Raw genomic sequence first — 72,089 nt, forward strand, 5'->3', positions numbered from 1 at the left:
TTGCCGATTGTCATTATGGGTACACCACCTTTTAAAAAGGAATATTGTGATGTGACATTTTGCAATCTACCAGTCGAATCTGTCTTTTATGAGATAAATAACAGACGTTAATGTTCATTTGTTAACTTAAAGCAAACAGGAAGTTACTGGACTAAAGTACAAATCTTCATTTAGAAACATCACATGCATCACGGACTCAATTATTTGTGTATGTATAAATATGAAATAATTGCTTCGAAATACAATTACGTTAATGGAACTTTAACAGCTAGACATTTTTTTCTGCTACCATTAACCGATTTCATTAAACATATTGGCGGATTCACCATGCATGTAAAAGCATCACATTAACGAACTGCGTATAATTTGCTTAAGCCTGTCTTATTTATTCTTAATGGACATATAGTTGTTTAGGAAAGAGCGTCTGACATGGCTTTGAGAGCATTGACACATTAATGAATATTCATAATACGGTATTTTAAATCCAAATTTGATATCAGAGAGTTCTGTTATTCTGTTGTCAAATCTCAAGCCTGTTAAAATAAAATTATATCACTTTACTATGACATTGTCGAAACACAAACTGAAATATTTAAATACGTAAACAAATATCATCAACACAATTTATCTCACCATATTCTAGTTCATGCTACTGTAATATTGTTCATATCATGTTTAGTACTCGTATATTTTTCCTTCTTCCGCCGCATAAAGTATTTTCTAACAATAGTGACTGATAATGTTTCGCAGAAATTTTCTATTAAGTTTCAAGAATATATTTATTCATTCTGCGAGACACGACCTGCTATTGCTTTAATGATCAGATCTGGTTTTCCAATACTTACAAACAAAAAACGAAAAAAACAATTTACGGTGAGTTTTTTGGTCTTTATTGCACTGCTGTCTCTGTTCGGAACATTGCACAGTAACTAATTGTTGCAAAACCACTGCATTTAGCGAAGGTATTTCATCTAGCGAAATCGTGTTGGTGCATGTGTTTAGAATTACCGGTAAATGCAAAATCACAACATACTTGTTACCTTAATTACCTTCACCCAACAAAATGAAAATATTATACCGTTTATCTTTTTAAATTAAAAAAAATATTCTTGGGCCGTTCCTTGAGAAAACCTTTATTAATGATATGATTTAAATGTTGCATAAAAAGTAGTTTAAAATACTTGAAAATCATTGTTTTTCTTATGTTCATGCAGAAAGAAGAAACTAGAAAGTATATTGCAATACAGTTATCTAAGGGAAATCATATTTTACAAATGTTATTTTTGTTGTCATGTGAACGGAAATTCCAAGGCACCAATACACAATGAAAATACAGAAGTGTATAGATAAAAGGCACATGATGTTACCAAACATATACGTTTAAGTTATTTTTCAGTAAAAGAATTTTAAACCCTTCCTAAATATTCCAGTATATAATATTTAGCAAATGATACGCATAATTTGTTGCATTGCTAACTCGAATAATTCATGCCACGCACGATGACGACAAATTGTTGTCATGACGTTCTTAAAGTAATGTCTCCAAAATTCCTTCAGTACATTACTTAAAAGCATTGTAACTCTTAAAATAGTGAAGATAATTATTTTATATTTTCAAATTTGAAAGGTAAAAGACTGTTCTTGGTGAATATTTTGATTGTTTTGTCACTAATACAGGAACCCGCCCGTTTAGCTCAGTAGGTAGAGCGTCGGTCTACGGATCGCGGGGTCGCGAGTTCGATCCTCGGGCGGGGCGTATGTTCTCCGTGACTATTTGATAAACGACACGGGTTGTCTGAAATCATTAGTCCCCCCCCTCTGATTCATGTGGGGAAGTTGGCAGTTACTTGCGGAGAACAGGTTTGTATGGTACAGAATCCAGGAACACTGGTTAGGTTAACTGCCCGCCGTTACATGACTGAAATACTGTTGAAAAACGCGTTAAACCCCAAAAACAAACAAAAAAACAAACCTAATACAGGGTTTTCTGGAAGGGCCCCTTTTTTATTAACACTGGTAAAAATCCGTGTCTTAAGTGGCTAACAAACTCAAACTTTCTTGATTCTTGTGGGGTTTGTTGAAAGCGACCTACGGAATACACAACAAAACAAAAAGTAAAAGTGCTTTTTAAAAATTTATTTGTATAGCTTTAAAATTTATCAGTTCTTAACACGTGTTATAGCAATACTATGCATGGGATACAAAAAAATCTATAAGAAGATCGGGAAGCATAGATTGAACCCAAAGCAAATAACAACAGACCGGTTTAACTGAGTCTATACAAGAGAGGTGATGAAATATGCAATACCGCTCACGCCTCACCTGGAAATAGGCTTAGGAGGAATTTTTTTTAATTCTATTAAAAAAACAAATGCACTCCATAATCCTTAATGACCTGAAAATATAACAACACTGAGTCAAAGTATGGGGAGACATTTTACTTCGCAAATTGTAGCCGGCCATAATACATGTATGCGGGGCGTTTGACTTTGCAAAAGGGAAAAGAAATACTAAGTTTACAGTTGAAGGAGTCTGTCTTCTTTAAAATTATTTTCGTTTGCAATAATATAATAAACGCGTCTTTAATTTTTGAAAAAATTGTCCGCTTTGTTTTAATGTTAAAGTCGTTTACTTCGAGCTTTATTCATTGGTCCAAAAACCATACTGCGACAATCATATTTTACAGCACTAAAATTTGCAAATTCTATTATTCAAATGTTTTAAAGGGTTTTACAAAACTAAAGCTTGTTGCACTTAGCTACGAAGAACAGAAGGTTAAACGTGTCACAGTTTAGAAAATTAAGATAGCAGCACACATTGAAATGTCATGTAGTTTTTATTTCTCGCCAGAAGTGTCACTTAATGTGCAAATAACAGAAAAATATGAGATATTGTAACTGTTCAAAGCATACTACAGAATTGAGAGCTCGCTGCTGCAAAACCCAAAGGGGCTATGGATGTTACAGGAAATCTTAAAAAGTAATCAAACAATTGATCTTCACTCAGAACGTAGATGAAATCGGTCAGATGTGAGGGTCATGTAAAAACGAATGGCTGATCATCATCCACGTGAAAATTTTCTTGACATGGTAATAATTCCTTAAGGATAATGTAAAAAATGTTTATTGCCTACAGACTTTACAGCATTATCAGTAACTGTTTCGAATTTATAATTCCCAACAAGCGTGAATTACTGTCGCCCTGTTAAGTAGCGGGCATAGGAAGCTATAAGGAAACCCTTTTAACATACCCTACTTTTCCTGCTTGCATATTTTTATCTACCAATGCTGAAGCAATCTATACCTAACACGGGTTTTAAATAGTTTTTATCGGATACAAGATTGAATGAAAGAACGAGAAAGAGAAAATGGTTATTTATATCACATTATTTCAGCATGTTTCATGCATTATATTATAATCGCAGTATGTGCAAAGGTATGTACTACCAAGTGGACAATTAGGATTTTTTATACAGTTTATGTATCAAATTTTGGAAACACAAAACGAGTATACATTTTTTACTATTGGTGATTTGTCGCGAGTAGGATAAATAAAAATCGACGCCATAGTATATACCATTATAAACTGCCCTTAGTTTAGATTGATTGTCCTATTTTTTAAGCAGATACAAGGATATAAACATAAGACATAATGTATAAATGTGTCTTTTAGTTTGCACGCCTAAAAAATTGTAAAAGGATAATAACTTTCATGCCGCCGAAAAAAAGAAGAAAAAGAACAAACACAAAAAACAACAACAACAAAGAGAAACTCTGGCCTGTATTGGTATCAATACAATGACCATCACAATTAACACCATTACCATCACCACAAACCTAAACACATCATCGCCAACTTTTTCTGGAATTTATAACCGGCATGATGTGCGACGATTCACCATTACACTTCCACATTCAATCATCATCAACATCATTATCACAGAAAAAACTTTTTTTCCTTTCTAGCGGAATTATTAAGGTAGTAGATCCGAAATATCATCGGTAATTTCCGTGTGATTACGTATTCTCTTTATCCCATTTGGGCATCGTAGGGTTTCGTAACAATGGCTCATAGCTTACCGAAAAAATCCGGATAATTGGCCGATTTTCATTACGGGTGCAGCACCTTAAATGAATACTGTGATGTGACCATTTTGTAGTCTACCAGTCGAATCTGTCTTTTTTTAGATAAATAACAAGTTATGTCATTGTTATTCAAATAAAAAAGGAAATTGATTGGACAAAAGAAAAAATATTTACTTGGAAACATTATAGCATCACGGACTCAATATTTGTGTACGTATTAAATTTATGAAATAATTGCTTCGGAAAACAATTACCTTAATAGAATTTTAACAACTAGACGTTTTAGCAACCATTAACTGATTTCATTATGGATATTGGAGATTCACCATGCATGTAAAAGCATCACATTAACGAACTGCGTATAACTTGCTTAAGCCTGCCTTATTATTTTTAATGGACATATAGTTGTTTAGGAAATTCGTCGGACATGCCTTTCAGAGCATTGACACATTAATGACTATTCATAATACGGTATTTACATCTAAATTCAATAGAAGATGTTGTTTTTTTTGTTGTCAAATCTCAAGCCTGTTTAAAAAATCATATCACTAAACTATGACATTGTCGGAAACACAACTGAAATAGTTTTAAAACATAAACATACGTCATCAACACATTTTATTAAACGAAATTGTAATCAGGCTACCGTAACATTGTTTATATCATGTGTAGTACTCGTAATTTTTCCCTTCTTTCGCCGCATTAAATATTTTCTTACAATAGAGACTGATAAAGTCTGGCAGAGGTTTTTATTAAGTTTCAAATAAATTTTTTCATTCGTAAGACACGATCTGCTATTGCTTTAATGATCAGATCTGGTTTTCCAATACTTACAAACATAAAACGAAAGAACAATTTACGGTGAGTTTTTTTGGTCTTTTTGCACTGCTGTCTCTGTCCGGGAAAATTGCAGAGTAACTAATTGTTGCAACACCACTGCATTTAGCGAAGGTATTTCATCTAGCGGAAATCGTGTTGGTGCATATGTTTTGAATTACTGGTAAATGCAAAATCACAACATACTTTCTACCTTAATTAACATCACCCAACAAATGAAAACATTATACCCTTTTAAATTAAAAAGACATTCTTGGGCCGTCATTGAGAAAACCTTTATTAATGATATGATTTAAATGTTGCATAAAAAGTAGTTTAAAGTACTTGAAAATCATTGTTTTTCTTATGTTCATGCAGAAATAAGAAACTAGAAAGTATATTGTAATACAGTTATCTAAGGGAAATCTAATTCTATCATATTTTACAAAGAAATGTTATTTGTGTTGTCATGTGAACGGAAATTCCAAAGCACCAATACACAATGAAAATACAGAGGTGTATAAATAAAGGCACATGAGTAACGAAACATATACGCTTAAGTTATTTTTCAGTAAAAGAAATTTTTAAAACCCCTTTCCCAAATATTCCATATAAAAATTTTGCAATGATACGCATAATTTGTTTCATTGCTAACACAAATAATTCATCCATGCACGATGATGACAAATTGTTGTCATGACGTTCTTAAAGTAATTCTGCAAAATGCCTTCAGTACGTTACTTTAAAAACATTGTAACTCTTAAAATATGAAGATAATTTTTTTTACTTTTCAAATTTGAAAAGGTTAAAAGACTGTTCTTGGTGAATGTTTTGATTTGTTTTGTCACTATACAGGGTTTCTCATGGAACGGCCTTTTTTTAACACTGGTAAAAAAATTTTGTCTAAGATGGCTATCAACTCAAACTTTCTTTATTCTTGTGAGGTTGTTGAAAGCGACTACGGAATACATAAAAAAAAAAAAAAAGTAAAAGTGCTATTTAAAAAATTTGAATAGCAAATTAAAAATTTATCAGTTCATACACGTTTATAGCAATACTATGCATGGGATACAATAAAATCTATCAAAAGATCTGGAAGCATAGATTGCAACCCACCAAATAACAACAACCGGGTTTAACTGATCTATACAAGAGAGGTGATGAAATATGCAATACCGCTCACGCCTCACCCTGGCATAGGCTTAGGAGGAATTCTTTAATTCTATTATAAAACAAAAGCACTCCATAATCCTTAATTTACCTGAAAATATAACAACACTGAGTCAAAGTATGGGGAGACATTTTACTTCGCAAATATGTAGCAGGGCCCGTACATACATGTATGCGCGCGTTGGGCTTTGCAGAAGGAAAAGAAATACTAAGTTTACAGTTGAAGGAATCTGTCTTCTTAAAATTTTCTTTCGTTTGCAATAATATAAAAAACCGTCTTTAATTTTGAAAAAAAAATTTTCCGCTTTGGGTTTTTAAAGTTAAAAATCCCTTTACTTCGAGCTTTATTCATTTGGCCATAACCATACTGCGACAATCATATTTACAGCACTCAAATGCAATTCTATTATTCAAAGTATTAAGGTTTTACTAAAACTAAAGCTTGTTGCACTTTGCTATGAAGAACAGAAGGTTAAAACGTGTTACAGTTTAGAAAATTAAGAATAGCAAGCACACATTGAAATGTCAAAGTAGTGTTTTATTTCTCGCCAGAAGGTCACTTAATGTGCAAATAACAGAAAAATATGAGATATTGTAAACTGTTCAAAAAAATACTACAGAATTTGAGAGGCTCGCTGCTAACCAAGGCATATGGAGTTACAGGAAAACTTAAAAAGTAATCAAACAATTTATCTTCATCCCGAACGTAGATGAAATCGGTCAGATGTGATGGTACATGTAAAAACGAAATGGCTGATCATCATCCCCACGTGAAAATTGTTCTTGACATGGTAATAATTCCTTAAGGAAATATAATAAATGTTTATTGCCTACAGACTTACAGCATTATCAGTAACTGTTTTCGAATTTATAATTCTCCAACAAACGTGAATTTACTGTCGTCTATTAAGTAGCTTTGGGATAGGGAAACTATAAGGAAAGCCATTTTTACATAGCTACTTTTCCCGTCTTGCATATTTTATCTATCAATGCTGAAGCAATCTATACCTAACATTGGTTGAAAAGTCTTTTATCAGATTTCAAGATTGAATGAAATGAACGAGAAAAGAAAAATGGTTATTTATATCACATTTTTTCAGCATGTTTCAGGTATTATATTATAATCGCAGTATGTGCAAAGGTATGTACTACCAAATGGACATTAGGATTTTTATACAGTTTATGTATCAAATTTTGGAAACACAAACCGAGTATACATTTTTACTTTTTGGGGATTTGTTTGCAGAGTAGGATAAATAAAATCGTACGCCCAAGTTATACCATTATAAACTGTCTTGTTTAGATTGAGTTGTCCTATTTTTTAAGCAGATACAAGGTATATAAACATAAGACAATAATATATAAATGTGTCATTTAGTTGCATGCCTAAAAAATTGTCAAAGGATAATAACTTTCATGCCGCCAAAAAAAAAGAAGAAAAAGAACAAACACAAAAAACAACAACAACAAAGAATAACATCTGGCCTGTATTGTTATCAATACAATGACCATCACAATTAACACCATTACCATCACCATCAAACCTAAACACTATCATCGCCAACATTTCTGGAATTATAACCGGCATGATTGTGCGACGATTCACCATTACACTTCCACATTTCAATCATCATCAACATCATCATCACAGAAAACACTTCTATTTCCATTCTAGCGGAATATATTAAGGCAGTAGATCCGAAATATCACTCGGTAATTTCCGTGTGATTACGTATTCTCTTTATGCAATTTGGCATCGTTCGGTCGTAACAATTGCTCATAGCTTACCGTAAAATCCGGATAATCGGCCGATTTTCATTACGGATGCAGTACCTTAAATGAATACTGTGATGTGACATTTTGTAGTCTACCAGTCGAATCTGTCTTTTTTTAGATAAATAACAAGTTAATGTCATTTGTTATTCAAATGAAAACAGGAAATTGATGGACTAAAGTAAAAATATTTACTTAGGAACATTATATGCATCACGGACTCAATAATTTGTGTACGTATTAATATGAAATAATTGCTTCGGAAAACAATTACCTTAATATAATTTTAACAACTAGACGTTTTATGCAACCATTAACTGATTTCATTAATGATATTGGCAGATTCACCATGCATGTAAAAGCATCACATTAACGAACTGCGTATAACTTGCTTAAGCCTGCCTTATTTATTCTTAATGGACATATAGTTGTTTAGGAAAATTCGTCTGACATGCCTTTCAGAGCATTGACACATTAATGACTATTCATAATACGGTATTTACATCTAAATTCAATAGAAGATGTTGTTATTTTGTTGTCAAATCTCAAGCCTGTTAAAATAAGTCATATCACTAAACTATGACATTGTCGGAACACAAACTGAAATAGTTGAAAACATAAACATACGTCATCAACACATTTTATTAAACGAAATTGTAATCAGGCTACCGTAACATTGTTCATATCATGTGTAGTACTCGTATATTTTTCCTTCTTTCGCCGCATTAAATATTTTCTTACAATAGAGACTGATAATGTCTGGCAGAGGTTTCTATTAAGTTTCAAGAATATATTTATTCATTCTGTAAGACACGATCTGCTATTGCTTTAATGATCAGATCTGGTTTTCCAATACTTACAAACATAAAACGAAAAGAACAATTTACGGTGAGTTTTTTTGGTCTTTATTGCACTGCTGTCTCTGTCCGGAACATTGCAGAGTAACTAATTGTTGCAACACCACTGCATTTAGCGAAGGTATTTCATCTAGCGGAAATCGTGTTGGTGCATATGTTTTGAATTACTGGTAAGTGCAAAATCACAACATACTTGCTACCTTAATTAACATCACCCAACAAAATGAAAACATTATACCGTTTTAAATTAAAAAGACATTCTTGGGCCGTTCATTGAGAAAACCTTTATTAATGATATGATTTAAATGTTGCATAAAAAGTAGTTTAAAGTACTTGAAAATCATTGTTTTTCTTATGTTCATGCAGAAATAAGAAACTAGAAAGTATATTGTAATACAGTTATCTAAGGGAAATCTAATTCTATCATATTTTACAAAGAAATGTTATTTGTGTTGTCATGTGAACGGAAATTCCAAAGCACCAATACACAATGAAAATACAGAGGTGTATAAATAAAAGGCACATGATGTAACGAAACATATACGCTTAAGTTATTTTTCAGTAAAAGAATTTTAAACCCTTCCTAAATATTCCAGTATATAATATTTAGCAAATGATACGCATAATGTGTTGCATTGCTAACACAAATAATTCATGCCATGCACGATGATGACAAATTGTTGTCATGACGTTCTTAAAGTAATGTCTGCAAAATGCCTTCAGTACGTTACTTAAAAGCATTGTAACTCTTAAAATAGTGAAGATAATTATTTTACATTTTCAAATTTGAAAGGTAAAAGACTGTTCTTGGTGAATGTTTTGATTGTTTTGTCACTAATACAGGGTTTCTCATGGAACGGCCCTTTTATTAACACTGGTAAAAAAATCTTTGTCTTAAGATGGCTATCAACTCAAACTTTCTTTATTCTTGTGAGGTTGTTGAAAGCGACCTACGGAATACATAACAAAACAAAAAAGTAAAAGTGCTATTTAAAATATTTGAATAGCATTAAAAATTTATCAGTTCATAACACGTGTTATAGCAATACTATGCATGGGATACAATAAAATCTATCAAAAGATCTGGAAGCATAGATTGCAACCCAGCCAAATAACAACAGACTCGGTTTAACTGAGTCTATACAAGAGAGGTGATGAAATATGAAATACCGCTCACACCTCACCCTGCATAGGCTTAGGAGGAATTCTTTTAATTCTATATAAAACAATGCACTCCATAATCCTTAATGACCTGAAAATATAACAACACTGAGTCAAAGTATGGGGAGACATTTTACTTCGCAAATATGTAGCGGGCCAGTACATACATGTATGCGCGCGTTGACTTTGCAGAAGGAAAAGAAATACTAAGTTTACAGTTGAAGGAATCTGTCTTCTTTAAATTATCTTTTCGTTTGCAATAATATAATAAACGCGTCTTTAATTTTTGAAAAAATTGTCCGCTTTGTTTTAATGTTAAAGTCGTTTACTTCGAGCTTTATTCATTGGTCCATAACCATACTGCGACAATCATATTTTACAGCACTCAAATGCAATTCTATTATTCAAATGTATTAAGGTTTTACTAAACTAAAGCTTGTTGCACTTAGCTATGAAGAACAGAAGGTTAAAACGTGTTACAGTTTAGAAAATTAAGAATAGCAAGCACACATTGAAATGTCATGTAGTGTTTATTTCTCGCCAGAAGTGGCACTTATGTGCAAATAACAGAAAAATATGAGATATTGTAAACTGTTCAAAGCATACTACAGAATTTGAGAGGCTCGCTGCATAACCAAGGCATATGGAGTTACAGGAAATCTTAAAAAAGTAATCAAACAATTGATCTTCACTCAGAACGTAGATGAAATCGGTCAGATGTGATGGTACATGTAAAAACGAATGGCTGATCATCATCCCACGTGAAATTGTTCTTGACATGGTAATAATTCCTTACGGATAATGTAATAAATGTTTATTGCCTACAGACTTTACAGCATTATCAGTAACTGTTTTCGAATTTATAATTCTCCAACAAACGTGAATTTTACTGTCGTCTATTAAGTAGCTGCATAGGAAGCTATAAGGAAAGCCATTTTACATAGCTACTTTTCCTGTCTTGCATATTTTATCTATCAATGCTGAATCAATCTATACCTAACATTGGTTTGATGTCTTTTATCAGATAGAAGATTTGAATGAAATGAACGAGAAAGAGAAAATGGTTATTTATATCACATTATTTCAGCATGTTTCTAGGTATTATATTATAATCGCAGTATGTGCAAAGGTATGTACTACCAAGTGGACAATTAGGATTTTTATACAGTTTGTGTATCAAATTTTGGAAACACAAAACCGAGTATACATTTTTTACTTTTGGTGATTTGTCGCAGAGTAGGATAAATAAAATCGTACGCCATAGTATATACCATTATAAACTGTCTTAGTTTAGATTGAGTTGTCCTATTTTTTAAGCAGAAAACAAGGTATATAAAAAAGACAATAAGTATAAATTGTCATTTAGTTTGCATGCCTAAAAAAATTTTCAAAGGGTAATAACTTTCATGCCGCCGAAAAAAGAAGAAAAAGAACAAACACAAAAACAAAAACAACAAAGAATAACCATCTGGCCTGTATTGTTATCAATACAATGACCATCACAATTAACACCATTACCATCACCATCAAACCTAAACACTATCATCGCCAACATTTCTGGAATTATAACCGGCATGATTGTGCGCGATTCACCATTACACTTCCACATTTCAATCATCATCAACATCATCATCACAGAAAAATCTTTTATTTCCATTCTAGCGGAATATATTAAGGTAGTAGATCCCAAATATCACTCGGTAATTTTTCCCTGTGATTACGTATTCTCTTTATGCAATTTGGCATCGTTCGGTCGTAACAATTGCTCATAGCTTACCGTAAATCCGGATAATGGCCGATTTTCATTACGGGTGGGAGCGCCTTAAATGAATTTCTGTGATGTGACATTTTGTAGTCTACCAGTCGAATCTGTCTTTTTTTAGATAAATAACAAGTTAATGTCATTTGTTATTCAAATGAAAACAGGAAATTGATGGACTAAAGTAAAAAATTTTTCTTAGGAACATTATATGCATCACGGACTCAATAATTTGTGTACGTAAATTAAAATGAAATAATTGCTTCGGAAAACAAAATTACCTTAAATAATTTTAACAACTAGACGTTTTATGCAACCATTAACTGATTTCATTAATGATATTGGCCAGATTCACCATGCATGTAAAAGCATCACATTAACGAACTGCGTATAACTTGCTTAAGCCTGCCTTAATTATTCTTAATGGACTATAGTTGTTTAGGGAAAAATTTGTCTGACATGCCTTTCAGAGCATTGACACATTAATGACTATTCATAAAACGGTATTTACATCTAAATTTAATAGAAGATGTTGTTATTTTGTTGTCAAATCTCAAGCCTGTTAAAATAAGTCATATCACTAAACTATGACATTGTCGGAACACAAACTGAAATAGTTGAAAAAATAAACAACGTCATAAAAACATTTTATTAAACGAAATTGTAATCAGGCTACCGTAACATTGTTCATATCATGTGTAGTACTCGTATATTTTTCCTTCTTTCGCCGCAAATTAAATATTTTCTTACAATAGAGACTGATAATGTCTGGCAGAGGTTTCTATTAAGTTTCAAGAAATATTTATTCATTCTGTAAGACACGATCTGCTTTGCTTTAATGATCAGACTGGTTTTCCAATACTTACAAACATAAAACGAAAAGAACAATTTACGGTGAGTTTTTTTGGTCTTTATTGCACTGCTGTCTCTGTCCGGAACATTGCAGAGTAACTAATTGTTGCAACACCGCATGCATTTAGCGAAGGTTTTTTCATCTAGCGGAAATCGTGTTGGTGCATATGTTTTGAATTACTGGTAATGCCAAAAACACAACATACTTGCTACCTTAAAAAAACATCACCCAACAAAATGAAAACATTTTACCGTTTTAAATTTAAAAAGACATTCTTGGGCCGTTCATTGAGAAAACCTTTATAATGAAAATGATTTAAATGTTGCATAAAAAGTAGTTTAAAGTACTTTTAAAATCATTGTTTTTCTTATGTTCATGCAGAAAAAAGAAACTAGAAAGTATATTGTAATACAGTTATCTAAGGGAAATCTAATTCTATCATATTTACAAAAAAAATGTATTTTGTGTTGTCATGTGAACGGAAATTCCAAAGCACCAATACACAATGAAAATACAGAGGTGTATAAATAAAAGGCACATGATGTAACGAAACATATACGCTTAAGTTATTTTCATAAAAAGATTTTAAACCCTTCCTAAATATTCCAGTAATAATATTAGCAAATGATACGCATAATGTGTTGCATTGCTAACACCAATAATTCATGCCATGCACGATGATGACAAATTTTTGTCATGACGTTCTTAAAGTAATGTCGCAAAATGCCCCTTTAGTACGTACTTAAAAGCATTGTAACTCTTAAAATAGTGAAGATAATTATTTTACATTTTCAAATTTGAAAGGTAAAAGACTGTTCTTGGGAATGTTTTGATTGTTTTTTTCACTAATAAGGGTTTCTCATGGAACGGCCCTTTTATTAACACTGGTAAAAAAATCTTTTTCTTAAGATGGCTATCAACTCAAACTTTCTTTATTCTTGTGAGGTTGTTGAAAGCGACCTACGGAATACATAACAAAACAAAAAAGTAAAAGTGCTATTTAAAATATTTGAATAGCATTAAAAATTTATCAGTTCATAACACGTGTTATAGCAATACTATGCATGGGATACAATAAAATCTATCAAAAGATCTGGAAGCATAGATTGCAACCCAGCCAAATAACAACAGACTCGGTTTAACTGAGTCTATACAAGAGAGGTGATGAAATATGCAATACCGCTCACGCCTCACCCTGGCATAGGCTTAGGAGGAATTCTTTTAATTCTATTATAAAACAAATGCACTCCATAATCCTTAATGACCTGAAAATATAACAACACTGAGTCAAAGTATGGGGAGACATTTTACTTCGCAAATATGTAGCGGGCCAGTACATACATGTATGCGCGCGTTGACTTTGCAGAAGGAAAAGAAATACTAAGTTTACAGTTGAAGGAATCTGTCTTCTTTAAATTATCTTTTCGTTTGCAATAATATAATAAACGCGTCTTTAATTTTTGAAAAAATTGTCCGCTTTGTTTTAATGTTAAAGTCGTTTACTTCGAGCTTTATTCATTGGTCCATAACCATACTGCGACAATCATATTTTACAGCACTCAAATGCAATTCTATTATTCAAATGTATTAAGGTTTTACTAAACTAAAGCTTGTTGCACTTAGCTATGAAGAACAGAAGGTTAAAACGTGTTACAGTTTAGAAAATTAAGAATAGCAAGCACACATTGAAATGTCATGTAGTGTTTTATTTCTCGCCAGAAGTGTCACTTAATGTGCAAATAACAGAAAAATATGAGATATTGTAAACTGTTCAAAGCATACTACAGAATTTGAGAGGCTCGCTGCATAACCAAGGCATATGGAGTTACAGGAAATCTTAAAAAAGTAATCAAACAATTGATCTTCACTCAGAACGTAGATGAAATCGGTCAGATGTGATGGTACATGTAAAAACGAATGGCTGATCATCATCCCACGTGAAAATTGTTCTTGACATGGTAATAATTCCTTAAGGATAATGTAATAAATGTTTATTGCCTACAGACTTTACAGCATTATCAGTAACTGTTTTCGAATTTATAATTCTCCAACAAGCGTGAATTTACTGTCGTCTATTAAGTAGCTGGCATAGGAAGCTATAAGGAAAGCCATTTTTACATAGCTACTTTTCCTGTCTTGCATATTTTTATCTATCAATGCTGAAGCAATCTATACCTAACATTGGTTTGATAGTCTTTTATCAGATACAAGATTTGAATGAAATGAACGAGAAAGAGAAAATGGTTATTTATATCACATTATTTCAGCATGTTTCTAGGTATTATATTATAATCGCAGTATGTGCAAAGGTATGTACTACCAAGTGGACAATTAGGATTTTTATACAGTTTATGTATCAAATTTTGGAAACACAAAACCGAGTATACATTTTTTACTTTTGGTGATTTGTCGCAGAGTAGGATAAATAAAATCGTACGCCATAGTATATACCATTATAAACTGTCTTAGTTTAGATTGAGTTGTCCTATTTTTTAAGCAGATACAAGGTATATAAACATAAGACAATAATGTATAAATGTGTCATTTAGTTTGCATGCCTAAAAAATTGTCAAAGGATAATAACTTTCATGCCGCCGAAAAAAAGAAGAAAAAGAACAAACACAAAAAACAACAACAACAAAGAATAACATCTGGCCTGTATTGTTATCAATACAATGACCATCACAATTAACACCATTACCATCACCATCAAACCTAAACACTATCATCGCCAACATTTCTGGAATTATAACCGGCATGATTGTGCGACGATTCACCATTACACTTCCACATTTCAATCATCATCAACATCATCATCACAGAAAAATCTTTTATTTCCATTCTAGCGGAATATATTAAGGTAGTAGATCCGAAATATCACTCGGTAATTTCCGTGTGATTACGTATTCTCTTTATGCAATTTGGCATCGTTCGGTCGTAACAATTGCTCATAGCTTACCGTAAAATCCGGATAATTGGCCGATTTTCATTACGGGTGCAGCGCCTTAAATGAATACTGTGATGTGACATTTTGTAGTCTACCAGTCGAATCTGTCTTTTTTTAGATAAATAACAAGTTAATGTCATTTGTTATTCAAATGAAAACAGGAAATTGATGGACTGAAGTAAAAATATTTATTTAGGAACATCATATGCATCACGGACTCAATAATTTGTGTACGTATTAATATGAAATAATTGCTTCGGAAAACAATTACCTTAATATAATTTTAACAACTAGACGTTTTATGCAACCATTAACTGATTTCATTAATGATATTGGCAGATTCACCATGCATGTAAAAGCATCACATTAACGAACTGCGTATAACTTGCTTAAGCCTGCCTTATTTATTCTTAATGGACATATAGTTGTTTAGGAAAATTCGTCTGACATGCCTTTCAGAGCATTGACACATTAATGACTATTCATAATACGGTATTTACATCTAAATTCAATAGAAGATGTTGTTATTTTGTTGTCAAATCTCAAGCCTGTTAAAATAAGTCATATCACTAAACTATGACATTGTCGGAACACAAACTGAAATAGTTGAAAACATAAACATACGTCATCAACACATTTTATTAAACTAAATTGTAATCAGGCTACCGTAACATTGTTCATATCATGTGTAGTACTCGTATATTTTTCCTTCTTTCGCCGCATTAAATATTTTCTAACAATAGAGACTGATAATGTCTGGCAGAGGTTTCTATTAAGTTTCAAGAATATATTTATTCATTCTGTAAGACACGATCTGCTATTGCTTTAATGATCAGATCTGGTTTTCCAATACTTACAAACATAAAACGAAAAGAACAATTTACGGTGAGTTTTTTTGGTATTTATTGCACTGCTGTCTCTGTTCGGAACATTGCAGAGTAACTAATTGTTGCAACACAACTGCATTTAGCGAAGGTATTTCATCTAGCGGAAATCGTGTTGGTGCATATGTTTTGAATTACCGGTAAGTGCAAAATCACAACATACTTGCTACCTTAATTACCTTCACCCAACAAAATGAAAATATTATACCGTTTTTAAATTAAAAAGATATTCTTGGGCCGTTCATTGAGAAAACCTTTATTAATGATATGATTTAAATGTTGCATAAAAAGTAGTTGAAAGTACTTGAAAATCATTGTTTTTCTTATGTTCATGCAGAAAGAAGAAACTAGAAAGTATATTGTAATACAGTTATCTAAGGGAAATCAAATTCTATCATATTTTACAAAGAAATGTTATTTGTGTTGTTATGTGAACGGAAATTCCAAGGCACCAATACACAATGAAAATACAGAGGTGTATAAATAAAAGGCACATGATGTAACCAAACATATACGTTAAAGTTATTTTTCAGTAAAAGAATTTAAAACCCTTCCTAAATATTCCAGTATATAATATTTAGCAAATGATACGCATAATTTGTTGCATTGCTAACACAAATAATTCATGCCATGCACGATGACGACAAATTGTTGTCATGACGTTCTTAAAGTAATGTCTGCAAAATGCCTTCGGTGAATTACTTCAAAGCATTGTAACTCTTAAAATAGTGAAGATAATAATTTTACATTTTCAAATTTGAAAGGTAAAAGACTGTTCTTGGTTAATACTTTGATTGTTTTGTCACTAATACAGGGTTTCTCATGTAACGACCCTTTTATTAACACTGGTAAAACTTCCGTGTCTTAAGATGGCTAACAACTCAAACTTTCTTTATTCTTGTGAGGTTGTTGAAAGCAACCTACGGAATACACAACAAAACAAAAAAGTAAAAGTGCTATTTAAAATATTTGTATAGCATTAAAAATTTATCAGTTCTTAACACGTGTTATAACAATACTATGCATTGGATACAATAAAATCTATCAAAAGATCTGGAAGCATAGATTGCAACCCAGCCAAATAACAACAGACTCGGTTTAACTGAGTCTATACAAGAGAGGTGATGATATATGCAATACCGCTCAGGCCTCACCCTGGCATAGGCTTAGGAGGAATTCTATTAATTCTATTATAAAACAAATGCACTCCATAATCCTTAATGACCTGAAAATATAACAACACTGAGTCAAAGTATAGGGAGACATTTTACTTTGCAAATATGTAGCGGGCCAGTACATACATGTATACGCGCGTTGATTTTGCAGAAGGAAAAGAAATACTAAATTTACAGATTAAGGTTTTTGTCTACTTTAAATTATCTTTTTGTTTGCAATAATATAACAAACGCGACTTCAACCTTTGAAGAATTTGTCCGCTTTGTTTAAATATTAAAGTCGTTTACTTCGAGATTTATTCATTGTTTAAGTCCATTAGCATACTGCGATAATCATATTTTCCAGCACTTAAATGAAAATTCTATTTTTTGTATTCAAATGAATTCAAGTTTTTCTAAACCAAAGCTTATTGCACTTAGCTATGCCTAACAGAAGGTTAAAACGTGTCACAGTTTAGAAAATTATAAATAGCATACACACATTGAACTGACATGTCGTATATTATTTCACGTCAGAAGTGTCACTTAGTGTGCAAATAACTGAACAATAGGAGATATTGTAAACTGTTCAAAGCGTGCTACAAAATTTGATAGGCTCGCTGCATAATCAAGGCATAATTATGGAGTAACAAGAAATCTTAAAAAGTAATCAAACAACTGATCTTTACACGGAACTTGGATGAAATCAGTCAGATGTGATGGTATATGTTATAATAAAGGATCATCTTCACACTGGCAAATAGTTCTTGACTTGGTAATAATTCCTTAAGGATATTTTAATAAATGTTTATTGCCTAAAAACATTATAATATTACCACTTCCGAATTCTTTATTCTCCATCAAGCGGGAATTTACTGTCGTCTTTTAAGTAGTTGGCGTAGGAAGCTACAAGGAAAGCCATTTCCACATAGCTACTTTTCCTGTCTTGTAAATTTTTTGTCCAAAATTTCTGTAGCAATCTAAACTTAACATTTATTTGATAGTTTTTTTTTACCGGATACAGGATTTAAATGAAATAAACAAGAATAAGATAATGGTATTTTGTATAACATTTTTTTTCAGCATGTTTCTAGACATTATTTCTAATTACATTATGTGCAAAGGTATGCACTCACAAGTGGGCAATCATTTTTTCTAGTTGATGGAAACGAACAGAAATATGATACAAAGAAAGAAATATAGTAAACATTTCTGTTTGCCATTGTGGCTTGCTTTATCGATCTGATATAGAATCATATTTGTATCAGAGAAGAAAAAAGACAGAAATTGTTATGTATTAAATATCGGAAACACAAAATGCAGTATATTTTTTATTATAAGGTAATATTGTCGCGGAGTAGGATTAACCAATTTATATCTAATTATGGACTGTGTTAGTTTCAATTGCGGTGCAATATATTTTTAAATAAGTATACTAAATGGCCATAATGTATACATGTGACATTTACTTTTATATGACGAAGAAATTGTCAAAGGCTTATATATTTTATGCCGAAATTTTGAACAATTCTACCAAGAAAATAAACATTTCTACGAAAACCTCAAACTAAGAAATAGTCATGACTTACAGTACTGAGTTATCATTATATAAGTTATCATGTCTACAATGGTATTAGTTACTAGTAAGCCATTGTTTCTAATTATGGCAGAAGCTGTGTACTTCTATTACTTCACTTATAGTTTTACTTATCGGTAGGAATTTGATCAACTATATTTCAGTATGAAACCCAAGTTCATTCATATTTTGACTGCAACAGAAAAAAAGGTTAACTATTGCACCATGAAACAAAATCCATTCTTATTTTTACTGCAAATGATTGAAAATTGATTAACAATTACAACATGAAACCAGATTCATTCATCCTTTTTACTGCATTTGATAGAACATATTTTTACCTATAACATCATCATGATCATGAAATCAAGTTCATTCATATTTTTACTGCAGTCGAGAGAAAGTTGATTAGATATTACTATATCTATATCTATATAGATATTACTATATATTTTACATTAAATGTATCCCTAACATTTTTGAATTTAAGTCGTAACCAATGCATTATTGTTTTGTATATCTGATGAGTAATTGTTGTTTTTTTTTTGCAATATATTTATATTCGTGTCTTATAAATAGTATGACCTACTTTCCTATTTGAAATTGTCGTTATTCAATATAAGCGTCTTCGAAGGTGTAAGACTGACAGGAAAATACAAATTAATTCCCAAAAGCCTATCAAATCTACTCAATTGTACACATACCGATTAATTATATAGCAAACGTAGAGAAAAGATTGAGTAGAAGTTACCACTAAACACCTGAGCTCAGGCGCCCCTGTGTTGTTTCATTTTACTTTAAAAATAACTGAAAATAGGTTTTTAGAACCTATTTTCTTAAAGATAATTTCTCCCGTAAAAGCCAAAGGTTTTGCAACGTAAACTGTATCACTGAAATATAATATCTACTCTGTAACGGCACTAGCAACAAATGCTTCCATTATTATATAATCCAGTTATAAATATCCATTTATTGAATTTATTTCGGCGAAATGCTAGTTCTGGAATTTGAAATAGTATAACTGTCATTCGACAAAAACAGAGTATTCAGTGATTACAACTATATATTTTTATATACACTCGCAAACATTCATTGCATGTTATGAAATTCCCATTCATATTTCGGTTCACATATTTGTTCGTTGGTGTTAGAAATGTTCTAAATATTTATATATAAAAATATCATTAGTAAAAACATCGTTTCTTGTCATATCCTTTTACATGTAGTTCAAAGAAAAATACCACTTATATTTCCAATTCGAACATTTGTTTTTCGTAAATCAATGATTTGTTTTTGGATGCGTGATTTTTAATTAAGTTTTCTTAAGTGCAATAGGCGTTTGATGCTACATGTATAATAAATTTTTCGACCGCACATACGTAATAAAAAAGTTATATATATTATAATTTGTTTGAACTGTATACTTCAAGAAACGCGACTCCGCGATAAAACACATTTGTCCAGTTACCGAAAAAAATCGGTCATTATGCGTACAAATACGTTTGACCTCGTATCTCTTTGAAGGTCACCATTTCTGTTCTTTGATGAGATTAAATAAACGACATTTTGATACCGTATTCCTTGTGGTATTATAGTGACATAAAAAGGTTTTACTCGTATATAACAAAACAATATTGAAATGTCAAATGCTGCTACCGGATATGTATGTACCAGGGGCGTTCAATACGTAATGTTACTCCGTATGTAGTTCCGTAACCGCTTGTTATTTTTAGATGCAGTTTTCGGCACATTATAGAGCAATTTACTGGGAACACAGTGCTATATAAATTATAAACCAACGGCTACGGAACTACATACGGAGTAACATTACATATTGAACGCCCCTCTTATTAATAAAACGTAGAGAAAAACATTCTGGATAAAATGAATAAGAATGCTTTCGCTTATACCTTCAATTAAGATACCTCGTTTTAACAAAATTAGACCACAGGAAAAAGATTAAGGGAACTCATTATTGCGACAGGAATCAATTAGACTAATGACATTTTTTTTAACAATGCAAAACGGATTTTTCCCTTGCTTTATCTAAAATCTTTCTGGTTATACCCTCAATTTCCGTTTGTTATGCTCTGAAGATTCTACTGGTGTTCATACATTTAAAGACACACATTGATGACAAACTACTGCCTCGATATCATTGAAAAAGCTGAATATAGGCGCTATATGTTAATCTGTCGGTTTTGTTGAAGACAGTGTAAACAAAAGAAATGCAATTCATCTAAAAGTAAATTTTGTAATGTATCAAAAATGTATGTAACGGAAATTGTATTCCAAATGGAGTGAGGCTGCGTTCTTTGAATATTATCTCCTGGTGATGTCACGGCCCGGAAGTGATATACCCGTGGTTGTCTTATCTCGCCTGGGTGTGAATTCCCAGAGCGGAGGATCTGCCTCCCATGCTTATGCCTTAACCGCCGTGCTGTTGATCTTTGTAAACGACTGAGATAGCTCAGGGATACAATCACCGGATATAGGGAGACAGAATGGCGTCAACTTCTTCGCGATTTGATGGACCAGTATTTTAAATAGTGTTAATCTTTAACGTGCTACTTTAGTTATTAGGAACTGGAACATCTGTGAGATGTCACTATAAAACTGTATTAGAGATCTCAGACTCAAACATCTTTTTTCTACAAACAATTATAGACTTTGAGCTCAACATTTTCTTTCCTTCTATTTATTAATTACTTATTTTTTATTGTAAATATTCATTTCTGTAAATCAACCCGTAAATATTGTAATGAGTGTTAAATTTTTCGTATAAGTTCTGTTCCCGGTTCGATCATCCTGTCACATGATCATTATCCACCAACCAATAGATTCAACGGACAATCTACAAATTTAATGTAATAACAACAAAAGTGATTTCAACCTGCAAATAAAAGAATGCAATCGCAGTAAAAAGTTATGAACACCTCCTTACGTTCTATAGATTATTAATGTAGAAGTACATCATAATCACTTAGAAAGTCATTGTAGTAGTATAAAATAACATGAAATAAAATTTTCCATGTCATTATTTGAAAGAAGGTTATATAAACATCTAAATTGGTCTTAAGCTGAAAGTTACATATTTAGCTTAACTGAAAGTAGCATTTGTGAACGACATAACTCAGGTAAAAGAACAAATAAACGCACACAAACTATTGAACTCCCCCGCGTGAGGTACATTAGTACCTGTCGTACATACCTACTGCTTCACGAAGGTTGCGTGACAACATTGAAATAAGTTTACATCCTACTAAGCAAAATGTTACAAACATTGACACTATACGATGCTCAGGTCTTTAGATAATAAATATAAATGAAATGATAAGTGTTATGCTGAAGATGGAATATTCTCTGTATTGCTAAGTCATTGACATATTTGAACTATTTGTCGTCGCGAAATATGTTTACTACAGGCGTGGTATAAGGTTGTTTACATTAAGCGCTCTTAAGAAGTATAATATAAATATAAGGTTCATTCACATTATTGATTGATGTCTTTAAATTAAAAAAAGTAGGATTGCTCTTTCGACAAATTAATTACTGATATAGGTTATGATGAAATTGTAGTTGACGTTTCTTGTGTTGCTGATAAAACCGATATTGCAAACTTTTAGTCATATTAACAACAATTACATTATTTGAAAAATAAAAATAAAAACATTGAAACATATGGATATGATGCATTGAATTATCATTAATTTCACCGTAAGAATATCGAGCTGAAAAATACGATCCATTGAAATAAAGTTGAATTCAGTGTATGAATATCAATGCTGAAAAATTCGATATTGTCCATTGAAATAACATTCCTTACATCGTAAGAAAATCAAATTAAAAAAAATGATATGATCAGTTAAAAAGCATGAGTACCACTGTTATAATATCGATGCTGAAACAAATCGATATGATCCGCTGAAATTACATTTATTCCACTCTTAGAACATTGATGCTGAAACAAATCGATATGCTTAGCTGAAATTACATTTATTCCACTCTTAGAACATCGATGCTGAAAAATATCGATATGATTCGCTAAAATTACATTTATTCCACTCTTAGAAAATCGATGCTGAAAGAAATCGATATGATTCGCTGAAATTACATTTATTGCACTGTAACAAAAGCGATGGTTATTTCCTTGCAAATGATATCTTTTTGGTGGCGTTTTTAACTCTATTTCTCTGGAACAGACTAATTACAGGTGATCAAAATAAATTAACATATACTAATTACAAACATATTCCCAAATAACAAACTTTACACTAAATATAACAAACAAAATATTATAAAATAACAGAACAGAACTGAACAGATATTTATTTCCGACTTGTACATAGTACATTGTCATATTCATACAAAATGTAAATAACATTAACACAGTCACAATGATATATTACGGAGATGTCATTAATAATGGACATAAACATACAATATATATTATCAAAAGAACATAATTTTGAGGATGAACAAAACAAACATTTGTTTTTTTTATGCATTATGTATAGAATTTCTTACAATATGTGCTTCTTTTACGAACAATGAGACCTTACACAAATCTTGTTTAATAGTAGTATTCAGTAATTCTAAAAATTTATACATAGACGGCTTTTTATAATAATATCGTTTAACATATTTCTGTCTTAAGTTTTCGAAGGTAGGACATATACAGATAAACAGATAAAGTGGTACTCGTCTTCTATATCATTTAAGGAGCAATATAAGCATTTTCTTTGGTTTCTTCGAATATTGTTTCTAGCATAAACGTCCGGTTTGTATACGTAGCGGATGGGCTGAGAGTCTCAGTCTACTAAAATAATGCAAACATAAATTTGGTAGTATGTCTAAATATTTTTCATAACACAATTGCGATTTATATTGTCTATAATTTACAAGAACTGAATTTCTTTCTATCGATCCATGCCATTCTTGTATAAAATTGTCTATAACTCTATTCTTAAAAATATCTGTGAACATCATGACATCAAAATTATCACTGTCAAATATGTATCCAAATAGTTATTTACTTAATAAAGAATACGTACAGCCAAATGTATTAAGCCTCTGAAAGTGTCTATACATATTTATCGCCCATAAAATAATTTTAACTTATGACCAGCAAAGCCATTCAATAAGTTGTTTTTTACAGGAAATTATAAAACAACCCACATATTTCATGCTTTAAAGTTTTGACTATAGCCTTAAACTATGAATGATTTAAAAACATTTGGACTGGCAATTTATATTAGGAATTGATTTAATAATTCTAACGAATGCATTCATCCCTCATGCTTTACGAACTGTAAAATGCTTACTGCAACACTACGGGAAAATGTAATAATTAGATGGATAAATCAGATTACTGAAAGAATAAGAGATGCATTTATTTCCATAGAAGTAATTTTTCATTATAAACAGCAAAATTACATCCATATTTCTTCATGCATTGCTACTATTAGACTAAACAATGCATTTGTCCTGATCAAATAATAAGGAAGGTATCTTATCTCCATAAAATGTACAATAACAGTTGATTTAGATATCTCCGCGTAGAACTTTAATCCAATTTGCACACGTTATTACTCAGTTTAATAATATTTTCCTAGATACTCTTTTCACACCCTATAAACGACTGTATTTCCCCTCTTCCTCTTGCGAGTGATCAAAACAATAAACTGACAGCTAAACGTTGAAAAACAGCATTTTAAAGTGACTGATTAGCTTTAAAGGTATATATATTTTCATTTTATTAGAACCTGAACATGACTTGTTTCTGTATATAATGTGCTGGTCTGATGACAGGTAGAATTATAGCAAAAACTCGATTGATCACTGATTTTGTCCAGAAATTATACATTGTCGGCGTCACAAGTACTTATTTTCTTGCTGGAAGAATGACCTATATGTAAATTCCACTGTTTCATGGATAAAGAAACAATACTAGTTTGGTAAAATGAAATAAAATCATTGATAAATTCTCGAATTTGTTTATAACCGTAAAGGAAAAAAGATTCAGTGCTATTTCCTGACTGTATGCATGCTTGCTTAATTTCTGTACAAGTGCTTGCGAGTTCGGGAGATAAACTGTATGCCTGTTTGTGAGTGACTTCTTTACAAAATGTCGGCGTTTCCTATGCTCCTGTAGTATTTCTTCATATTTAGAACCCGCAAACAATGTTTGAAGGAGGGTGGTATAAAGCAGTCACCATGCGGTCTGTCTGTTCGATCTGTTTGTATATGTGTCCTCATATATTTGGTCGTGCAATTACTTCAATGCTATTGCACCTACCTCTCTCAAAGTTTTCATACAAACATCGGCCATATGTAGTTAATGCCCATCGTATTACTTTCCTTTTTCTTTTTAAAGTTACACTTGAAGGAGAAACATGGTCTGTGTTTCGTGTCAGTGCCATAACTTCTTTATACATTAAGGGATTTTGAAATAACTTGGCACAAATGTTCACCATCATGAGACCGTAATGCGACAATGTGTCTCATACAAGACTATATTTTCTAGAATTTCAAACCAACTAATATATAATAGCAACTGCAATTAATAACATGTGAGAATATGAACAGTAAATGGGGTGAAGCGGCGCCAGATTGAATTCACTAATCCTTTGTGGATCGCTATCTTGACAGCGTCGCACAGTAATCAGCTTTATTTTAGGTTTGTCTTTGTATTTGCCATAAACACATGCACTTTAACATGAACCTTGTCTTATTTTACTGAAAATACATTCTGAGAATGAAATAAGTCCCCATTTTACAAGCAGAAGTGCCATTAGAGGAAAAAATGAGGGTCTATTACCTCACCTGAGCAAGAAGTGCTCTAGAAGAGCTTTTGTGATTACCCTGTGTCCGTCGTCTGTCGTTGTCGGGTATTTTTCCCGATATCTGGAGTAATGATGTCATTTACCTTTGTACAAGAACAAGGGTAGCATTAATAACCCTGACAATTACAGGGGCATAACTATATTAAGCTGTTTTGGAAAGTTGTTCACATCTTTATAAAACACTAGGTTAAACACTTTGGAGGTCAATAACATATTGTGTGAAGAACAGGCTGGATTTAGAAAACATTATAGCCCTGTTGATCATATATTTTCTTTAAAATTGTTAATAGATATGTATTTTGTCAATAATAAAAAACTGTACTGTGCTTTTTTTGGATTAACCAAATTTCCCTCAACTCAGTCAATCGTATTGCTCTGCGGCGAAAGATTCTAAGTTACAATATTGATGGTGAATGTTTTAAAATTATTCTCAACATGTATGATAAAGCGAAATCTTGTGTAAATTCAAACAATACTCTATCTGAATTTTTTGTGATACAGGAGTTAGACAAGATGAAAATCTCTTTCCTATTCTATTTTTTTTTATTCTGGAATGATTAATAGCTTTTTGTCTAGTAAATTTCATGGTCTTCAGTTATTTTCTGATAATGCTAGTCATATGTTAGGTGATAACGATTTTGAAGTTTTCTTCTTCAAGTTATATTTGCTATTGTATGCTGATGACACAGTAACCTTAGCAGAGACCCCTAATGACCTCCAGTCAGCTCTTAATGCTATGTCAGAGTATTGCACCTCATAGGGGCTAAAGTTGTCATATTTTTTAAAAATAAGAGAGGTATACGTAATGCTTCAGTATTTCAGTTTGAGAGTGATAATATTTTAGAAATTGCTGGCTACTTCTCATACCTAGGTATTCAATTTTCATTCAATGGCAAGTTCGGTAGAACTGAGGCTCATTTAGTTGATCAAGTACGCAAAGCTATGTTTGCAGTTATTAGTAAATTCAGGAAGTTTTTGGAGTAAGTTAATAAGCTCCAAGGAAAATAAAATTTGTAATATTTTGTACAGAGCTTCTCTCACTGTCTCAGAGGCAAAACAAGAAATTTAACTGGTTATGTTATTTTAAAGAAAGTCTTGATTCTCTTGGTATATCTAATTAGTCGTTAGATCAGAGGATTCGCTCTTGTAACTCCTTCTAAAATGCTGTTAACACTTGAATTAAAGATCAGTTTATACAAAACTGGAACTATTCAGTTAATAACCCAAGCAAATGTTTAAATTATAGAATGTATAAACACGAACTTGTATTTGAAAAATATTTCAAGCTTTTACCTTTTGACCTTAGCATTTCACTTTGTAAATTCAGATGCATGAATCATGTTGCCAACAGAAAAAGGTAGATTTGAAAACAATGCAGGAGAACAAAGTACTTGTCATTTGTGTAATTGTAACATATTTAGGAGATGAATTTCCTTTTTATTACAAATATATATTTAAAAGTTGATAAAAAATGTAATATATTTTTTTTCTATCAACATAATATTCATCTATATATTTAATATATAGATGAATATTATTTTAAATATCCAGATACTCTCAAATTGTCTGACCTTATGAACAATTACAATAAGAATACTTTGTTAAAACTGACTGTTTTCTGTAAAAAAATTATGTCTACTTTTAGATAAATAGTTAGTTCTCATCCTTCACATCATCAGTTACTTCTGCAACGATTTGTCAGATTTTACATGCCAATCTGATTTTGTTACTATGACTTGTTATTGTTACAATTGTTGTCAGAGGCCCTTATGGGCCTTGACTTGATTAATAAACTGTAAACTGTAAAAAGCAATGAAAACGACCAAATCCGCAAGGACATATTCCTGGCATGTGTGCGTTATCACTATCAAATGCAAACTATTTCTAGCATCAGAAATAGCGGTAAATCTTGACAGTCAGTAAACATGACGGCTGTATTTGTAACGATAACATGTTTATCAAAGTTTATTATTGAGAAACGGGGTAAAACCATTAGGCCATTCGGCTATTTTGTGCTGCTTTTGAATCTTGTTGACTGATTCACCATGAAGTTAACTCTGAATTACTAATAAGGACTTAATCGACTTTTCCGATAATATATTCGTTATCCTTTTCTATTTATACGTTCATCCGCAGGATACTTTCGGGTGAAATAGTTTTGTTTGTTGTTTTTAAATCAGAGGATCATTTTCTTGCAGACGGACAGACAGACGGGGGTCAACCTATAGTCCTCTCCTGTCTCATCTCACTGATATTTTGAAATCGTAAGGTAACATTACTTCGTGCGATTTCCATAGGGAATCGACGATTAATTTCTTGCAAGACATGGTAGGGACCTTGTGTATACATTAAGTTTCTAATTCGTATTTAATGATAGTATATGTGTGTAAAGCCAACTCTGAACACTTGCATGTAAACGATGCTGAAGCATTCAATTAATTATTTAATTAAGTAGGATAGCGAGTCACAGACACTCGAATCCAACCACCCCAATGGATTAGTATAAGCATCGCATGGGGGTGGGTGGGGGTCGACATTTAATATCAGTATAAACATGACGACTGATTAAAAGAAACAATTTTATATGCATATTTTTTATTTCATTTACGCATTTCAAGGACATAAATCGCCTTTTGTAATCGCAAGATGGAATACAGTATCATTCGCAAATACGAATTCAGATCAAATATCAAAATTGGCAAGCCGGCATACAGTAAATGTTTTTTACCGACTAGAGAAAAATTAATTTCATTCAAAAACGCAACAGAAACAAAACATTTTATTTACATACATTTATGGAGTATGCGTACTTATTACAGAAAACAAAATGGATAATTGGATTACAAATCAATTTGGCGTGATATTCATCAATTTCGTGACATCGTCGAGAGAATTTTCATGCAATGAGTGTGATCAGTCAACATTTTTTAAACATTACCTGTCAGTTGCATCTATTATATCATCATATACACATATTTATGTTAGACTTATCGTTTAACTTAAATACACATAGAGTGTAAAGCCAAATAATGAACTTAATGACGATTCGTACCTTTTCCGTGTCATTTTATTGTTTTGATCACTCGCAAGAGGAAGCGGGGGATACAGTCGTTTATAGGGTGTGCTTTTACATACAACCAAAGATATAACTCTTTTTTCGGAAAAAAGCTAAAATGGTAATAAAATGCGACTTTAAAATTCTCAATTGCCAAAGTTTGCTTCTAAAGGTACATTCAAGATTTGAAGAGTTTTCACTGCTTAGGATTATTACAATCGGAGTGCTGTATCACTCATTTTCTCTTGACATTCTTAACAGTGCGTAGATCTTTAGGAGGGAGTGGCGTAGTGGCTAGCAGGTTGAACTACAACGCCAGCGGCCCGAGTTCAATTTCCGGTTGCGACTAATATCAGGACTAGTGTTCAGTGCTGGGTAATTAATTTAAATTGGTACTGTTTTCAGCAGTATCGATCTAGAATGGATGTTTGGGAGGTAATTATGACGCCTGCCGTGGGCTTGGCTGTAAATAAATTGTTCCATTCATTCCAGGTGTAGACCTCCGTCGACTACCCACGTTAAACATGTTTTTGTTGTTCTGTTAGCTTTGTTGTCTTTAAAGACAGAGATTAAGTTTATAGGCCAAATGTCCAAATTGTCTACAAATATTATCGTTGTTTTCTTATTTGGTAAAATGATCAACGTTATATCCTGCCAAAGAATCAGGTGGCTCAAAACGCCTAATTAGATCTATCACGCCTCTTTTGTTCTGATATTCCGGTGCGTTTAATTTGTCTGAGGACTTTCCTTTTTAGATACTGCTTTCAATTCTTTATTTCATTTGCAATAAAGATCGACAACGCCTGCAGTATATTTAGAAAGTGTATTGTTGTTTTCGTCTGTTGCATAATAGTTTAAAAGCGTCTGTGGAAGTCGAAATATGATATCGTTTTGTCTTTTGATTTATGTCCATAATATGTTTTATCAATGCAACAAAGAATTAATTGCAAATCTATAATAATATAGATTAGCCCTATGTTTTGGACAAGTCAGTTTTTAAAAAAGGCTATTATGCTGAGGCTAATACACATGTTACCTTTTTTTTAAATATCCAGCGCATTACAAATTGAACTTGGATATTTACTAAAATCTCATATTTGACATTCCCTTGGTTGTTTCGTTATAATGCTATTAAATTTAAATCATTTATCAAACAAGAATATAGTCAACATATTAAAAAGTCTTCTCTGAAGGTCCTTTTGAATATTCCTATAATGTTCCTATATTTCATTAGTAGATAATCTCTTTAATTACAGAAAATGTCAATATTACCATGTATTTCTATATATAGATAAAACATAGATTTTAGGCACGGCAATTTTGAAAATGTGGTGAATACACACTATAGTAGAAAAATACCACAGAACACGAAAAAAATAAAAAAAATGATATACCGACGTTTCGTCGAAAGGCTTTATCAGGGTAATACATAAATCATACTTTTTTGAATGCACATTGAAACATTTAAAAAGCGGTTACATGTTTGAAATATTCAAGACCCATAACACCCAAGAGACACATCATACCTAATATAAACTACCTTAAAATCATTCTGATAATACAGTTATAATTTAACCAAACTGCAGAATGACTAAATTAATGGATAATTTGAGACCATTCCTGAATTATTTTATTTTCACAGCTTTGTCAACAAACTGTTTATGTCTTTAATTTAGAGACCGCACCAAAGCTCTTAGCATTCATCGATTTTTCAAAATCAGTGGTTTTAACAAGAGCACCGGTTACGATTAAAAATGTAAACACGGACTCTATAGATTATTTGAAACAATGAATGAATGATCGTCGATCTTAGTAGTAATACTGATTGACAGTGAATGCTAATGACTCCGTGTATTGCAGAAAGGTATTTAGTTTGTAACTGTAATTTCCTATCAATTGATATACTCTCGAAACTGGTAAAGTAATTGCTTATATTTGGATAAAGCCCACTGTCTTTGCCATTCGCAAGCTGCTAAAAAGGCAAATATATAAGATTCAGTGTAAGTTATATTTCACTGGTACTACCAGTTTGTAAGTTCATACTCTAAAAAAAACACGTCAGAGAAATTTGGGCAGTTTTGACCGGTTAAAACGTTAGCAGCATTAGACTATATTTTTTCTTTACACGAAAATTGCCGTTAGGTAACAAAGCGAATACGCCGATAATCCGGAGTATGCCGATCATGCCGATTATGTGTTATTATCACAAAACTGTTCCAGTTCACGTAATGTCATCGGTGCACTTAAACTGCCTAGCTATAGCTACTGCTGTTACAGGGAAGTGGTAGAATGTCTGCCTTAGGTGTGAGAGGTCCTGGGTTCGAGTCCCAGTTAGAGCTTAACAATTTTCATTCTGCGACAGCATCTTTTTTCTGTTAATGGACTGTTCCAGTAGTTCTATATTTTTAGCACACAGTATCATGGATCATTATTTAGAAATCCAGATCACAGTTGAATGTTAAATCAAATGCACCCAAGTAGAAAATATTCGCTATATTTTATGTCCCTTTGATGTTTCTGCTCTGCAGGTTCAAGAGTTACGTTTCCTTGATCACAAAATTTCCTTTTACATGAAAATATTACATGCTCATAACTCTACCTTTCTGGTTAAAATAATTGTCAATATATCTATTTTTGAAAAAATATATAGACATTTGTCTACATTTCAAAGCTTTTTAACTTCATACCTATGATTTGAAAAACTTAGGTACTATCTTTATTTAATTCCATTTACTAGTATTTAGTATATTTAAAGGATTTGAAAATACAGTTAAATAAATATTTAATATTGTGGAAACAAACAAGTTGTGTCTCAAACACGAAATACTTCATTTGGGTCTAATACATGTATATCTTTAAACCTTCATATGGACTGATACTTAATATCTGTGTTCGTTGATATATTATGCTATTTATTTTTTTTAAAGTTACTTTTCTAGAACATAAATATGGCAGCTAAAATTATTTAAAAGCGAAAGAAAAGCTTTACCACAACTTGGGCTGAGCACAGTGATTAGAAGAAGGTAGTAGAAGGTTGTCGACTTTAGCCTGCCCTTTGAGCACGTAATTTATCCGGTGGTGACGTCAGTCATATAGGTATCAGACTGCAAATCACCATAGACGTAACAGCCTTGGAAATTAATTAGAAATTAAATGAGCCGTGCCATGGGAAAACCAACATAGTGGCTTTGCGACCAGCATGGATCCAGACCAGCCTGCGCTACCGCGCAGTCTGGTCAGGTCCATGCTGTTCGTTAACGGTTTCTCTAATTGTAGTAGGCTTTAAAAGCGAACAGCATGGATCCTGACCAGACTGCGCGGACGCGCAGGCTGGTCTGGATCCATGCTGGTCGCAAACCCACTATGTTGGTTTTCTCATGGCACGGCTCAAATATTAATAGGAAGTGAAATGTATCAGATTTATGTGTTTTGTCTGAGATTTCTAACCAACATCTGACATAAACAGTTTTTTTCCAATAGCTGTGCCATAAATAAAGTCCGACATTTTGACATTAGATACTTTAAGTATGCAGTTTTGAACACCATTATGTTTTGCAATAAATTTTCTACAATGATAAATGTTAATATCTTATATTTTTCTTGTAGCATTACCTAATAAGTATATCTTGTTTACGTATGATTACCTAATAAGAATATCTTGTTTATGTATGATTGAACATTGTTTTCGGTGAAATGATTTGAGCCGCGCCATGAGAAAACCAACATAGTGGGTTTGCGACCAGCATGGATCCATACCAGCCTGCGCATCCGCGCAGTCTGGTCAGGATCCATGCTGTTCGTTTTCAAAGCCTATGGCAATTAGAGAAACAGCTAGCGAACAGCATGGATCCTGACAAAACTGCGCGGATGCGCAGGCTGGTCTGGATCCATGCTGGTCGCAAACCCACTATGTTGGTTTTCTCATGGTACGGCTCATCTACTGATTTGCTTCTCTTTCTTCTCATCATTTTTAAAACAGTAATAAAAATATCTTCTGGTAAATTGACATTCTACGACTAGACGGTAGCGTGCATTTTAACTACCATCCATGAGCAGGCTAAATCAAACCGAAGATGCTACATTTCTTTTGTTTTTCATTTTTGTCTTGTTGAGAGATCTATGGTATTTCCACTTTTTGTTTGATTTGTTTGTTTGTTTTGGGTTTAACGCCGTTTTTCAACAGTATTCCAGTCATGTAACGGCGGGCAGTTAACCTAACCAGTGTTCCTGGATTCTGTACCAGTACAAACCTGTTCTCCGCAAGTAACCGCCAACTTCCCTACATGAATTAACAGAGATGAAGGACGAATGATTTTAGACACAATATATTTTATCAAATCGTCACTGCAGATGCGCAGCTGGTCGGGATCCATGCTGGTCGCAAATGCACTATTTTGGTTTTCTCATGGCGCGGCTCAATTAATTTTTATTTGTGTAAATATTGCAGCTGGTGTTCACTTGGTGACAGTCTGATAGATATTTCGATATTTGAAGGAAACAAATGAACAACTTCTCTTTTTCTTTTATATGCCAGGATACTATGACATTACGAAGGTTTTGTAATTTGCTATTTAAGTTTTCCCACAACAAATGTTAATTTACGGCATGTTTGTGCTTTAGCCGTATGCAACAAAATGTGCCATAACGACTAGTAGACACATACCAACCGTTTATTGGCCGTTTTCTTTTGTATCTTCTCTTCATCAGGGTGTTTCAAGTTTCCACACATTTGGTTTTTTGCACCGCATTTACCACCAAATAAGCCTGCATATAAATGTTATTTTTCGATTAGATCAAATTCCCGACAGATTAACACATCATTGGCAAAATTCCCGACTGATTAACATATCTGTGGCAACAAGCTTTGTGCAACAAACTCATTGCATTCACCTGCTAGTGTTTGCCATATAGAGAATACACTCTTTAATGTGTCAGAAATCAAGTTTCAGCGCGAACGCATTAAAAGTACAATGCAATCTGAGCAGCTTCCTAATTCATATATTTTATTGTATAAACAACTTTTGTTGTCTTTAATGCCGCTAAAGCTAAGTAGCAAGCACAATTATTGTTAAAAGCTTATTTACAAGTCGTGAGTAAGTTAAAAATGGACTTATTCAAAGAAAACATTAGTCCAATCAATACGACATTATAATGGCATTATCCAGGAAATGGCTTTGGTATTAATGGTGTTAAAAGGAAATAAGGTAAAGACGTGACTAATTTGAAATAAAAAAGGATTTTCAGGTTAAGTGGAGTGAAAAGTAGTTTGTATAATATATGTGAGAAATTACTACATCTATTTATTCTATTGTATGAATAATTTATCTTACTTGAGAACGTCAGAAAATGTTTTAAACACTTCCATGTCTGACTGGCCTTTACATGACAACAATTGCATTCACTTGAAATTTTAGTCAGATATCTAGGGTAATAATAATGTTCTTAACACACTAAGTTAAACCAAGCCTGCTTTGATTTTGCTTAAACGTGTTGTATGCATTGTTAAGGATCTTTTAAAAGATTTATCAGAAACAACTGTTATAGTTGAACGTTCCACGTGACATGCACTTTGAATTAGTATTGTTACTTTAAATGGCCATTTGCTACATAGAGTCCATACTAGCTTAAAAAAGAAAATGAATAACGCTTCAAGCAGTGCTTGTGGACGTGAGATATGCTGCATGTTTATTTAACTCCCATGAAAAATAATTATATCACGAGTCATCTTTTCTTTTCTTTGGATACGATGCATGTATCCAAGGCATCCTCCTACTCGTTTTTAGGTCTTCAAATCACTTTCATACATATGGGTTATTTTTAGATTTATTTCTGGTTGCTGTCACTTGACATCTACATATATTTTATCTGCAATCGTGTTTTGTTTCCCTTATACAGGATTAATGTTTTGTTGCTGTGTTTCCTTTCCTGTTACCTGTCTACGAAAAACCAGTATTGTGTAAAATGAATATCGTTCATTGATTAAGCAACGAAGGATCATTAATATGACGTGCAAAATGAAGCACGTGGTAGAGGCTTATAAAAATGTAAAGCATTCGATTTGTAATAATACATTAACCAACAACAGCATAAATAGTTAATAAAAAAGCAATTATTTAGTTAATGGCATTTCTATTGCTTTACAAAAGATTTGTTGTTTGTTTTGTTTTCTTTATTGCTTGATGTCATTGATCATGTGCATCCTCTAATTCATCAAAAAATCTGCTTTAATGACTTCTCGCGAGCTATGCATTACCTTTTCATGTAAAAGATACTATTTTTAGTATTACAGCTGTAGGCTGATATAATGACACAATATTACTGGTATTGTTATAATCGGATGACTGACTCTGTGCTACAGTAAGATTATATAATTTATCGGATCTACTTTACTTTAAGAATCTTAAGTATCGTCACAAAATTTCAGATCATATCATATGTTTGAAAATAATATTTTAACCTGTCGTTCATTTGCGTCATTAATCATAACCCTCTTATATTCAAGTATTTAAATGAGTGAATAGGTCGATTACCTATTTGCATATAATATCATTATGTCTCCTTTTAAAAACTGACAATTAAAAGTACATTTATCTGGACTGGAATTAATCAAGAACACTCTTCAAGGCTTGTTAACTCAAATGGTTATGGATAGAGGGGAATCGCGTGTGAGTTCGATATCGTCTGACTTTATTAATGTAGCACAATTTATTAGTAAGTTGTGGAAAACAGCTCTGTACCAGTTGTGTACCTTGTTAATGAAACAACAAGTCTAAAACTCAATACAGCGGAGAAGGAGACTATTATCAAAGGCGAAGTCAAATTTCAACAAAATTTTCATAATTATATATCATCACTTGTTTCGATTTGTATTATATTGTAAACAATCGAAACACGTTTGATTTGGCTTCTTAAGTTCAGTAAATTGTAGTCTTTGTAGAAGATTTCAATACGAGTGATTATTATATGTAATCTCTATTAACGAATAACATAAACCGTACAGAGAATAATATTTTAAGTAATTTTGACTTACCCTGGCTCACGGTACTTCTTTTGTAACATGTGAAGCACATACTTGGTATGCAGACAAGGTCTAAGATTGAAGTAGATATCTAATATCATAAATAATAGTTTCCTTCTCAAACCTTAATAGGAAATGATCGATGATGACATTCGAATTCAGTTATTCATGCAACAAGCTTATTGCATCCTCCTGCTAGTGTTCGCATTAGAGGATGTACTTAATAACATATCAGGAAAACAGATTTCAGTGCGACTACGATAAAAGTACAATGCCTTCTCAACAGTTTAATATTTTTTTGATTGTATAAACAAATAATATTTGTCTTTTATGCCTCCAAAGCTAAGAAGCAAGTACAATTACTGTTAAATGTTCCTTTTTGAGTCGAGATTTGTTAGAAATGAACTTATTCAGAGTCAAAGAACGATACTATATTATATTGGCATTGTTCAGGAAATGGGTCTGGTATAAATGGCAGAATTCACTAAAATAAAATGAAAGAAACGGGGCCCAGAAAAAAATACTAGTATGTGATAATCGCGTCAAAGACTAACAGAAGAAATAATATCGGCTTCTGTAACAGCCTACTTCATGAATAAATCGATACTTGAAAAAGCGAAGGTGAATAAACAGTAGGGAAAATAGGGTTCACAACACATTCCTACCCCGCAACACAAGTAAGTGAACGTTCACCCGCCTAGCACACGTACGCACGCACGCATGCTCACAAACCAACCCGCCCGTCCGCACGCACACACACACATTTACACATACACACACACACAAACATACAAATACAAACACACAGTCAAAACTATGTTTTATATAATTTCAAATTCTCACGGAATTCATATAAAACATGAAAACTTGTCGTATTCATCCTTACAAGAAATAAGTTTTCGAATGTAATACAAATCGTATGCAAAATTATTATTCCTTTTTGCCGAATTTTACATAATATGTAATATTTTTGGTAATGTCATCTTTGTAATAGCGAGATATGAGAAAGCCCGTTTGAAAACCCGCAATATATGCCTGATGTAGTGCTGTTGATTTGTTGGTCCCGGTTATTGATATCAAAAACAAGTGTACCATTTCCAAGAACAACAGAATCGGAATAAAAATTGTACCGGATTCGTAAAGTCATCACATAGCATTTTACCGGTTTTTTAAAAAATATTATTGAGTATATGCCTAAATATTTAGTAAGGATATTCTACATACATTTATCATAGCATTTTTCAACTATCACAACTGTTTTACAGCATTGTTTTTAGTGAAAAAATATCCATGGGATAATTTGTTCCTCCTTGTTTTTCATTGCTGCTTATAGGTTTAACATTACTCTATGTAGTATATTATACCGACTTCTGTGTATCAAATACAAATGTATAGATCCACATTTATACTGATGCAGGAGATTAGTTTGAGGGAACTGCGTTCATATAAAGTTGTATGTTCTGTTCGGGCTTTCTTTCTCACACTAAATGTTTTATTTTCACTGGCCTCTACAACGAACTGATATAACCCCTTAAGCCGGTGCACTGTGAGAGATACTTTTCAGAGTGTTCAGATGCCGCGGACAGATTTGTTTCTCGACTGCGTTCTTAGCTCTTAAGAAGCTTAAAAACTTAAATTAAACTCCTGAAGCGTGCCCTCTATGAGTTGTTCATTAAAGATTTAAATGCGTTGAGACATTTCCAAGTTAAACGTTAATATTACACAAACTGCTGTGTATAGACTTAATATCGAAAGATTTTAATATTACTAAGTACGATTGTGTACATTCTTTATTCGATTAAAAAACAACAACCACCTGATCATCTACTTAACGGTGGCAACAAAACATATACTAGTGTCAAAAACAAGGCGATTTGTGATAAATGTCAAGGACTTCTTTTCGATAAAATGTAAACATCAGTAGAGGTCTGAAATTAATGGCACAACAAGCTGGAAAATAAAAGTAATAGTAATGAACTGACTAGAACCTAAAACTCATAACAACACTTGCAACATTTATAAGCTCACATATGATTGTAATCAATATGTACGTATAATGCTACGCAAAAACTAATGAGCGTGTCAAGATATGGCTGGAGTGTTGAAGTATGTATAACAAATACGTTTCGGTTTTCCAACTTGTGTCCACCGATAAAGAGTATGACACAATAATTTTAATATTGGATGTATTAATCACATGATGTATACGAACAGCTAGTGCTTGATTCTCTTTTTAATTTAAACTTACCTAGAGTATAGTTGAAATACTGTAAATCACAAGACTTGAGTACTTCTGTCGATCCGAATTAATTATAGCCACAGCTTGATCCAAGTATGACTCTTAATACTAAATACAAAGGTTAAAGAGGAACAAACCATTTTATAGAAGTTCCGGTTGTAAAGTATTATATACAAATGAAGAACAATAAGAAACGGCTTCTAAAATTTTACAAAATACCTTCTATAAATAGCACAGGTCTGGAGTGTTTCGGTATTGTCAAGAGGCCAGCCAGCAGGTGAATTCAGAAGAGTGAACATAGTGGTTAAGAAGTAACACTGTCTGACTTCTGTCTGACTACGAAATCATGGGTCGTGAGTTCAAACAATCGCTCTTTCAAGTAAAATAACTAACTCGGAAAAGGGCCCTCCTCTGTTTATGGGTGTTTACTTTTAGCGCGTTTCAGAACCAGGGAACGGGATCGTTTTCTCTGCCCTGCAGTTTCATCAACTAAAATTAATAACAGTCTTCTGGAGGAGTCACCAAAAAGAATTTCTGATGGAGACTACAAACAAAATAACAATTGAATCATTTGTATCTGGAAAGTGAATCATCTGGTCATTAAAAGTAGTCATCTTTGTAAGAAGATAAGATAAAGTATTTTAATAGAATATTGTTCTGTTGGTATTGACCCTCTGTCAGTAAGCATTTATTTTATAGTCTTAAAGTTACATTTAAGCCTCAGAGAAAACACAATGACCGCTAAAAGCATATCTAATATTCTAGGATAAGTTCCAAAAGATACTTCCTCCGAATTAAAGAAGCTATTAATTCAATCAATAATATAGTAAAGGCCATTTATGGCCAAAATGCCAAATAAAGGAAAAAACTCGCAAAGAATTAATTTTTTGTATAAGTATTATACAAGGTGTATGCAACAACATATAAAAAGTATAGAAAAGTATCATGATGCAAAATGTCTATTTTTGGGGTTAAAATGTTTAAAATATTAATGAAACTGTGGATTTCTGGAATCGGCTCATAACAACAGGTTTATGCATATAACGAGGTCCAACTTTTACACTACATTAGATTACTATATTTTACAAAATGTTAACTAATTACAAATTTAGAAGAAAACAAAATGGCGTCCTAAATCCAATATGGCCGCCATAAAAACTACATTTAAACCAGAATTGTTGTCGATTTTATGCCAAATTGTCTCATATCATTGCTTTTACATTATGATAAGCTGGTTATTGTTAGTAACAGTATGCAGTTTACCTAAGATGGAAAACACACTTCCAGCAGAATCAATTTGGGGCAATAGTGAAGTAAACAGACAAAATTTCCGAGTCATTCGGCGGTAGAAATTAGCAGCGATAACTTCCTTATTTATTAACAAAATATATGAGTATGGGTACTTTTCTTTCTTAGTAAGACCATTTCCCACCTGATAATCATGGTTTTGAGGCAAAATTACATTAAACTGTGTTTTCAGTTAATTTTCTTTTTCATTAAATAGGAAAACGGCACGAAAAATATGGTAGATTCAAATAGTCCTCAGCCTTTTTCTTGCATCAAACATAACCCCCGCTTTTCTTTTGATTTTTATTCAGCACTGATAATATTCTTCAAGAAAATGTAAGTTACCGACATTCTAAATTGGTCCTGATGTGTGCTGCGGCCATTGGAAATATGTCAATTTTATATAGTACAAAGACGAACAGCTATTCAGTGTGTTATAACCTTATGAACGACTTGGGTTAATAACAGTCATAGCTGGATGTCAGCATCACACATTATGCTATATACAATCGTATAGTAAAAGAGAACAAACTATTTGTTAGATCAAGTACTCGTGTATTCAATGTAAAATATGTTCGACTTTGGACCAATTAGAAACAGGAATCATACATAGCACCAGTCAAAGCACACCTCTTCTAGGGTATAGATAAGTAGATGAATTACAATGAAGTCATTCTGTATCCACACATCAAGAAGAGTTGCAGTATTGTTACTAGGTTTCGAGCGTTAAGGCCAGCGCATTGAAATTAAACCTTTACGGGATAGACGAGAGGAAATCTGAGACAGAGACTTTGGTTTGGTAATCTTCTGAGTCAGTAAGACAACAAGGTTCAACGTTATCGGCGAAGTACAGCCAAGGCAATCGGGTCATTTTAAGGCTATATTTTATAGCATATAAGTGCTGAGCATTCAGGAGTTAGGGCAATCATACTGAGTTGCAGCTACATGTAAGAGAACACCCGCTGGACATCTATGCGAAAGGATACTCGTATGTTGTCGATACAAAGACATTGGTTGACAGGAACTTCAAAAAAAAAAAAAAAAAAAAAATAGAAAGAAAGTCAAACACAGTATTCCCAGCCTATAGGAGTTTGAGCTGATTTTAATTAGTTGTAGGTTGTTAGTTTGAAACATTGAGTGATTCGCCTGATCCCTGAAATCATTACAGCCATGAATCATTTAAGGGCGGTAGCCAGAGAAAAAATCATTTATATGGTCTCACCAGCTCTACGTTTTAACACAGGACAGTCACCACAGCGACTGGACCCATTACATTGTTCAAGATACTAAAGGCGTAAGCATTTTCCTGTGTCATAGAACTCGTATCCTGATATTTACATATGTTATGTGGAAGTGTTGTTATGATATAGATTTCTATGCTATTGAGAATTGTACTTTAGTAAAATGTGTTCAATTAATGTTTTTGTTAAAGGTTATGACACACTTAATAGCTGTTCTTTTTTATTCTTTATGAAATTCACATATTCCCAATGACTGCAGCGCATATCAGGACATATTTTAAATGTCTGTAACTTATATTTTCTTGCAGAATATTGTCAATACTGAATAAAATGAAAAAGGAAAGCAGGGGTCATGCCTGATGCAGAAAAAAATATTTTCAGTTCAAACACACAAACTGTAAAATTAGCTAAACAATGAGATCCCAAACTATAGTGGTAGTGTATGATCTAAGTCAACATGACACATTCTGTAATGTTATTATTTTAATATGAAAATGCTGCCTACATGTCAAGCATAGATCTATCATTTGATTTCAGCAAATATTGCAAAGAAAATAAGGAAAATAGCTCTCAAGAGCAAACAATGAGGACTATGTGAATCCGTCATTATGCGACTACAATTTTTTGACCATTTTCCTATTAAGTGTCTGTATGCCTATAAGAAAAACTTTTTCTTCTCTATGATTGTGCCAGTTTCATTTGCAATGTACAAAAACCTAAATACAAGGTTTTAGTTTATACCAACAATTTCTAAGGTTTTATGGCAATTTCAGTAATGTGTGACAACTCGTCAAATTTTGGCAATTTTAGCTGTCACAGCATAATTTTCAATCAGTTATCATAAATGTAGCCTACTTTTGCCCTGTTTTGTCATTTTCTACTGTGACCTGCTTCACTGTCAGGGTAAATTACACATTTAAACTGTAAAATATGTTCAACTGTACCTCTTACTACTAGAAATTAGCAATCGTTAGGATATCAAAATGCAGTTTTGAGAAAAAATACTGTGCATACACACAAATACATTGAAAATGTGGTCTTTTTGTGTTTATCAATATTAAATTTTAAAGCAAAAGTGCAATGAATTTGTCATCTTCTATCAAATTCTAGTCTAAGCAGACATTTCCCATCCTCACCTGGCCAGATTTCAATTTTTACCAATGTTCCCTTGTATGTTATAGCACACTAAATAGCTGTTCTTCATTATTCTATATAAAATTGTCATATTTCCAATGGCTGCAGCACACATCAGGACCTACTTTAAATGACTGAATCTTACATTCTCTTGACGAATAATGTTAGTGCTGAATAAAAATCAGAAAACATGGGGGTCATGTTTGATGCAAGAAAAGTATTTTCAGTCAAACCATTTTACCGCCATTTTCTTATTCAGGGTCTGTATTGTCTAAATGACCCTGTGGCAGCCATTTTGGAATTGAGAAGCCATCTTGAATTTGTTTAAGACTGAAGTTTGTGTGTTTTTAAATAAAATGTGTGTATCTTCTATGATGCTGGTCATTTTTCGCACTATTTGAACTTTGTGAAATACTTAAACGGTTTTCCTGTGTAATGAGAATTTAATGGTGGCCATCTTGAATTTTGGCCGCCATCTTGGATTTTTTTAAAATAGTCATGAGCTTAATTTGTTTGTGTTATAATTCTCTACTACCATGCAAAATTTCGCTTTCTTAATAAAAATATTAACATCATTAGGGGCCGATTCCAGAAATTCACAATTTCAATTATATTTTTAAACATTTTACCCCAAAATGCATTTTGCACCATGATAACATTTTATACTTTTAGTATGCTGTTCCATGCATATTGTATAATGCTTTCGCCAAAAATCAATTCTTTGCGAGATTTTTCCCCTTTTTTCATAAATAGCCTTTACAATACTTTCCAATTTTATTGTACCGGACATTACATTACAGTTTCTGTTGTTACAAGGAAATAAGGTCATTGTTTAATATCAAAGGTTTGTGGCTCAAAAGGAGGCTTAAGTAGTTTATGTAAATCGTGATGTTTGTTTAATACTCATGTTTTATTCATTGCATTATCTCTTATATACAAATGTATATGAATAATTGTGTCTAAAACAGACACGTTAGAAAAATTGAAACACTTTAAACTCATCATTCTGACTCATTCCATTACTTGAAAAAGACATAGAGGATATTACACGAGTGTCTTCCCATATTGAATTTATCAAACGAGTTCAATAAAAAGATAAAATGCTCGGCAGAGCCTCGCATGTTATCAATTTTATTTAACGAGTTTAATAAATTCAGTGTGGAAAGTCACAAATGTAATATTCTTTTTATCACATGCTAGCTTTTTCTGACGAAACATAAAATATTCTACTTTCTTTAACTAAATAAACCAGCCAATTTGACCAAAGTCGCCCATACTATAAACGACGTCGACATCAAAGCTTTATTACACTAGTGTGTTATCATTTTTAAATAATGGCTTTATTACACTCCCGCGACGTCAAACATGTGATAAAAATGAATACAAAATGATAAATAAACGAACAACGTACACTTGCTCTAAATACATTTGTATAAGACCCTGGCCACAAGAACGCTACGAGCTCCGTACGAATAGGTTTACGGGCGAATTTTGGCAAATTCGTACGACGGTCGTACGGACATCGGGAACTATTACCAGCCTCGTACGGATTTTTTTTTTATCTCGTAGAGGACTCAGGAAGTCGTTGAAAATGTTACACCGAGCTCCCAAGTTGCCTATGAGCTCGTAGAGATTTTCGAAGTCGGAAGCAGCTCGCAAGATCCCCGTACGAGAACCGCACGGGACCCGCAAAAGCTCGTACGGGTATCGCAAAATGTCCGTGCGGATTTGGAAAACTGCAAGGCTTTCCGATGCTCGCACGACTATCGCAGGAGACTCGCACGGTCAACGTACGATGTCCGTACGATATTAAGGACACCTTGCGGAGAACCTGCGATGTTCGTACGGGACTCGCAGGGTCTTAGGATAGCAGTACGGGCTACATACGACTTTCTTAATAATTCATGATGGTATAAAAACAGGAGATTATTTCAAGTTCCTCCAGGTACTGTCGAGTCGTGGTACATAATGGAGTCACATCGTCACCGACTGATGCACATACGGCTTTCGCTGCACCAGGCTCGTGCCCATAATGACATTTTATTCATAGCACTGCTGCTACAAGAACAGCGGAGACGTACGTGTTGGGTAAAGCCATGGTTGCAACGGCGCCTCCTGGTGGGCAAGTACGATACCCTCATGCTGGAACTAATGCGAGAGTCACTGGGGACTTTAAAGGGTTCCTTCGGATGGAACCCGAGATGTTCCGGGAAATACTTCAGAGAGTTGTAACCCGCATACGAAAGTGTACAAAGTAAATGTAAAAAAATTGTTGTAAATATGTTGGTATATATATATGTGTGTAATGTAATTATGTAGATAATTAAAATTGCAAAAGCATACAATATGGCAGGCATCTTAACTTTACGGTATCTTAATTAATATTGATTACATAAAATTGACTTTGGATGTAATCGCTTCAGCTGAGTAGCTACAAATGGACAATTTTCAGACGTCGCCAAAATGGTTTATTCCTGTCGCATGTATAGCGTTCGGGCACCGTACCAGCGCCGTACGAGGCAAAGGATATCGTACGAGGTACGGCTGGGCTCCTTGCGAGCTCCGCACGACTTGTCTGCGATGTCCGCACGGATAGCCTACGATTGCATTCTCTTAAGATCGTACGTAGTAATGAGCAATTCTGCATTGCACTTTTACAAAATAATGCCCCTTTTTCAACTTTTATATTAATTCAATTTAAAAGGCTGTTTAATAGTTGAGCGTTGTTGTCAAGGGGCATTATTTTGTAAAAGTGCAATGCAGAATTATGGAATGTATAAAATGCATGTCTGCTCATGACTGCGGACAAATGTTTGAAGGTTCAATCCATTCCCATTCGTGTTCACTGTGTTAACAGCTTAGATACAGAACTAAAACTTAAATCGCTAAATTGAAAAGGGACATAATTTTATAAAAATGCAAATTATAGATATGAACCATATGCAGTGCATATGAGATCATCTCAGTAAACGAGTGTGTGAAGTTTCAATCATTTCCCATCAGTGGGTATTGGGATACTAGCTTACGTACAAAAACATCGCCAAAATGCTAAGTCGTAAAAGGGACATCATTTGTAAAGATACATAGCAGAGTTATGAAACCTGTGTACAGCAAGTATAATCTTCAAAGTGAGCAAGTGTATGAAGTTTCAATTAATTCCCATTACTGGATGTCGAGACACCAGCGTACGTACAAAAACTTAACCAAAATTGCTAAGTCTAGAAAGTGACATAATTAAAATACAGTAATGGAACCTTTGAAATGTAAGTCACTTTAACACAGTGAATAAATGTGTGAAGTTTCAATGCATTGCCACAAGAGGTTGATGAGATACCAGCCAACAAATAAAAACTTAACCAAATCGGGATGCCATGATCGACGCACGGACGAACCCAATCGCTTTACCTATTCCTGGAATTTTCAAGCTGAAAACAGTGCAAGACAGCATTATCATTTGAATAAAATATCCTGATACTCATTCGAGATTTTGTTTTTACGGATGCTGCAAGTTAATTTTTTTAACAATTATTATTTCAGAGAACAAAAAGTTCAATGAACTATGCTTTATAAAGTTAATTAAGTTTAAATTGGTACGAGACTCATGAATATCACTGATTAAAGATCAAATACCGCTAGTCAAAATAAATACTACCATAGTTCAAATATGCTTTACTGCAATTGTTTGTGACATTCCTGACGTAAATAGATTGTTAGTGGCAATCACATCGAGGTTACACTATAAATAATTTTATTTCATTATCTTATTTACGTTACCTTTTCGGATTTAACTGCAACGATTACGTATGAAAATAAGTGCGAATTAGTTTGTTTACTTTATGCTTGCATAATCTAGGCATAGTATTTGTTTAAATTTTGTTCATGTTTTTCAAATATGTAATTTGGGTTGTGTACAACTTCGACGCATTATTGACCAGAACAGAATGAAATATTTAGACAATGCCATGAAATCTGACATAATGATAATATGATATGGAAGGGCTAGCTTTAAACTACAGTGACTGATGATCATTTTTTTGTAAACAAAGAGAAAATAAAAAATGCAAAAAGTAAACTGAAAATCGGTTTTGCAAAATGTAGTAAAACATTTCTGGTTAAGGTACAAACAGGTTTGAACATTGCTAGGTTGTTTACATTTTCCAAAACGTGTGGGGATTTCAATTTCAAGAACTTGCTGTATTAAAACAAATAAGGAAATATTAATTTTATAATGAACTTTAAAAAAATATAACTTGTGGGACGAACGTTCAAATAGTGGCCAGGAACTCAGTTAATCTCCGAGTTTCAGAAGACTTTGGAAACTTTTCAGGTTAGAGAGTATCAAAACAACTCCTATTTCAACCGTATTTCAGTTACCTTTATTACATAATAATCGTCTGTATGCCTATATACAATTAAGTCTCGGTTATAGTTCCGCGACTATAGCAGTGGTATTATTACGCGACTCTTAGGACGGACTTATTGAGCGACTTTAGGAGCTGACTAACTGCGCGACATTAGGAGCAGTATTATTGTACGATAATATAAGCAGTATAATTTCGCGACTAAAGTAGAAGAATCATTTCGCGACTCTGGGAGCCCATTTATCGCATGACCGTATGAACGGATTTATTTTGCCAAACTAGGAGCATATGTACTACGCGTACGTCTGTAGGAGAAGCATTATGGCGCGACTTTAAAAGTGGAATAATTACGCGACTCTAGGAACAGAATTATTGCCCGATTTAGGGGTTAGAATTTTTCTGCGACCCTAGGTGCGAAATGATTACTTGTCTCTAGATGTACAATATTACACCCCAAGAGGAGAAGTGCGTATTTCTCGATATCAACCTTAAAGTTTTTTGTCCCATATCAAATATACCTACAAATGTTTCAACAATATATTTATTCATTTCTTTTTATCCTAGAAGATTAAGAAATATCAAAGTTAATGAACTTGATACATATCATAATGACATTACAAATGACTGCTGATGACTTCGCTATCAAACGAACTTTAAGGTAGTTCTGCATTCTCAGATCAATTTTGTCTACAAAACAGACATTGAATGAACCCATTTTTTTTAAAGACTTAGACTATACTTAAAAATCTACGTTGATATTTTACTCTTAATTTCGAATTTTCGGACACTTGTCCTTTTTCAAGAATATTGAAATATTTTTCTCACTAAGTTATATCCATGTAACATTTATATGACAGGAAATGAATGATGTTGACATCCTGTCTCTAAGACGACGTCACGTCATTTCCTGTGTAAGACGTGACGTCGTTTCCCGCAAAAAAGGCAAGGTGTCAACGTCACACACAACCAGAGAGCAAAACACAATACGGCCTGCCCGCTTAGCTCAGTAGGTAAGAGCGTTGGTCTACGGATCGCGGGGTCGCGAGTTCGATCCTCGGGCGGGGCGTATGTTCTCCGTGACTATTTGATAAACGACATTGTGTCTGAAATCATTAGTCCTCCACCTCTGATCATTCATGTGGGGAAGTTGGCAGTTACTTGCGGAGAACAGGTTTGTACTGGTACAGAATCCAGGAAAACTGGTTAGGTTAACTGCCCGCCGTTACATGACTGAAATACTGTTGAAAAACGGCGTTAAACCCAAAACAAACAAACAAACAAAACACAATACTAAGTACAGCAAGATATACAAAAACTAAAAAAAAATATTTAGCAGCAAAATAACTGTCGAATTCAGTTTAAACCCTAAAATTTACAAGGTCTATATGCACAGTCAGTACAGAAACACTAGAAATGCATGCATTGTCACTTAAATGATGTTAAGGTTCTTAACGTATTCGGTTTAATCAATAAGTTTTCTAGTTGCTTTTACCTTTGACATGATAAACGATTCCGTATGCAGGATCCAAGCATCATAAGGATCCTATATCTGACAAAGTGACGTTATGAAAAACCCGTTTCGGTTAATGAATCGTACAGAATACCTGAAACAATATATTACGAGGCAGAGTTTAAGTAGGAAAATATGTGTTTACAATGACTTCGCAATTAAACAACATCTCTTAATTAGGCTAAGTGTCGGACGGAGCATTATACTTCTATAAAATTTTAACAGCATTAATGAATAAAGTACATTTTCTCTCCAAAAACGTCTTATTTGATAAGAAAACGACTGGTACTTTGGATTGTCCTGAAGAATTAAAGTTATATAAAGCTCATTAACGCCGGATATTTTGTTCTTAGAATTGAGGTTAATCATGTTGCACTCTTAATGGTTGTATCATTTCAACTACAAGAACGTGTTAACAAAGCTTTTAATTGTTTTCAGATGATATGATTCAGACGTTCTAAACAAACGTGCAAGCTTTATCTTAAAAGATTAACATGCGTTATTCATTTATATTCTAGAATTCTTTTGCATAATTATGCTGTTTTACGTCTGATATTTCGTTATCAGTCAAACATGATAAAGATGCTTTTCGCATATAATCATATTCTGAAATTCCTGTAAAGGTGAACAGGAATTTGTAACATATTTTTGAAAAATCAGATTTTAAAACTTTGAATTTTATACTGGCATAGTCACTTGTAATGTCTTGTTTTACTGTCAGATTCCAGAAGTAGGCAATAATTCTGTTGAAATCCTTGTTACTGAACAGTGTAAACGTATTTTGTAATAGGTAGATCTTATATTAACAACCACCTTTTTACCATTCTGGTAGCCTAAAGTATCAAACAATCTATTTTATGAATACAACAGCATGATCTAAGTTTAATCAGTAAACTGAGAATGATTCTTTTTATTTAAGCTTCCATTGTATCCCTAATGACTTTGACTTCGACCGTGCCATTAGCTTGTAGAATAACGCAATATCTCAACAAGTTTCAACATTAACTTCTTTCCACTACAGCAGTTCCTTCAACAAATTTTTGGGCCTCCGTGGCCGAGTGGTTAAGGTCGTTAACTTCAAATCACTTGCCCCTCATCGATCTGGGTTCGTGTCTCATTCGGGGCGTTGAATTCTTCATGTAAGGAAGCCATCCAGCTGGCTTACGGAAGGTCGGTGGTTCTACCCAGGTGCCCGCTCGTGATGAAATAATGCACGGAGGGGCACCATGGGTCTTCCTCCACCTTTAAAGCTAGAAAGTCGCTATATGACCTATAATTGTGTAGGTGCGACGTTAAATCTGTTTTATAGAACTTTATTTGATCGTATAGTAAATTGGATACAAAAGCAAAAATATTACTATATATTTGGCACAAACTATTTATTTATACGAGCATTCAATCCCTTTAGCTGTCATATGCCTGATACTTTATGCCACATAAATCGTGACAGGACGTTGATCAAAATTAGATATCTGTTTAGAACAGGTCACGAAATATGTTTGTATCGGAAGGTTTGTATACAAGAATAAATACTGAGCTATTTGTGCTCGCATTCATCAATCATCTAAAATATACAGTAACAAGAATTAAGTTACACGTGTTATTCAGTCAACGTATTTTTTTGTTTTGATTTTGTTGGGTTAACGTTGCACCACCATAATAGTTCATATGGCGACTTGCTTTGACGTTGGAGGAAGACCCCAGGTGTCCCCATACATTATTTTATCACAAGCGGGCACCTGGGTAGAACCACCGACCTTCCGTTATTCAGCTGCATTGCTCTCTCAAAATTACAACACCCTGTGCGAGGCCAAACCCACTTCGTTGAGGGGCAAGTGATCTGAAGCCAGCGACATTAACCACTCGGTCACGGAGCCGCTTCAATTAAAGTGTGTTAAATTTACTAACTTAAGGCACAATATACACTGAAAGAGTAAAAATATGTAAAATTCATTAATTAAAAATGAATGTTTATAGATTGTTAAATCTCTTGCCTTTGTTTACATATTGTAACCACTGTTGCGACCACAGTATTTCATGATAAAGTTAAAATATTTAACAGTTCTAGGAACACGCAATGCTATTTACCTGAGTCTACGGGTATGGTTTTAGATCTGTAGCAAATAGAAACGATTTTTTTTATTTACATGTCCCGTTTACAAGTGCTTTAACGGTTATGATGATTGTCTTAGGAGAACCAGTATTCCGTTTAACTAAACGTAAGGAGAACAAGTGTAAGGTGCATAGATAGGTGTAGCATCTCCAAATGTTAGAAACAAATAGGGTGTGCAAGTGCAACTTACAGAGATATGTGTGATATCTTTAGATATAAAAAAACTCACAGATTGCAAGAAAAGCAAGTGCTGATTATCCGTCTACTTTTTGTTCAATGACTCATATAATAATTAATTTAGTAGCATAAATGCCAAGTTGTTTCCTGCAGTTTTAAATGCATTTTCAGTATCTAATCTCATTTTTTATTCAAATTGATATGAATGAGATAAAATTTGTTACAAAATATGCTAGTTTTTTAAAGAATAAATTTATTACTGAAAACGCGCAAGTAATCAAGTTTTATGTCGTAAAGTTTCATTATCCAGAATATTTAAATTTAGGCTTGCACCACACCAGTAAATCAAACATTTTTTCTAGCTAATTGATGTTACTCCACGTGTGTGTTTTTACTATGAATTCATAAATAATTTTGTATGAAAAGAAAGATTACATAAAAACAACTGATAACTGGTGTAAAGCATTTGCAGAATTCTTGAGGAAACTCATTTCGAATGTTGCCGTAGTGTCTAATTTCAGAGGTGTCACTTCTTTTTTGTCTGCACTAGAGTGGTGTTGTTATGCTTGAAACCAAAGACACTTGGTGGAGGGTCGCTGACCCCCAAGTTTCTGTGCTTGAAACGAGTTAAGTTACAGAATATTAATGTGGTTAAAGGCATACAGACACTATTTAGAAAAAAATGCGCATAATGGCGGATTCTATTCGTCCCCAGAATGTTTTGTTCTGTAGAGTTTTTTCTTATTTTCTTTGCATTTTGTTTTATCTTCACATGACAGATCTATGCTTGACATATATGTTGCATTTTCATATTGAAATGATAACATGACTGTATATGTCATGGAAATTTAGATCCTACACAACCACTACAATTCGGGGTCTCATTTTTAGCTACTTTTGCAGATTCTGTGTTTAACTGAAAATATTTTTCTTGCATCAAACATGTCCCCATCTTTTCATTTGATTTTTATTCAGCACTGACAGTATTCGAGAAAATGTAAGTTAAAACATTTAAAATGGGCCCTGATGTGTGCTGCGGTCATTGGAAATATGTCAATTTTATGTAGAATAACGAGCACCTATTTAATGTGTTGAAACGTAGAAGCTATTAAATGTTACACAGATGGTAACTATGCTAGAGACGGCTTTATTTTTCTTTTATCAAAAGTGGTATTGAAATAATAAAAACGTGCATATGTTAAGTTGCATTTAGATGAATTAAAAAGTGCAAACATGCATGTAATTTTAATTAGTAATAAGATGAAGTTAAAAGCGTGAACGTACATTTAGATTTAAGTTGAATTTAGGTAATTGAATTTAACAATGCCTTGATGATATGCAGTTGAGCCGCGCCATGTGCAAACTAACATAGTGTGTTTGCGACCAGCGTCCGCGCAGTCTGGCCAGGATCCATGCTGTTTGCTTCCAAAACCTATTGCAATTAGAGAAACTGATAGCGAACAGCATGGATCTTGACCAGACAGCGCGGATGCGTGGTTTTCTCATGGTGCAGCTAAGTTATGTTCAGTCTAAAAAAATATCAGAATAACTCGTTTTAAATATAAATGTATGATGTCTTGCATATAGATGTTCTCAATCTACTTTTAATGTAAAGATAATTTAGAATGTTATTCTATGATTCATCTCCAAATTTCATAAGAGGCGTACTTGTTTGTAAGTTAGCCACAGAAAATTTTCTTGTCAGGGTATTTTTGCCTGAGAAAATATAATTTGTAGTCAACTCAATATATAAAAATCTGACATTGGCATTCAGTTAAACTTCTAAGTGCGATCTTATTTAAATTCTGTGCTAACTCTGTAAACCATGCAATGATAAGACAGTTCATATATATAACTACTCTTTGTATATATTTAATTTTCCTTTTCTCCTAACAGAACAGTTCTTACTACAATAAGATGACGTTAATGTCATGCATTTGAAAGACACTAAGAAAAAGTTTTGTGTCTTAATTTTTGCCATCCGATAATTGACTGAAATATGCAATTGTGCATAAAACTACTGTTCTAGTCACTTTTCTGGAGTATTTTAACAGGAGACGTGATTCTCGCGCTCGCGTGCTGTTAAAACACATTTTTATATATGCGCTGTCTGTGTCAAAGCGTAAACGTATCACGGCCCGAAAACGGATTATTCAAAATGAAATGACGTCAGCGTGGATAAACAACGCTGACATTCCCGTGCATTTCATGGAAATTTAATGACACTGAACGGCAATATATTCATTCATTATATTTATGCGTTTTATGCTACAATAGCGTTAGCACATGTTCATTTCGTGCTATAACATCTTCAGAATCCCTCGGGAATCGTAGGTACCATCGCACTGCCGGGCTTGGGTACCAACCAATCCCTCAGATTCTGCAGAAACCTTTAACAAAATACACATATAGAAAATATATCATCTCAATTTAATACTTGAAAAAGCTTTTGTGAGTGCACATTGTACTCCTTCAGAAGAGGTAAGATAAGGGTCTGATATGCTGGTGATAAAAGAAGTATGATGCTACTTTTCCTTACAATAGGTAGGTGATGTATGTCAATTTTTCCAGGAATATATTTTGATACTAATTTACGGGGATGTTACTCGAATGTTAAAGGTGTAAAGGCATTCTTCTACTTCTTTAATCCTGACATACTTGCATTTGTTTAAATATTGAGCCGTAACATCTAACTTCGTAGGAATAAGGCAGACGAACAGTTTGATAATTACCTCATTTAACATGTACGTTGTCCCTGCGATTGATTTTCTTATACTACCTCAGGGGAATGTCATATTGTAGTAACGTGTGCGTCTGCCTGCAATTTCAAATGTGGACAATATTTTATCAATGAGGAAATTTACTCAAACTATGCGCAACAAGAGTGAGAATTATCAGAAAGTGTTATTTCTTCGAAAGCATGTATACTCTACATTTTTAGTTTTCCCCTGTCCCCGAATTTACCACAGCGTATGATTATAAAATACAAATTGATTTCTGTTTCAAGCTTCATTAATCAAAAAAAACTTTCAATTTTTAGCATGTATGGATAGCTTTGCCTAACATGGCTCCTATGTTAATTACATGTATGACTTAAAAAGTGCAGTTGAGAAGCATAGGTTGCCAGTATGCAAACTACGTTATACTATCTAAAATAATACAGCATATCGATGACCGGCTTGATTGCAATAAAAAAATGCATAGCTTCTGAAATATATTTGGTGCTTGTTGAATTGTTAAAGTCTGTCACAGAACTCATTATAATGAATAAGTAGTTGAGAGACAAGTCCGACATAGAGACAGACAGATATTTACATGTCTTTAAAAGTTCAATTACAGGTCAGTTAGATAAATATGTATATAATTTGGTAAATATGAAAAAATATAAAATGACAAAATTCCCAGCGGCGTAATGCAAATTCCAATAATCTGATTTAGATATGGAAATTATTATCACTTGTAGCTAACTGAACTGTAGTTGACCTGTCAGACTGAATAAATATTTAAGGTCGGCTACATGTCATGTTCGGACCAATGTAGAATTTGACTAAACCACGATATTTCAAAACATAAAGATATACATAATAAGAACAATCGGAAAAAAACCATATAAGCTCGTGTGTCTGCATCTACGCAGGACTGATTTTAAAGTATGTACCTGGATCAAGTTTTCGTTAAGGGGGACTACTGGAAAACTTTTTTAAAGACATATTCGTATACAGAAAATATCTACACTGTAGAGTTTCATGGAAATTCTTGGAGTTATCAATTTACTGCTTAAAGAATGTATAGGTCCGTGTGCCTATTTATGAGATATTTGTTCATTATCTGAGGGACTGGATAATTTCTAGCAGATTGTGTGTCCAAGTTGAGATTCATTATTCACGCGCAAGAAGTTAAGGGCGAAATATTTAGTCTCAAACAAAGTTAGAAACACACACAAATGTTGGAATTTATTCGTATTTTGATCTAAGTTCCATATGCCGGATTCGTACTTTTCCCTGTTTTACAGATAAATGAGCCGTGCCATGAGAAAACCAACATAGTGGGTTTGCGACCAGCATGGATCCAGACCAGCCTGCGCATCCGCGCAGTCTGGTCAGGCTCTATGCTGTTCGCTTTTAAAGCCTATTGGAATTGGAGAAACTGTTAGCGAACAGCATGGATCCTGACCAGACTGCGCGGATGCGCAGGCTGGTCTGGATCCATGCTGGTCGCAAACCCACTATGTTGGTTTTCTCATGACACGGCTCAAATGACATTAAGTCATCACGTTTAATGACTCTAACGTGCAGAACTACTTTGACCCTCCAGGGCAGTGGTTATATGTTGTTTCTCATTCAGCTTCTTGTATATATTTTACAGGATTATACTATATTAAAGGCACACTTTAGATTATAGCATTACTCAAACACGTGTATTATGTTGTTTGTTTATATTTTTCGTAATACAAGAAACATTTTTTACAATGTTTTAGTTACATTTACCTCTTAAGGTAGTAGATGTGTAATAGAGTACCTCCTTTTTGAAGAGTATTCAATTCCTACCATAAACCCACATTTACTGCAATTCTCAGGGGGGCGTAGGTTCAAGCCCTACTGGGACCAAATTTTTTTCCCCCTTATTTTCGATTTTTTTCTAGTAAGTTTTTACTTCTTTCAAGACTTATGATAGATTTATTGTACAAAAATGAAAAAAAAAAAAAACATTTGCTAAGCGATTTCTTGCTGTTCAAAGTGAATTTACTACTTAAACAGAAGGGGTAGAGTTACACATCTGTAAAAATATTGAGTTACATGTGGTAAAAGTTCTCTATTTTGCTTCCATTCTTTAGATTACATATTGTGGAAGAAATTTAGGTAGGTTTTACATCTGTCCCAAGGTAATTTTTGAATGAAGTAAGCAAAATTCAAAACAGAAACAAGGATTCGACCTTATTTTTTCAACGTTGAAATAAGAATTCTGTATCATTAAATCCATTTACTTGAGGAACACTACATAAAATGATATCCACATTTTTATTTTGTGTTTAATAATTGTTTAACAATAGTTTGATGATTCTTTTATTAAAATTAATGGTAAAATGAGTTCTCTGCAAACATTTTATATAGCGGCCATCACTTTGAAATTTTTCTCTTCTTGAGCTAGAGGAGATACCACAAGTTATACAAAATTTAGAAAAAACGGCATGGTAAAAGTTGTTTAAAATTTGCAATACAGTGCAAAATACTGTCATCTTTAAGAATATACCATGCAAATGCCATTTTGTAAACATTGCTATTACACCTCTACTACCTTAAACCTTAAAGGTGCAAAATAAAGACAAATGAATAGACATAAATCTTAAAAAAAGACCACACATTGTGTAATATAGTACTAAACATTATGATAGCCGTGCAATATTCCCTTGAAATCAACACAAGAACAGAGAAACAAATGATTGTTTCTGTATTTTCTTAGACTGACATGGGGGCTCATTTTGTCCTACTTTCATGTTTATCGTTTTTCCGTAATCGGTCGGAAATTCTTCGGGATCACGTGATTTTAAATTTTTTCAAACGAATATCCGTTTAAAGACGCGCGACAAAATAACTGTATTTCCACGATGGTAATTATACACGACTTGCACGAAAAATATGAAATGTACAAAATTTATGTTTAAAATTGACAGTGACAAATATTAGGCCAAGACAATGTGTTTAATGTCTAAAATCTTATTAAATTAATGTAGCCATATGTACATAAATCAGTGTATTTAGGTAAATTTCAATCACATTTTGTTTCGGCAGTGTAAGACAGTTATTCATTTATATTCTTAAAACTATACTGACAAGAGATTAACTGAAAAAGTTTGCAGACGAAGTTGTATAAACACTTTTATTCGGGAAGGGCCTGAATTGTCCTCCCGCAAACTTGTAGTATAGCTGTTTATTACCTGTATTATAAGAATGTTTTTCATGAAGGTTTTGTGCGTTACAAAATTGTTGAATTCCATGTGCTAAGTTTGTAAAAATCACGTTATCGTTTGGGCATATAATATATTTTGCATCTATTTATAAATTATAGCCTCGTTTCGGAGGATTTTTCCGAAAAAATCCGAAGATGCTCGACGGGTTCGTAAGCAGTCGGAAAACATACTTTTGGTTTGACATAGGCAACATTTTTGTTTATTTGTTAGTTATTCTTGAACATATTCATGACTATTTGGTCAGATCCGATGCAGTGGGTCATATTTTCAGTAAATAGGAAGTCTCAGCTACAAACTCTGGTTTTCATATAATACTCGTTCGGGTTTTAGTAATATACCTTTAAAGACTGTAAAATACAATTTGACAGTGATTGATCTTTTATATGTAACACTTAATTGTCAACGTTAAAGACTGAGGAAAAATCAGATATTAGTATTGATTTGGATTCTTAAATTAGCAACATACGGTGCGATGCAAAGTAATACTGTGACCTCATAGAATAGCATATGTTTGTTTGGATTTGCTGCCTTTGTCAGAAAATTGTTACAGGTTTACAGGTTTCGTGGCTTTACTGAATGCTAATGGGCATAACATTTAGGTACCATTCCGGGAAAACGGCGAATTTAGGTTATTAAACATTGTGCATAGACTACAGTATAATGGTAACATTTAAACAACACTCCTACACTACAGGCATGGCCTTATTGAAAACATCTTGCTGCTTTTTCATTTAGAACAAAAAGTAACAATCAGTATGTCTCCCAAAAAGTCACGAACTGTCATGAGCAGTATAGACAGTGAGCAAAATTAACCACATGTTACATTATATGTAACAGGAATGACATTTTCTTATAGCTGAGCTGTTGCTAAATTAAGTAATTACGCGAGTTCCAATTAAATGTTGAACGACATTTTTTACTCCAAGCTTTTTTTTCATTTCTTTGTCAAATAAGAAGAAGAAGAATCTTTATTATGCAATAAATGAAACAAGATCCATCAGCATATCTTCAATATACATACAAAGTAATAAATATAACATGTATGGCAAGATGGCATATATGTAAATACAAGTTTAACAATTGTTTCAGTAATTCATAGGTATCAGTAATAACACAGCTTTGGGAGAGACAATTTTGATAACCCAAGCATGTGTATTAGCTATTTAAATATTAGAGTTTATCTATTTAGATACCTCCTTTTTTCAAAAGCTTTAAAGATATACGTTGCGTGATAACGAGTATCTTTACTATTTTCATTAATAAATAATTGCAAAAATTTAAAATAACTTGGATGGTGCCAGAAATACTTCCTGATATACTGTTTTCTTAAATCTACAAACTCCTGACATTCAATGACAAAATGATACTCGCCTTCTAATATGTGACAGTTAGTACAAGTTCTATTTTCATAAGGTATATTATTTGGACGGCTCCATCTACCAGTCTCAACAGCCAATCTATGCGATGACAACCTCAGTCTTGTTAATGCTACTCTAAACTTCCTTATATTTATTACTGTTAAGTAATTACTGAAACTGAAATCAAATATATTCTTGTAAAATAGTGCTCGGCTGGATTCATTTATAGATGTGTTCAAATCCTGTATGTAAATGTCCCTTAGACGCTGTTTTAAAATATTAAGAAAGACCTTTGTGTCTCCTATACTCTGAGCAAGCCAAACGTGATAGAATCCTAATTTTGATAACAAAAATTTCGCCTTGGAGACCCAGTTTATTTTGCGAGGATTTAGATCTATACAATTTTTCAAAGAAATATATACTTGTTTAGTATATTTAACCTGGTCTCAGTTGCTAATTTTCAACCAGTACTTTATAATGTTATAATGTCTATCTGTTACTAAGTTGTATCTACCTGTTTCCGCATAAATAAAACTGTTCTGTGTGTTAATTTTCACCCCAAGTAACCTTTTACAGAAGCTTAGATGTGTCCGTTCTACTTGTAAACCTTTATTAAAACCCCAAACTTCACTTGAATAATTCGAAATTGGAATGATGAGTTTATCAAAAAGATCTAATGTATGTTTTGGTCCTATATCTGTAAACTTGTAAAGATATTTATTCATTTTAAAAATTGCCTTAAGTGCCTGTCCTGAAAGCATTTTGTCAGTTTCATTAAAAGAGCCACCTGAGGTAAATAAGATACCAAGATATTTAAATTTACTCACTATTTCTAACTGAATATTCTTATATCTGAAATTGATATTATGGCTTAGCCTTCCCCCTTTTCTAAAAATCATAACTTTTGTCTTTTCTGTATTAACAGTTAGTTCACAATATTCGGCTAAAACGTTTAAAGATTCTTGCAGATCATGTGCTGTTTTCGCAAATAAAATGATGTCATCTGCATATAACTATAAACAAATTTTAATGCTACCAATGTCTATCCCTTCAATGTCTTTCAGTAAAAAGGTCTCTTCAATATCATTTAAATATATGCTAAATAGAAAGGGAGATAAACTCTCCCCATGTCTAACTCCTAGCGAACAGGAGAAACTTTCACTTAACGACCCCATGCTTTTAATTTTTGACTTGACATTGTTATACATAGATTTAATAACATTAAGTATATTACCGCGTACACCATATTTAATAAGTTTGAACCAAAGAATATCCCTAACAACAAAATCAAAGGCCTTTTTGAAGTCCACAAATGCGCAAAAAAGTGTATCTCCCTTGTCAAAACAAAGACTTATTAGTGAACTAAGAATAAATATATTATCCACAGTACTCATTCCTTTTCGAAAACCCGCCTGAGCTTCAATATATATGAAATATTTTTCAGCCCAGCTATTTAACCTTTCGTTTAAATTTGTGTAAAAAGTTTCCCCAAAGTACTAAGTAACGTTATGCCTCTATAATTCGCAGGGTCATTGATATCACCCCCTTTATGTAAAGGAACGATGAAACCTTCTGACCAAGTTTTGGGAAAATAACCTGTCCGTAAACATATATTAAACAATCGATGAAAATACAAAGTTAATGTGTCTGTACCGTGTATAAAAAATTCGTTTAGATATGAATCGGGTCCACCACTAGTGTTCTATCTAAGTTGCTTTATAGCCTTACTTATTTCGCTAAGGGTTATTTCTTCGTCTAATTCTGAAAACATAACCTGCATTTCTCCTTCTAGAAAACGTTCATTAAAATATAGTTTATCCTCATCCGCTTGGTAAAAGTGATCCTCGGGATTGTTAATAGATTTAACAGCTTACATCTTTCAACAATTTCCAGTACAGTACAGTTTAGCATTTTTAAACCTAGCCCCAGTTAATTTTTTCGTGTTTTTATTCCTATACATGTATTTTTTATTTCTAATTATTCTTTTAAATTCCGCTCTGGATTTACATAGATTTATTCTGTTTTTTTCATTCCGGTTGCATCTAAACTTATTTAGATCGGCATAAAACTGCTTTCTTTTTGAATCGCATTCATCGTCGAACCAAGGATTTTCTTCTCTTGGCCTATTTACTTCGGTATAAATGTGAGATTTATCGTTTAAAGTTCTCTTAAACAACGGTGAACAAATAGTGTCCATTATTTTACTAAACTGAAACAAATATGTCAAATATCGACATACGGAAAAGACAATTAGACACACTATATCATGAATATTTCATCTAGATAAATACAACAATGATAACAATTGAAAAATTAAGATATTTTAGCTGTGCATTAATCAGTTGCAACCGTAAAATGAAAAGTCAGAAAATCTTTGTCACCTGCTGCTATGTGTTATATAGTGCCTCTTCCAGCAGCCAGCCTGACCCTCGTCATGACCTAGTATATGCTCTTTTGCAGACATGCCATTTTATTTCGTAACTGTACATTAGTATACTAGAAAACATGCATAAGGTCTGCAAGGGAGATATTTCGAGACTATAGGGCGCAATAATAATCTGCAAAAGAACACCTAATTCTCGACGCAAAGGTAATAAACTTTTTGTGGCATTCTCATCATAACGTTTAAAAGTGTTACTCATTTCACTTTATTTGGATAAGTATAACTGAAAATTATCAACGTTATTTTAAAGCTACGATAACCATTAATGTGGTGACTTTAGTGACGTCACAAACCTGAAATGAGGTTTTCATGCTAATTTTGGAAAATATCATTGGATGTTTTATTTCAACTTGACATTTTGAATTTGAAAAAAAGTACCTTTATGGCCGTCACAACTGCACGCTTTTGGCGGTATATCATTCTCATTTATTTGTACTCTGCTTTTGAAGATAGATTGAAGACAGAAGATTGGATACTTTTGTTAGAGTATGTGACATGAGTGATGAGACAATGTTTGCTCATATCAGAATAACACAAAATTCAAATATAGCTTCACCAAACTGTCTAAGCCTGCGTTTTGTGTTGTTAATTATAGTGATAGAAAGAAGCAAACACACATAGATATTTTTGAATAGAGACCTCCTTTTGAAGTGATATTTTCGTCATATGCAAAAGTACATTAAAATCAGATATACTTAACGTTATGTATTTATCGAGATCTTAAGTAAACACGGAAGCCATTTAGGAACTAATCTTAACTGTAACTGTTACTTGAGAATAATACAAAGAAGAGTGTGTAGCTCTTACTGCTCATAAAAGACAATTAGATTGACCAAGTGGAATCGGACACTAAAAGTATTTTTAATCACGACTTTTCCCAGAATTCAATTAGTAACGGTTTAGAATTTGTATTAACGTTAAGAAAGAAAGAAAGTAAAGTGTCAGCAGTAAGAAAAATAGTACAAATGTTAGCCTCTGATGAGGCATGGCTTTCTCTGAATAGTTTGGTGTACAATCATGTCCCTAAGGACCGACTTGAAATGAAAAGTGAATTAACATTTTGTCGTATAGGCTACGCTAGTATCATTCGTATTGATATCATTCTGTCATCTACTACAAAAAAGTATCTTTAAATGTATCTTTAAATGTTTGCATTTTATATAAAAACGCTAACGATGCATTTTGATGCCTGTTATAGAATACTATATTTCAGAGAACCGTTAAAAAGCAAAACAGAATCAATTTATTACAACAAAGTATGCAAGCGTTTAAGTGCTCTTGTATTTTTGCCAATTAAATTGCAGAGCATGGAAAGCGACTCATTTCCATTAATCATCTCAAATAACTAAAGGACATGCAAGAAAAACGCTTTGATGTGCTGTGCTTCATTTCCATTTTCTTTTGACTTTATGGCCGGTGGTATTAAAGTAGCAGAGATAGTACCCTGACAAGTGGGTTATCAAAGGAATTTGACCTACTTATTTCTTTGATATTCACTCAGTTACACCTACCAAGGTGTCACAAATAGAAAGACGATTTGCTTGTGATAAGCTTATTACATCTACTTACGAGGTAATTAAACATGCAGAGCAAAAAGGCACCAAACAGATGCCAATATGTTAGCATAGATATTAATTTTATCTCACGTAGCTAAAGCTTGTCTATCAAACTTCGACACAGCATCGGTACAGACAACATGGTCACCGAGTTTTAAAAAAATGGTGAATTTCTGCCAAGTGATGCATTTTTCTTAGATTTGGTTGTGCAAAATCTGTATTATCATTCAAAACTTGTGTTGCGAGATGATAACAAACTTTACTTCTTTTTTTTATGACATGACTCACCGGTTAAAATGCACTATTTGAATGTTTTAGGTTACCGGAAATCCTAAACGTATGATATTTTTCAACATTTTCTTACAGTTTGTTTCATAAGCGTCAAGGCGGTGCACATGGTTCAATGATACACTAGCGTGTAATTCCATGAAAAGCGGCGTATGGTCCCAAGTTAATGTAATGGGTTTGCCATAAACGAGAAAAAATGGGCAGAACTAAACAAACCTGTAAGGGGATCTGGGGCTATGGAGCCTACATATCAAAGGAACTGCCAAAAGACAAAATTAAAAAGAAGGCATCATACCCAAGGGGTGATTATAAAACACCCAAAGCTAACATGCACATACGAAATGACTAGTAAAATCGAAATAAACCATTTAGGATTAGGCTTTGCAGTTGTTTGGATATTTATATATGTACAGAACATGTAGTGTACGTCATATTTACAAGATCTAGTCTGAACGTTTTTTGTATGAAAGAAATGATTGCGGAAATTGCATACTGTTATGTACATGTCCTTCCCCATTATGTTCCCTGTATTATTTCTTTTATGTTGATGACACATTGTTTACTGGATAGCCTGTCCTAGTTTTGAGAGGTATTTTATGTCAATAAATTATTTATCAATATTGTATGATTTTCTTGAAATTTCCTTCACAGGGTGTTTACATTATTTCAAAATCTTGGTGATTCTTTTTATTCTTGGTGATACATTGTACATCAATTCCTGAAATATCCATTGCATATATCTCACGAAAAGGTTTCGTTTTTATTTTAAAATGTAATATGATTTACTGTTTGTTCGTTTGGATGAGGAAAATTGTCGATAACATGCCTGACAATACCACGACGTTCTTGCATTTAGCGAGGTCACACACAAATCATGCAATTTACACCATAAAGCGCTTGATTATAAAATGACCGCTTGTATATATACATATATGAGGGGATCTGTAGTGTTATCTGTCCTGCAAAGATATAACAAGATCTGCATTGTCCAATACTAGTGCCTGCTCCTTTCACAAATATTTGCGTTACCAAAGGCTGGTACTCGCTCCTGGCACCAATTTTGGCATTGCCTGTTACATCAAAGGTCAAAGTATAAGTTGGACATATATAGTTGCAATGTAAGAATTTAGAATATATTGATTCATGAGCTAGGGTTAATCAGTTTATGCTATATTTATACCCAGTGTATTAAAATTTCCTGTACTGTGAAATGTTTTAAACAATTTCTAATTTTAAATTAGCCGTACAAAGACGTAGTTTCATTCTACAATAACTTATGTTTTATTCAAAATACTATTCACTGATATCAAGAAAACAACATAATAACGTAACGCTGACTATATCAAGAAAACAAGTTAGTAATATAATCCTGACTAAATATATGTGTAACACATATAAACATTAACAACAACAACAAAAATGTGGCAAGTATTGTTGATAATGTATGTAGCTTAGAAATTTTAGTGATAACAAACACACGTGAAAACGATTGATTAAAGATACAGTTATCACAATGGCTCATTAAGTTCGGTAAATATCCTTTTAGAGAGAACAAAGCAGTTCTTGTATTGAACACGCACATCCTCATACAAACATCACTAATTTCGAAAATCACTTTCATTTGTTGGAGACATAGGGCAAATTTAATGCTTCCAAGCGGTGCCGTCTAAGGGCCACTTTTTTAAACGTAAAGCGAAGGCTTTCGGCAATTGTCTGGCGACTGAATTTCCAGGTTGTCGAAATAATTATCGTACATTTCTCCAAGGGAAGTACACAACCATCCTGAAGATATTCAAATTAGATTTCATGGTACTTTTTGATCGTTTCTTGATTGTATTAAGTATTTATTGAACAATTATATGATGCCGTTGCCTATGGAATAATTGCCCTTGTCATATCGTATTCTTTCAGAAATGGATGAAGGTATGGTGGCGTATTAGCGTCATAAATACTTAAACGTATCACAAAACTCGTACAAGGAGGTTGTAACCTTTTTATCATTATATTATTACTTAAAGGTATACTGGACCCAAATTACACATTTGAAAACACAAATACATTCTATGTATAATCTATGTAAACATGAAATTAACAAGTTTATGTGTATTAACAGTTCAATAGATAAGGTTAAAAGAGTACATGCTGTATACATGTATAGCTGAATACAGTATAAATCTGTACAACCATTTTTTAAACAATCGACTGTTTCTGCATGATATTAACTTATAAATGTTGCTCTAAATTCGCAGTTAATCTATATGTTCAGTAACGTTAAATATATTTGATGTGGATTTTCTACATTTGAAGTAAATATCTTAATATAAACTATTTCAGTGAAAGATAGCCATTGGTTATCTTTTGTTAGTAACCTGTTCGTCATAAATTACATATTAATCATTTTCATGATTCTGCTTTCAATGATTTAAAAGAATGAAAAAAAAAAAACTTTACAATTGTCAGTTATTTAAGGAGAACCGGTTCAAGATTTAATTTAGTTATAACAATTAACCTCTAACAATTTTATAATTATAAACGGGGCTACCGTGGCAAAATTCGGTGACTTTGAATATTTAACTCCTCACCGCTGAGGTTTGAAACCTCGCTAAGACGATTGAAAAATTGATTCATATAAGAAAGCCATTCAGCTGATTGAGGGAAGGTTGATTGTTCGACTAAGGTGTCGGCTATGCCTCAAATGATGGCCAGAGTCCAGCCTGGGGTGATCCTCCTTCCCTAAATATGTGATTTTAACGCCCACCCCGACAAATATACAAATGGTTTTAAATTTACCGTATGTATGTATAATTGAATTACTGTTTCAAAACAATGATATGTACATCAATACAAACCGTGGTGTAGTAAATATTTGATTTTGAACATTTTTATTGGTGTTAATTTATTTTATGGTCTTTTCCATAAATAACTTGTTCCAGTTGGAGGTTGTATTTTTCGAGCATGACTCTTCCAAATGGATCTGATGGCTGCTTGACGTCAATGATCAATCCATATTCTGAACATTTAAAAGAAATGAAATCAGTAACCTTCTTGCCTCTTTACCGTTGACAATTATAAACATATACTTCCACTCATTAATCTAATCTGAAGTGTATTTCAGTTCTTTTGTAGAAAATCTAATTGAGTTATAATCATGTCAAATTGACAATTGTTTTATAATATTGTCTTGGGTAATTTAAAAGAAGGTCTTCTGCCTCTCACATTTTATGATGACTACATGGTATATAATTTTAGAATAAATTTCTTTGTCTTTGTACTGAAACAAAAGTGTTGCGTTTTTGTTATTTGTTGGGTTAAATACTACACCGATGCAATTATAGATCATATGGCGACATTCCAGCTTGTGATGTGGTGAAAGACCTAAGGATCCTTTCCTGCAATACTTCATCACGGGTTGGCACCTGAACAGAACCACCTTCTTTCCATAAGCCAGCTGGATGAGTTCCTTATATGAAGAATTCAACGCCCCGAGCGTGGCTCGAACCGACATCGTTGAGGGAACATGTTAGATATGAAAATCAGATGATAGTGACAATAATGTTTTTCTCATCTTAACGACATTATTGTAGCAAAAACGTGGTTTAACCTTTGCGTAGTGTTATAATTATCAGTAATTACTTACACTGAACATATTCAATTTACTGAATTTTTTTTATCTTTTTATAATTCTAGTATTTACCCTGTAATTATTTTAGACCATTCAGAAGTAGTAATCGTCTGTAAAAAGGACACTGACCTAATACAAAACAACTTGCGAGACCAGAGCACGTGATATGCAAAACCTTTAAGCCGCTGATGAGATGTTTTAGTGGTACTAGTGGTAAACAACTGCATGCGTTTACAGTAATTGGTCTCACAATTTCTGCCTACACATTGCATCTGCGACAATTAATCTATTGTCAGAACTGTCTGAATGTGTTTGGTTTGCTTTGGGATTGGGCTCTTTGTTAGTAGATAATTCACAGTAATGGTAAAGGCCAATGTTTCAATTATTTTAGTATAAATGTTGTTATACCACATGCAACAAAAACAAACTGTACAAATTAAGGCGAAAAAAGTAGTTTTATACCACGGAACACATACAGTTGATATTACAATAACAGTCGTCCATATCTAAGCCCATAATTGTTTTATTTTGGTGACATATGCAATGTCATTATACAACAAAATATCAGTAAGTAAGTAAGTAAATGAAAATAATAAAAATCCATGAGCCAGCCGTGGACTTATATGTTATCTACATCAAGACAGTAAATATAATTCCGTTTGAACAGTAAATATCGATTAGCATGCTAATTAAAATGATTTGATATAAAAGATAGAGTTCATTCTATAACGAAAATACAATATCTGTTTAAACATTTTAAACAATACCATTTTTACAATAATTTTAATGGACATTGATCAGTAATTGATCGTCAACACAGGTAATCCTTTGACAAGTACTTAGCAGAATATAAATGTAATAAATGTCTCAGATTTCTGTCGGCATCTAGGAAATATACTTTTATACTGGTTTCAATATTGCATTAAATTGAATATTTAATTATTTAATTCTTACATTTGCTCTCACGCGCAGCGGTAGAAAATTACAATACATTTGTATATGATGTAACGTAACGTAACGTAATTGAACGTAATGTAACGTGACGGTAATTACTACTTAACGTAATGTAACGTAACGGTAAGTGTTACTTAACGTAATGTAACGTAACGGTAATTCTTCAAAGAGCGCACTCATATTGCCACTCAAACAATTTTTAATTACTTATGTTGTTCTAATATTAATAGAAAAACTTAAGGTAATCATTATAAAAATTCCATCAGTCTGAACATTGAAACTATTACCTTATAAGATGAATTCTGAGAACATACCAACATAGCTTTTTATTTATCTAGGGGGTTACTTTATTAGTTTTGATATAAATGCACTATTGACCTGATGTAGATAATGTATAATCCTACTTATCCATAAAAAAAGTTGTCGTCTTAATATGAAATTAATACCATTTTTCTCAGTGTTTGTGCTCTAGAGAATTTATTAACTCGTTCAGATTCAGTGTTCCTTTTGGTCAACAATGTTATTTCGTGCTCAGAATTTTTAATGCAGAGATGACCCAATGCCCGAAAAGAGAATAAAGAAAAGTAATAAGTAAATTATTTTCGTTCCTTGATTGACTGGGGAAGCATACTGTCATATTTGAGAAAATTTTAGTTCGTAATTCCTTGTACAGATAGCAATCTGTATTCATCTAATAGTGTCACAATTTGCCAATTGTACCGAAACAATGTTCTGTTTCAGTTTCAAACAAATCGAGTTTTAAAAGTCTAAATATGAAAAATTGGTTTCGCGAAAAATATTTTTAATGATTCATTAATATTCTAAGACAATTATTGTGTTCTACTTAACAAATGAATTTGCAAATCTACGATTGAAGATATGCTTTCGACAGGACGACATGAAATGTTTTGATAGTGTGCCTCAATACAGAAAATGAAATTAAATTATGCAATTTTCAAAACAGTTAGCCTTGTCAACTTTCATCTGTATAAATTAAGGCCATAGCATTTTTTTCTCAGATTTTGCCGTTATTATCTGTTCAGTTCTTTTCTTACCTGATGCAAGTTTTGTCAAAATAAATATCATCTTTATCCTTTGAATAAACTTTTTTCAAGAAACACGTACTTAAAGGCGTTCGCGATAGGTTTTCCGGACGTGTCAACACCGTGCCAATTTGGTTGTTTCTAATCGATGTAGCTCATTGCAGAGTTGGAGCGGTCTTCTGCGCATGCCCGGAAGTGATTATCTAAAGTCGCGTACGGCAAAAATGCACAAATTATTGCATGTTCGCACGCATTTAGTGCATAATATGTGTGATATACTGACTAGAGGCTAGGGTTAGTATCACCATGGTTACAAAATATATACATTTAAAGTACTTTTAGTTCAAATTGCCTCAATCCGGCATATACCCGAGTCCGTAATTTATACCGCCGCTCCAACTCTGCATTGAGTCACAGCCGTTTCTAATGCCGTACCGTACCCATACCGTACATCCGTATACGTAAACTATAGGTTTTGTTTTGTTCGGAGAGAGGCGGAAACTTACACCGTTCTATGACATCAAAATACTTCAGAGACACGTCAAGATACGCTTATTAAGAAATTTGCCGTTTGATAATTTGATATATCTCTGAGTCATTTGCTCAAACACTGAAAGAGTTTCCGTGGCATTTGTCGAGAAACCTTTAACCCGTACTCTTCAAACTAAGTGGGATGATTGGTTAATTCGAATGGATAACACTTATTGCTTTTGAGATCAATATGTTGAAGGTAAAGGATACGGCAGCCGCAAATGATAAAATGATTTCTTCCTACAGAAATCCAGAAAAAATGTTTCTACTATCACACTTTCAGCGAGTTTATTCCAAATGTTCCTAAGGTGAGCGACGTCGGGCCATTTGATCGTCTTGTTAAATATCTTTGCCTTAAACTCTGGACAAATACAGAATACTGTCAAGTGTTTGGCTGAATATATGGCCTTGTTTGAAATAAAAACTGATTACGTATTTCTTACCAACCTGCGTTGTATAAATGCCCACAACAACCCGCCTCGTTGTAATTTGATTTAAGCGAAATCTAATAAGGTGACCTATCAATTTTCTTTTTGTTTTAAATTAGGTAGACATAACCAAACGTATGTGCAGAGTTTGATTTAATTCTATTATGTGAAACTCGATAAAATAGCAGAAGTACCAACTTAAAATTGACAAAAATATGCAAAAATAGCCCTTGGGTCTGCTGAACAAGTATTCCTTTCTTTACAAAATCATTTTCTTTTGATTTCTCTGAGCATGCTACAAATAGATATATTGTTTTCCGTTATAAAAATGCTTAGATATCAAATTTATGATGGTTATTGTACTTTTCTGAAGTATATTTCAGGAGTATAGAAATTTTGAAAAATGTTAATAATAGCATCATATCTAGGGGCAAATAAAATTGAAACAAAGTTGGTGACCTGGTATTTTTATTTCATTTCTTAATACATCATAACTTGATCTTTTAATATAGAACATTTCATCAAAATCTATAATTAGGAACAAATTGCGAAACTATAGCGAGCGTCCTTAATGATATTGTATATGCAATATGACCATTGTTGCTAATAAGTTAAGCTTGGCTTTCCGAAGGCAAAATAATTCATTTATATCACATGAAGAATATTATCTGATTTATGTATAGTGTGATTGTCAGCAACATGTTTAAAATGAGTCACATGCATCATGCATTTCGTTTTGTTTTGGATAAACTTATCGAAATAGGACTGTGGAAACCCAATGGCCACCCAACACGACACAAATTATTCTACTCACCTGCTTAGTTAAGATCGATATATTGCTTCTAACCTTGATGGTGCACAGTGGCGCAATTTTTATGCTTTGACTAACTTGACATTCGTTTTTAGGTTAGGATAACGACAAAATATTGTATAAAATGTGAATTTCCATTTCACTTTGTTGATATTACACATTTTTACCGAGGACATGGTAAGATAATTACGGTTATATGATCACATTCTTGATTAATTGATGTGTCATATGTTTTCGCAATCTCATGTAGTCGTATTGCGATAACCACTGCAAGCATGGCCGCTTTTTGAGTATCCCTTTGAATTAAAGAAAATAGAAAACTTAAACCAAAACGGTTGTCAGTTTCAAAATGAGTTTTGAAGTTTGAATAAAATTGTTAAAATTTATATGTAAAATTTCACAAATGAATTTATTCAGCAAAGTTTTATGATGTATATATCAGGAAGATTTCATGGCATATTGTGACACAAGAGTTACAAATTACCTATGCACATTAAAATGTGCATTCAATTACGACTTAACAGCTTCGATTTCTTTCGCTTTTTGAATTCAAACAATTTCGGCTGAAATATATGTCAACTATTTTCCTTTTTTCCGGCTGTTTTGGATTCTTTTCAAAAATATCAGTCGAATATACTCTTCCGACAAACACGTACTAAATGATGTTATAAGTACAATAGTTCCTGATGCAATGCTGAATTGAAAAATTCAGACATAGTTTCTAATAAGGGAAACGAAAATATTTGCAGTCCCTCAAGGAATATGTTTGATTTTTACTACAACATGATTGTCAAGTGCGTCTGACAAATGGACCAAATTCTTCATTTCTATTTAAGGAGTTCTGACATTTACGGTAATAAAGTATCAGGAGGGTATCTGATAGAAATGTCAAGACTTTTCAAGTTTATAATCATTACATATTATTTATCCCATTTGTGTCCTCATGCAAATACTGACATTTGTGACAATGGTTTCTTGTAAATAAAGCAGATACTGTAGGTGGCTTTTATTGCTTTGTACGTATGAAAAAAATGAAACATTCGACTTAAGCCTCAAAAAACTTATAACAAGACTAAAGTTTTATATACTCTGGCTTCTGTATTTTTTCCTTGATGAAAGCCCTCGTAAGAGAAAGAGGATTGATTGCATGCAAAAGATTTCAACGTTTTAGAATTAGTCTGAGAGTAGGTTGTACATAGAGCGTGATGACTTGATGAAATAGTTATCAATATTTTTAGTTTTTGCCTTTGTTGATTTTAACGTCGCGCCGACATAATTATAGTTCACATGGCGGATTTCCGTCTTTGATGGTGGAGGAAGACCCCTTGTTAGCCTTCTCATTAATAAAATCGAGCCCTCATTATTTCATCACGAGCGGGCACCTGGGTAGATCCACCGACCTTTCGTAAGCCAGCTGAATGGTTTCCTCACATGATGAATTTCACGCACCGAGTGAGGCTCTTAATGGTTATCGAAAACAATGAAGTAAAATAAACGAAATGTATAGAGCCAGCAAAGATAATAAGAAATGTTTCTTGTAAGATAAGGTAATAACTTTTATTGTCATTTAATGTACACACAGAGATATTATTACGGAAATTGGTGATAAGGAACAGATTGCCGTTAAAAGCATTTTTTCATTTCAGCTGATATCTGATCCAGATTATTGTGGACCTCTTAAAGTAATAAAAACATAAAGCTGATGCATAGGATTTTGCTGACATTGCACATGTAATGTTACTGTTAAGGCAAACAAATGGCTTATCAGATTACATTTCTAATTTAAATCAGAATTAAAACGAGTATATTACGTAAGTACTGACGCGTTTCCGTTTCTCCTTTTGCTAGTCAAAAATTTAAATATTGGATAACCGGTAACTTTTATAATACGAACAAGCATAATTTATCACACATTTACAATAGTTTTACCATATATGCATATTAGAGTAATTGAAATGTAAAAAATATTTTTTGATATTTCATTTTGTTTGTACCTGAACACGCATAACGTACATATTTGTTGCAAGTGATTTCCCGATATTTCTTTTGTATGGCAATGCGAAGTGAATGGAAGGTGCAATCAGCGTAATGTTAATCTTTTGACAGAAACATTTTAGAAAGAGCATAGCTTTGATTTCGAGTTCAGGCCCAAATCCAGAAATATTTGATTGGAGGCGCACATCACCAATAAGGATAGGTAGGAGAGGGGCATAACATTGTGTTGGGGCGCATGGAGTCTCCCCTTTGAAATTTGGAATATATAGGTAAGAAATGGTGTTCTTTGTTGGGTGTAAACTTTAAGCTGCGGGATAGGATTAAGGGAGCGTACAGCTGGAAACACGTAATAGGTATCAAGTTACGGCTTCTGGTGCATTTTTGGTGAAATATCATTCCTTTGCCAATATTATTGGCTGCGACATGAGTATAGATAACTTCTCAGCGACCGGATCTGGGCCTGAGGTTTATACAGCGTGAGTTTGACTCGTGCAAATGCTTAAAAAAAGTTTGCATAGATTGGTAGATCTCTCTGCAGATTGTACTTAGAATAATACAGTTAATTCAAGATAAAGTTCAATAGTCTGTTTAGGAAACCTCATATATATTTAACACGGAAACGTACACTTCATATCTAAAATTGTTTAGCGTTTTAATGTTTCAACCTGTTTAAATAATATTTCTTTCCTTGTGCTCATGTCGAAAGTAAGTGTACTGATATTAGAGAATTGAAGTCATACTAGTATGATAAATTTCAATAAAAATCTAAGCAGCCATTGCTTTGTTGAAGCATTGATTTTGTACTAAACATTTGAAGATTTCACCTTTTGTCAAACAACTTTGAATTTCTTTGATATAAACCAAATTTATATGAATCAACTGTCTTCTTAGTAGTTTCTCCCTTTTTATTTTTCCACTTTTTAGCTTTTTATATCTCGAAGGCACGTCTTAGGTATTTGCTGAAAACAGATGGCAAGCCAGTAATAGATTAATATTTCTAAGATTTAATTGTTTTTATCAGGAATTTCTTGTAAAACCCTTATCATCTTGTTAAAATGTGTAATGGTTTTAAGAATT

This window comes from Mercenaria mercenaria, chromosome 15 (assembly GCF_021730395.1).
Source record: "Mercenaria mercenaria strain notata chromosome 15, MADL_Memer_1, whole genome shotgun sequence".
Classification (NCBI taxonomy): domain Eukaryota; kingdom Metazoa; phylum Mollusca; class Bivalvia; order Venerida; family Veneridae; genus Mercenaria; species Mercenaria mercenaria.